Genomic DNA, 52389 nt, shown 5'->3' on the forward strand with positions numbered 1-52389 from the left:
ATCAGAATTGTTTTTATTAGTAACCTCAAAATATGCATAAGCTATACTGACTAATTATGTTTGTATTACGACGTGCGGTGGTGAACTCGTACGCATAAATAAATTAGATAGATAATATTATTATAAATAGATAAATTATCTCTTCATTCAGACCGCCCGTCGTATTCTTACTCATATAATATTATATTATTATTATTATGTTATTCACGTTTGAACGTCGTTTGCCATACCGACGCGCGTACTTTGACGCGGTACCCATGCGCCGGATTTGGGTTCCACTGCACGTCGCTGATTAGGCATGCCGCATGAGCTAGACACCCGCGGTCTGCCGGACATATTATGAGTGTTATCACGTGTGTTACACTGGGACAGTTATACGATAATGTCGTTGTTGTGTCAAACACACCTCGGTCGCACGCACAAGTCGGCTGCGACGGAGGTTACGAGCGTTATTAAAATACAAACATCATCACAATAACAAATTAACCAACAAACGCCGTACACCCATGTGGGATAACTCGCCAAGCATACAATAATATATATCTATATCATATATATATATATGGCAGTATGGTTGTGTACGCTGTATCGTGCCAAATATATAATATTATACGTGGATGCACTGTAAACTGCACATGGTATCTATGCGCCGGTGGACGTCGTAACTGCCGCCGCAGCGTACGCGCTCGCCGCTCGTACCCACACCACCACCGTGATTTCTATTTCGTTATAACTTTTCGTTTCTGCTTCTTCTGCTTTCGTCTTCCGCCGCCGCCGCCGCCGAAGCTGCCGACCGTGTGGGCAGGCGCAGGCACGGCGATGTACAGGAGCGGTCCCGGTCGCCGGTCGTGCAGGATATACCTACAGTAGTTTTTATATTATTATTAATATCGTCATCATACCGTGTGTACATGACGGTAGTTACACCGTGATCGCTCGCGCGCGCGCAGCGTCCACGTCGTTAGTGCCAGAATCGACAACAGGTGACGCAGCAGACCGTCGTTCGAAGGCACCGACACCGCCGCCGCCGCCGCCACCGACTCCCACTCGGCAACCGTCCGCCTCTCTCCAATCCGTCCGCAAGAAGGTACGGGTCGTCACCGCGCGCCATCGCATCGATTGGCCACGTCGACGACGACGACGAGACGCGAATAGACAGAACCAGTACCCACTACCCAGTACCAGCAGAGGCTGAACGATCGGGTACCTGTTTCGCTGTTCCTCCGTCCGTTTTTATCCGTAACGACTGAATAATAACGAGTTGTCTCGCCGTGTACGCGCCCCGCGCGAGTGCCTCGTTACTCAGCGCGACTAGTGCGTCCGCGTCCGTCCGCCCGTTCGTTCGTTCGCCGGGTCGGTGATTTTTTTTCGTTTTTTTTTTTATTTAAAATTTTTTTAGACGACGCGAGTCATAATTTTTCATCACTGACATTTATCGTTGCGTTCGATCTAGACCGTAGTCGTCGTTACGACTTTTGACGTATGCGTGCGCCAGTAGTGTTCCGTTTTCGTTTACCCGATAACAGCGGGCCCATCGGGTTTTCCGACGTCCGTCATAACATCACGTAAGTGTAAATTCCACAAGACTCGTGGTGACATTGTACAATAATATAATTAACTACACGATAAGTAGGTAGTCGTATATACATATCCGTATTATTATCGTCTTTACTGTCCGACGATATGCTTATACCTACCGGTTTGGAATGATAAAATATTGTTCGTATAATAACCGTTGTCTCACTGAAGTCATCGGTGCCGCGTTTCGTTCGTAACGGTGGCAAAAGCCCAAAAAGCACTTGTTAGGTTGTAGGTACATGTACGGTGCAGATGAATTCGATCTGCCCCGGGTGATGAGGGTGGAAAAATCGCTATGACAATATTTTTGAAACAGACGTGCTGACGTGTTTTTAGACAAATTCGAGAAAACATTCCAACGGGTCATTCCACCACTCTTCCCCGATAAAACGATGGTTTGACTTTTTAGACGACCGCAAGTTTAACTTAAAATCTCTCGCGGACTCACGGGGCGGAGATACCGCGGAGGCCTCGTCCTTGAAGAAACCCCGCGATTACGCGCCGTCGTCCGTTGATCACGGGTCCTACGATAATCATTTATACATTTTAATATTTTAGAGATTATATTAATAGATATCCTAAGAATTGATCATTTCTTGCCGGTCACGGACGAATGAAGGTATCTACAAAAATATCGTTTCGTTTCGATCATAGTTTTATTCGACGACGGTGGCGTACCTTACTATGCCATAATAGTCTACTGGTAGCGGCCGACCAATGTATATTTTCGTAGTAAACAGGACGTTGATAAATGTTAATATTTCATAATTTATCTATTAACGAGTTCGATAAGATTAAATTAAGTATTAACGTGTATCATATCACAATAATAATATATTGTTATTATACCAATTATACGGGTGTCGTCGGTCTGTGATTACATGTCATGAGCACTAGTAGTAGTAGTAGCCACTGTTCTATTTGCGTGTCGGGAAACTTTGAACCCCAGACGAATATTAAAAACCACTTCTCGTTTTTGCACCTGTGCTCCAACGACTGTTTAATCGTAAATTAGGGAACTCATTATCTCGAAGATACGATAAAATACGTTTCTCAATGTTCGACGCTATTGCCTTGTACTGTGAAACGTTCGCACTGAATGGTAAAATGGGGATGATGTGCGGGCGTGACGCGTCCAGGTGGCTTATGATCTTTTTTCTTAAAAAAAGAAACCTGTCGGATTCGCGTTCTACGAATTCTCGGACCCTATTTACGTCAACGGCGGCATATCGGAACGTGTGTTGTTAGGAAGATGACGAAGGCGGTCGCGTCCGGTATGTGTTTTGTTTGTGTACAAACATTGACGCGATTTTCATACTCTTTTCGACCCTTTCGCCTGTCCTCCTACTTCTCGATGGTCTGGCAATCCCTCCGGACACAATATTGCAACAACAACATTAATAACAATAATAAAATATCAGCCTCTCGTGTGTGTGTCTGTTGAGTGTTGCGCGAGTCCATCATGATGCATTATCCTAATCGCATTGTCCGAGCTCAAATCGATAATTCGCAATGACGTGACTATTGTATCCGTGAGGTTGCCATCGACAATCGAAACGAAGTAGGATCATCGTGGTACGCAATGCCACCGAAAATTATAACGAATAACGATAATGCCAGTCGTCGCCAAATTTCAACTATTTTTTGGTCGTATTCAAAACGTAATTCTTTTCGATCGTTTTAATTAAAAGGGTATTACAGTATTGATTATTAATATTATATAATATCTATATTTGATGGTATTATAAAAAATAGTCACATTTCTTTGTTGTCGGCATTTTTATGTGTAAACGAGTATCAACGTCATGGTTTTGTAGTTTTCATTATTTCGATTAAATTTATGGATATCCGTTCTGTAAACCTTATAAGTAATTTTCGTACTCTCTTGTCAGTTATTTCATTTGACATTTAATCATAGAAGGGTAAATTAAAGTAATGAATAATAATAAAAAAATGTATTGAAAATTAATATATTTTAATAATTTTATTTTTATAATAAATTGCTGTGAAATTAAAAATGTCGACGATCTTTGATAAAGAATGTGATATTTTTATATCATTAATTATTGTATTATCCAGGTACTATTTTTATCAAACGTTTATGAATCGACTCTATGTATGAAAGTTCTCTTTAAATTTACATAATATGTAGAAATACTAGAAATCGATAAATTATTACTATTGTTTTTATATTTAACTTAAAGTATTTTTAGCCTTCTGCAGTCGGAAACGAGTTTTTGACTACGATAATTTTAATCGCGCATAAATTATCATCGCAATAGATCTGTATACGCGCGACTACTGTGTGCTCGTTGTTACACGTTTTTTTAATAATAAAATAATAAATATATATATATATATATATATATATATATGCGTATGTTATTCGTAATCAATGATCATCGACATAAAATCCAGCGCGTGCAATAATTGAAGCGGCGGTCTCGGTGATAACGATATACGTTTACTTAATCTTTACCAGACTAGGATTATGTAATAAACTGACGTGGTTTAACGTATAAACCTACGCGTTTATTCGAATGAAACGCGATCGTCAAACGTTTTTTTAAAATTTTTTTATTACATACTGAGTTTGGTAGACGGTTGAAAAAATGCTGTTTTTTCCATTCGCATTTCTGTATTATCTCGCGTGATTTATACATGCCTATTGTATTTAAATGCCGCGTAGTCGGATCGTCGGAACTCGCATTCTTTTAGATTTGTGATTTCAGATAAAAAATAAATAAAAGAACTTTACCATAGGTTTCGTTTTTGCTGCATAATATGGACACGTTTGATGCGTATAATATATAGGCCAAGATACCTTAAAATATAATAAAATTATTTTATTAATAAGAGTATACTTGTATACTGTATAGAGGTCTCAGGTCTAGTGTATTCTTTGCACAATATTTTTATCGTAACCTATAATTTATTAGTTTATAATTCGAGGGATTCAGAGATGCACAACACAAATATTTATATGTTATATGTATCAAATTCGTCACAACTGCTTGTCGTTAAAATATTATCATTTTGAAATAGTATAAATAAATAAACAAAAAAATGTTAATAAATAGACGTATCACATATTAAGTCTTAGTCCCTTTAATTCCTTTTCTGTGCGTACAGTCTTAATTTAAAAGTAAATAGATGATTTTTTCTTTATATCTAATGTATATCACACACACATACATATATATATATAATAACAATTATAAACAGCAGAATCATTAACTCAAAAACTGCTAAGTAGACGATTATTTACGTATATTTATCAAGTATACCGTTTTCAATCATGTTTTTATTCAAAGTCTCGAGATTTTTTGTACTACTTACGGAGTGTATAAAGACTTCTATTTTTCCAATGAGATCCCTTCTTTTTATTGTAAACTATTTAGCGGAAATATTTAAAAATGTTGACGTATCAAAATCAAAATTTGAAAAGTATCCACTAGTTTACAGTGAAAAAAGGGTGAAGTCATCATTTGAAAATCCGAAGTTTGTATCACTACAGCAGAGTACTTCTTAATATGAAATTGTGCTAAATATCTCAATAATCTTAATATATAGTCTTGAAGTACATTTAAACGTTCCAGATATTGAGATTTTGAATAACTGAAGTGTTGAATGAATAAAAAATGGGGATGTGCAATGTGCATGTTTGGTGAATCGCCCTGTATTTCATCTTATATAGGTGCCGGTTTTAAAAACGTTAGTCGATCTCTCCTTCATCGTCCTCGCCGCTCCAAACGAAAACGTCTTACGAATTACCCGTCCATTGTTTATTACAATATATTGTGAATAGCAGTCGGTCTGGTTTCGTCGTCTGACTTGTTCACGTAACGGACGCACAATATATAACGATAATAATAATAATAATAATGGTGACAAACGACGAAAAATATAAATATCCTAAATAGAAGCATTTGTCGCGCGCGTTTAGTCGACAATAAAATATTTAATACATATTATAATAACCTATAGTACCTTCCTAGTCTATCTCCTATGTATAATAATAATAATAATAATAATAATATGTATGTGCTTGCAGAGAACAATGCGACTTACGTGCGGCGTGTGTTTCAGACGATTAACATAATGTCGAGCGGAAGCAGTGGCGGAAAGTCGGCTTCTGTCGGCGGTGAGGGCGTGAAGCCGGGCGTGGGATCGGCGTTCGTGCCGGTCATGCCGTCCAGCGGATCGTTCTACGGGCACCCGTCGATCGCGTCGCTACAACAGCCGTCGCCGTCGTCGGCCGACTTTTTCGCCGCGTCCATGATGGCCGACAAGCACAAGGCCCTGCACCAGCACCACCACCTGTCGTCGCTCCAGCAGCAGCAGCAACAGCCGTCGCCGGGCATGTACGTGCCCAAGCACAAATCACAGCAACAGCAACAGCAACAGCAGCAGCAACAGCAACAGCAACAGTCGCCGTCGGCCAACGCGGCTGCCGCGGCCGCGGCCGCGGTTTCGCTGCTCCACCAGCAGCAGCAGAACGAACTGATGGCCATGGCACTGGACAAGAACAAAGTGTTGCAGGCGGTCATGCACCAGCGGGGCTACGCTCACCCGTTCCTGCTGAACCCGGCCGGCCAGTACGGCGGCCAGCCGCACTCGTCGCTGTTCGGTGGTCCGGCCGCGGGTGCCGGCCCCGGGCCGTTCGGCTCAGTGGCCGCCCGACCGCGGGCCTCGGCTGTGGGCACCGGCGCGGGTGGCATCGGCCGGGCATCCCGTCCCAAAAAGCAGTTCATTTGCCGATTCTGCAACCGGCAGTTCACCAAGAGCTACAACCTGTTGATACACGAACGGACACACACGGACGAGAGGCCGTACTCGTGCGACATTTGCAAAAAAGCGTTCCGGAGACAGGACCATTTGCGCGATCACAAGTAAATACCTATTTTAAATCGTATTATTTTTATTACGGTCTTGCTGTGTACGTTTAACGTCTCAGATATCCTAAACGTTTCCACGCTTTATATTATAGTAGGTAGTATATAATATGTTTTCGGATCATTTTTCACTATCATTTATAAATGTAGTAATTGACGCGGCAGACGAATTTGTAGTTTAGATAATATATATTTTTTCTCTGGATCATACTACGTGATTAGTATACCACCTATTCGTGTGCTATACACATGTTAAATTAAGTATTGACGCACGGTCGGGTCATAATAAAGCACTTATGACGTTGCAAGGGTTCACTTAACTGCTAATTATCATTAGCAGAATTGCATACAGGCCATACAGCGGTAATCAATGGACTAACTAAAAAAGTTTAAAACGCTTGCGCTCTCTTTCACGCTGGAAATGAAAAAATAATGAACCGTATAAAAAAAATATTTAAAATTCTTTTTCGTCAAGAAAAACGACGTTTGTCCTTTTATTCATATAATTATATTATATGCTATATTATGTATTGCTTGTTGCTGTGTTTAAAGAAAAATATCGCATTGCAATAATATGCAACGTACGTGTTTACTTTATTGTCAATATTTTTATTAATTGAAAACTCGTTCTTGATAATTATAGTGTTAAAATAAACCAGAAGCGAATTAGTAATTCTGATTGCCAGATAGTCCAAAATTTATAAATTATAAATGATATACATTTAACTAATTAGAATATTTGAAAAAAAAAGTCATGCTTAAGCGTTAATAATTAGAAATATGCAGAATACATTTTCATCTATGCACTAAAAGTTATACATATATATGTAAACGGAAAATGTCTCAGAACATAATCCTTTTAAATATTTCGCATATTATTATTTTTGAAAAATGTACGTTAGGTATTTTATTTATTAAACGTACCTATAAGAATAATGCACATAAAACAAAATATGGATTTCAGCTCTGATTTCGAGGCTCAGTTTTAAAATATACGGGTACCGAAATGTCAGGAGTTGCGCCTACCCCGAACATTCTCCTTTTACGCTCTAGTGTTTGAAAACATGCACCCTAGCTCAGTTAACCCCCTCCCTTCCAACTCCCACCAACAATAAAGAACGCACTATCGGAATAAGTGCACGATACGGTTTAGCGTCGTTTAAATATAAAACACGATCACGGATAAAATGTACTCCGAGATATGTATCCGATCGGATTTTTTTTTTGTTTCAGAAATTCCATTCGTACCTGTAGGTATATGTATAGAATCTCGAGTTGTCGTGATTATTTTTTTTTTTTTATGCGTTATGATCGTGTGCGATTTCGCCCGAGAACGAACGCGTCTCGACGGCGGTGGCAGCACGCGGCCTAGCTGGTATACGTATAGCTATGATAACAAAACCGACCACCGCGATGCGGTGACAAATAATTTAACTCGGTGATTCTCTGCACGTAAAAAAAAAAAAAACACGAAAACCGGTCCGTGTGTTAATTAAGAAATGTAGTAACGGGCCCGGCGTATGTGTTGCGTGCATGCATATATGGGCCGATGGCGTCGACCGAAATAGAAGGTTCGGTGTAATAAGAATAATGATGTATAGTTGGAAAAAAAATGGCAATTTTTCGTTCTTCGTCCAAGCCGATTGTTGTTGTATGCGTTCGGTTTAGCTCCCTCACCTACTTTATGAGCGTTGAACATTCGGTGTGTAATATTCAGTATCGACGACCAAAGTTAAGGCGTCGTTCGCCGAGAGTAATGATTCCCGTTTTAAACAGACTACACTCGCGACTTACGTCGTATTGAAAAATATTTATTTATCTGACGTGGAAAATATTCGACGTGGACGCGTCTTGTGTGTACCTATACCATGTTAACCAATGCGAGCGACATTGTATTTACTGTGGATGTCAACAAAAAAGTCTTACTACGTCGAAACTTATGTGCAAATAATTCTATATCGAAAACCCTCTCATACCGCAATACATAATATTATAATCGTAAATCAAGACGTATACTATAAGGCAAACGTTTTCCGAAATTCCTGTTTTTTTCTTTCGAGATTTCCGTCTATTATTGCTCAATAATGACAACCTCGGTCGTCGCGTATACTGTGTACAGGTCGGGTAACCTATGCCATATTATATTATACGCACTGAAAACTCGAAAAGCCGTACAAGTCATTCGCCGAGTATACATTTTTATCGTGCGCGCCGCTCACGGGTCCATATACGAGTAGAGATTACATTATTCTTCGTCGGTATACTCTCATTACGTATTCCGCACGCTAACACGAAATAACGACGAACATAATACAACATACACAATATACGCATAAAAGACTCGGAACGAGTATTAATTATTATCGGAGAGAACCCGTAGACGCTCACCGCAACCGTCTAAGCTGCGGTGGCTGCAGTGCATAACAAGTCTCGATCGCGGTGTATTATAAGTAGGTACACCTATATGGCTGGTATATATGTATACATAACGCGCATAATGTAATATACCGCGGTCTGTCCGAACCAGGTGCGTGCAGCGTGGAACCGCATGCGATGTGATTATAATACGCGTCAGTGGAGGTGGTGGTGGGTGTATATTATAATGATATGTATGTGTATCGCGTAAGAAATGTGTATATATTCTATGCTGGTGTGGGAGGAGCGGCGGGAGGATGATCTGGTTTTTTACGCGTCGGAATGTGGTGCGCCGTACTTTCGGTGTATATTATAATCATAATACCTACCTATAATGTTATTATATATTATTATTGCTATTAACAACATTTATGCGCACACGAGCGTAATCGCTCCGCTTTAATACACGAGTTATTATTATTCGCCGGTGTAAAAATAATTGGAGCGCGGTAATAAACGTCTCGCCGAGAGGAAGGAAAAATATCGCGTACGGTTTCAACGGGGAGGATAGCGTTCGCTTGTGACTAAGCAATAGGCATTATAATATATTATGTCTTGTTTAAGTGTACGGTACGTATAGCGACGCCGAAAAATCGGCGGTGATGGTAATTTATATAGGCAATTTTAACCAATTTATACGAACGACTTAATATATTTTATAGACAACCTTTTTTTTCGAACAGATTCGTTTCGAAGTGTATAGCAGGCTAGGGTATCTTTAAGGACACAAGTAAAAAAAAAAAAAATAAAAAAAAAATTAATAAACATATAATAGGTACGCCTGTCCTTACCGGGACTCGGTATCGAGGTGATAGTTTTATAAATTGTGGGTACGTTTACAGAGCTGCAATTATTGCTCTGCTATGATCATTTATAACTGTTGCGTCCAGCCTTGAGGTCGATTTGCACTGATATGGCACTATAAGAATGAGTTATTTTTAAAATTAATTAATAGTTATTAATTTCAAAGTAATAAAAAAATTTGTTTATTATTCTAATTAGTGATGCACATGTAATTTCAAATTTAAATTAATGTTTATTTTTTTTTGCGAAATGGTTAAATCGAATGCAATCAAAACATTACCTGTTTTGAGCCCTAGAGTAATTCAAACATTTTGGTTTTAGATTTGACAAACCTCCACAGATTTGTAACTTCTTACAACTATAAACTATTATTTATGTATGCCGAGATGTATGCAGACAAGGTGGTGCATATGTGTATTATACAATAGGTATTCAAAGTATTTCGAATAAATAATTTAATTATAGTAAATGTTAGTGTACTATATCGCGATGAGTATTTCTAAGTACCGAATAAAAGCTCGGTAATGGGTCACGATAAATATATGTATATAATATATATATTTATAAAAAATCACTTCATGTAGTCTTTGAATCAAGTGTTATGTTTTTGGTCACGTTCCGGTTCCGGGCCGGAAGAAAAAACGTGCGTAAGTCGTGTGATGATCTATTATATGTTTATACACATATTATATACATTATACATATATGAGTACATAGGAGTGGTATGTGCGAAAAGAAACCTTAGTCTGTTACATGATACATTAATGATACACCGTAACTGTCGCGTTTGTGTTGTATACAAAAATGTAAATATGCAGCGCATAATATCAGTGTATAGTTTGTATTTTAAATGTAAGTTAAAATTTCTCAAAAAATGTCCATTTAACTTCGCCGCCCGTCCCAAACACTACTTTGACAATTAAGTTGAGATAAAGCGTGTTTAATATTTTACTGTTTTAAAAGCCGAACTATACATAAATAAAATATATATCGTGTTAAATTAAATGTAATTACACAATGATTGTTGACTGTAGCTGTGCAATATACGTATTATCTATACATGATTTTTTATTATCATTATTATTCGTCTCCGTTTTGTACGATTTTTATTCGGCGTGTCGGTCGCTGTCAGGTACCTATATTTGGTGAACGAATATAGCGTCGTCGTGTTTATGTGTAATGTATATAATATGTACGTCACATGATGATAGTAACAATAATTATTGTAATATTAATTTACGACGACAACCATGGGCCTAGGAGGTATATAATATTTACTACGCCCGTCGTGTAGTACTAACGCGACTGGGGGCCCCATGCTGACTCGACACTCCCCGGCGGAATACTCTCCGGGTATACACGTCTGGATTATAAAATTATTATTGTATATATAATAATATGAACTTATGTTGTATACACCTAGCTACTCCCACCTAAAGTCTTGCGGTTTTCTTCTTTATTATTATTTTCTCTTATATGATTTTCACGTTTCAGATTTATCATTATAATATCATTAATATTTTATACGACATATTATGTACGTATGAAAATATTGTATTTCTTACTGTACATCGTATGTCATAGTATCATTCGCGCGATACGCGCTCGGTTCGCTCCCGACAGATCCGGGTCTACTTGCAATACGCGCCGATTTAATTACGGAGTATTTTTTGCATAATATTATACGTTATATTTTAATATATTATTATGCGGCTTTGTACGCTGGATATATTATATACATATTAAATTTTATTACACCGCACATGACGATGGTATAAATTATAATATTTTACGAGACCCGTAGTCCGCTAATGGAGTTTACCTATATTGTAAAATATAAATCGTATATAACATTATTACCTTCCTACGGTCGTTTTTAATTTCTCCCTACACCCCTCGACACTTCACCCTGTCAACGGTTGTACACACACACACACATACGTATTATTATATATACATAAATAACCCAATATTAATATTATATATACCTACTTGTTATAGGTGGTAGTATATTATGTTATTATTAATTATCGTCGACTTCACGGGGGATACAAATCGATCGGATATTCAATACATCACTATATACATATATATATATATATATATATATGTATATACAATAATGTACTCCTGGTTTGTGACGACGATCGTTTATCAATAAACCCGCACAAAAGTCGCATTATCGCCGCTGCGATTTTGACGTGCATTAGTCCACGTGCTTTGTTGTTATTATTTTTTCCGTATTATATTGTATATCATAATATATTACAACCATCCGGCTTTGTGCACGACAATACATATGTATATACGGACGATAAACGAAAGAATTTTACGTATAAAATCGATAGGTAGTTATAATGTTACGCGCAGTGTGATGTTTTTAATGATTTTTTTCTCGTCGTTTACGGCGATAAGATTTTCACATTAAACGTAGTGTATATTCATTACGATTGTTACAGAGTTTACCCGAAAGAATAAAATAATATACCCATACTATATTAACATGTGTATTAAATTCTAAAACAACACTCACTGACCTCCACCACACGGATTTTAGACCGTACGAGCATTTTGTACACATAAATATTGAATTTATCGCCGTTTACCTCGAACAAAATATCTATAAAACTTCGATTTTATAATGCATCATTATTATTGTATGTTTATTGTGTTTAACGGACGTGAGACAGTGCAGCGTTAAAGTCTTTGATCCACGTCTACTTGAATATTTTTTTTTGTAGCCTGTAGGTATACCTACTTCTATTGTGTTTTGTTAGTCATTACAGCGACTGTTGTCCGGTTATTTTTGCGTATACACAACCAATTATCTCCTTATAATATTTAGTTGCACACATTTCAGGCGGTTTGGAACTGTGTATTACCGAAATTATATTACCAAATACGTTATTGCACTTAACCGATTTCGCTCGTCGATATATTTTATTGGATAACATATGAAACAACGCATTCCTTTGTACCCGTGACCAACAATTGCCGTAGTTGTTTAAATTGTGATTGCCTCAGCATTAATGCATTGAAGTATTGGTGTACTAAAATATACGGATGCGACAAAAATCTAATCTTCAATTTCATACGTAGAATAATGAGTCTCGATAAAAACAAAAATATAATAAATAATAGATCAAAAATTACGTCTATTTTATATTTTAATAGCTGAAAAATTACTCTATTAAATTATGAATTGGGTACAACACCTACATTTAAAACAAAATTGAAAAACAGAAATTTGTATCATGACATGACACTTCTTAAATAGTACAAAAAATATTCAAGAATTATAAAAAATATTTTTTGAATTTATTTAAAAATTCTTAATTCAGGATTTGAGTAAATTATTATAGGAAAAAATTGGATTGAGCCCATTGTTCTGTATATTGTATTTTAATAGTTGTGTATACTGTCTATATATCCATATATATTTAACTTTACAAGCCATTTAGACTTTTAGCTGCTGAATAGTTAGTTTTTACTGCTGTCTTTCCATTTCCTCTATTATTTGTTTTGTTTTAGTATATTTTACTTGATTGCGTAATAGTTTAATCATTGTCTCTCATACACTATATATACATCCTTGGCGCAGTCTTCCCCGTGGTCTCGTACCTTTTATTTTTTTCATTAGTTTACCATCTGTTCGCTAAACATACCACATTTTCCCTTTTATATAGTACACTTAATTGATTATTTTATCTTATTTCCCATTTCTGCTATTTAGGATTATAAATTGGGATATTTACTCGTATTATTTCCCTTAGTATCTTCCTCTCGAATTTTAGGAGCTTTTCTTCGTCACCTTTTATAGTAGTCCAATTAGCACAGGCATATAAAAGGATTAGTCTCACATTGCTAGTATATAGTTGCTCTTTTGTTTTTTGTTTTTTTTGTATACATTTTGACCCAAATAGGTTTACTTAAGGAAAGTAGCAAAGATGCAAGGTAGCACCTATTTGTTACGGCCAGTCTAATTTTTATTTCACCATTCATGTTATTTTGAATGTTTAATGTCACCACTAAGTATTTTAAATCTCTCATCTATTCTATTCTGTTGTTATCTATAGTTGTGTGTTTTAAATTTCCTATTTTTCTTGTCATTATCATGTACATTGTTTTTTCCATGTTAACTCTTAGGTCAATACTTTCTCCTCTTTTTATTATTTCCATCATGCTCTTTTTCACCTCTTCTTATATTTTTCCTATAATCACAATATTGTCAGCATATGCAAAGTATCATTTATACTATCGAGTACCTATACTTGTAATGTTTTGTAGAGGTAGGTACTATTATTTTTATAACAATGTGACGCGCGCTATATGTCAAACCTATTTTGTCTGTATGAATGTATATATAATAAGTATATTATACTATTTATTATATTATAATATAATTCCCACTTTATATTTACGACGGTTTTTCATTCTGTCATCATTATTATTATTTCGCGGGCCGCAGGGAGCCCCCATTATTCACGCGGCACGCAGCGTTATAATATTATTCGTAAGTATATCTGTCTGAAATCAGAAAACGTGATAAAACTCCGTGGAAAAACTTCCGTGCGCACGGCAGCGGTTTCGTGCACTCTGCGCGGTTCGCCTGACGTGCACGCTCCTTCCACTCGCAGTACGTCTGGTCTCTCTGGCCGCAGAGACCTTGCGCTTGAAACACGCACACAACGCATATAATAAAAGACGTATACTCGGCTTGCAGTGGCGGAAGATAATTTCAAACTGTTGCGGTTGCAGCTCACGTTTTCCCTCGCCGTCTCCCGTCTCGATCTCGGCGGCGGTCTAGACCCGTTCGTGATGCTGTGACACTGGAGCACGTATATGCGCGCGAGGCTCGATATAAAAGAAAAACATGCAATGATTAAAACGCATACATCGTATGTGCGTGTATATAAGTGTATATTTATAAATAATATTCAACCGTATAGTATACGAACACGATACCGGGTTTGTGGTCGTGCAATGATAACGCACCGTTGGGTACATACACATATTTTGTATACCTGTTGCAGGCTATTGCGCGCATGTCATAGTGCCAATGCGTACACATATCAATATATATTTACCTATTATTGCACCTGTAGGAATATATACCTATTATAATCAAGGTTCGTAATACACTATACACAAATCAGCTGAATGTACGCAGATAGCTGATTTTTAGTGGCAGATTTGAATCTCAAAAAGCCGGGTAGAACAATATTAATATTATAGAAGCTTCTTGAAAATAATTGTTATTCATAAGTAATTTGATGCACTGATTTCATTTTTGTTTGGTATTTGATAAAAGTGAAGATGAATTTAAAAATGAAAACATTTCAACTAGGTGCCTAGTAGGCCATGTACATATCCAGTCCAGTTACAAATAGGAATAATACTGGTTCATAGCAGTTTAAAATAAACGGGTGCAGATAATTTTTCAAAATAATCTTTTCTTAATCATTATTCAATAGTCTTCCTATGTAAATTATGATCATGGTAGCTTGAAACAAATTTTTATATCGCCTATAGCGGTAATTATGACTAATTTGCAAGATTGCAGTTTGTAGATAACATAAAAAAAAAATCACCAGCAAAACGAGCCCTGCACTGATAATTAATAAACATCAAAGTAAAAATAAAATCGAAAGAAAAAAATGTTCAATATAACCGGTGTTTAGGTACATATATATTAATCGAGTATACTGTTAGCATTTGTGGCGTGCTCAGCTTTTTGTATTATTTTATTATCAAACGTCAATCAACTTATACTTATAACATGAAAAATTACAAATCACGCATAAAAATAGAAAACACGAATTATTATTTTAACAACAAACCGCACAAGAAATTAATAGTCAAAAAAGAGCCAAAGGGTGATTAAATGATGTCTTCATCCCTCCGCCGTGAACACGACCCTACAGTATGCATATACCCACTATTAATATTATATTGTTCATTCACACTGGTGCAGGTATTCAGCAGCGTGCAGCGCGTAGGTATATATAAGTTATAAATCAACTATCAATCATCGGTTTGAACGGACGTGAACGGACATCGCAGTCGCGTGTTTTCTCGTCATCGTATTATGTACGCGCATACGCAATATAATAATAATAATGATAATAATATAATAATGCAATTTTGTGTCAGTCGAGCTGTACACGTGCAGCGGCAGGCAAATCAATCGTCGCCGGGTTGAAAATTATTCCTGTGACGAATCGCGTCGGTCATCGTGTGACGCGTATGTCGTTGCAGAGTGTGTAGCATACGAGTCTGTACACCTATATATATATATATATATATATATTATATATGATATTATATGTGTACGTATGTTTTGTACATAACGTGTACAACGTAATAATGCGTGCCGTAGGTAGGTACATATTATTATGTATGGGATGTGTGTAGGATATGACATTTTTTTTCCCACACAGTCGTCGCGTATTTCACGATGACCGTCTCCGGTCCGAAACGCGCCCCCGTACCTACACAAAGGTTTTTGACAGAAGCATTTGACCGGACCCGTAATGCCCGCTCGCACAATGGGTTCATGCACCATGCGCTGTGCCCCGAGTGACAGCGACACTATACATTTATACGAGACGGTGTGTATGAGTGTTGCATATTATGTGTGTATATATGGCGTGTTGTTACCTCTTCTCAGCGTGTGCGTACCCGTCTCTTTTTCTTCATCAAAAAGACTTAATGCTCCTGCCAGCATGTGGCGGCGGCGGCTAAGGCCTGTTTGTGTGTGTGTGTGTGTGTGTGTGTGTGTGTGTGCGCGTCTGCAGCGTGTGATCCGTATTGAAAAATGACCATAGAAGAACTGGTCCGGTCGCGGACAAAACGTCGACCGGGCCAACCCGATCGTTCCGAAACGTGTTTTTTTTTTAATATCTATATAATAACGTCCACATAATTTATAATAATAAATAATAATATTATATAGTAACGATTTTTAATCTTGGACAGTTTGTGTGTAATGTGTATAGGTACTTATTTTGATTGAGTGTCAAATAGGCAAAATAAATGATTTATTATTATTATTATGTTGTACGTCGAGATTCTGAAAACGGCCGTATAACTCTCGATCGCTTTTATGATTTATGATACTAAAATATAGTATATTGTAAAGTATAAAGACGTGGTTTGCATAGAACCTACAATACGTTAAGAACCAAATCGCAACGGCAACGAACGTACGTTCGTTAATTCTCTACGCGTCCAAACGAGCATCGTGATTTGTCGAAAACAATAGCACATTGTACACTGTACACCGTACCATATAATATAACACTCCATTTTCCACGATAATATAGCAGCCGAAGTGATTCCGTGCACTTGAAGTCTGACGAGCGGCAGTGATATCACTCGTCTCGTTCGTCGTATACACCTAAATACAATATCGTTGACGGCGGCGATACGCCGTGTTCTTCCGCGTCACGTGGTTTGATTAATGGCTCACCCGCGATCGTCGTCGTCCCGAAATCTTATATCGTCGCGCGCGCATTCACGACTTCTACATCCATGTCTTTGTACTTACACGCATGATATTATTATGGTGTTAAATACGTTCGGGTTTTCCTCCGTGTACGGCGATTTACGGTGCTGTTGCAGTGTACATGCGATATCGTTACAGTCGTCGTTATTCCTCCGTACAGGATGTCTCGGTCGTCCGAAAATCTCAAAACCTGATTCGAGCTCTGTTGCCCGATGTACGCGATTCTCTCTTCTCGCACACAAACGTCCATAATGGATTTGTTTGTGCGGGGAAGAGCGTGTGCAGAATTTTATTTTTTTTTACTAGTCGCCGCCGCCGCGATCATCTTCCGCCAGCGTAGGAGTAGATAGACGTGCGCACATGACGCTCCTTGCCGTTTCCGGTGCCCCGCAGAAACGCGTCCTAACGTCTCAATGTCATAATTTTCCTCTCAATTTTAACTAAAACAAAAAAAAAAAAAAAACATTTCGCGTTCACACAACAGTACATATTATACATAATATGTATGTACACTACGGTGGCATTTTTTTAAGCACTTAAATTACATAATCAAACAAAATCGTACATCAAAAGCATTATTGATAACACTGCCACTAGAGTTGTATATACATACAAATACATATTATGTAAATGTAAAATAAGTTTTTAAGTAACGCCTAATCTCAGAAATTACTGAACCGATTTCAATAAAATATTAAGACCTGAGGAGTTCTTTAATCAATTTACATGATGTAGTGGCTCTCAATTGAATTTCGTTTTGGCTCTCGAAAGTCGAATAATTTGTTTGTTAATATGCATAGGGTTTCATTGGTTACAGGAATAAAATAATATTTGATTTTTGTTTATAATTAAAATGTACAACAGAATGCAATGTCCGTGTATTTGTATAGCTGATATAATAGATTTAATATTTACTCGACCGATTTTGACGAAAGCTTTTGAGATTATTCATAGAGATAAAAGAAGAGTAAAAAAATAGTGATTGGAACCACGCGCTAAAAAATATATCAAGTGTTATATTATCCAAATCACCGAACTCGGATTGCTCATCTCGGTCAAAGGCGTGTACCGATATCGATCTGATAAACTAATACCGAGGTCCCAAAACAGTGATGAATCGATATAAGCTCTGTATATCTATTGTGTTTATTTTTTTTTTTTTCCCGGGCGAAGTCGGATTACTCGGCTGTTATTTACTGTAAAGTCGTCTCCGCGTTTAGTAATAATAAACACCGCGTGATGATATAATAATGGTGGTCACGTATAGTAGTAAGGTATTTATGTTTGTGGAAGTCATGTCACTGTCGCCGACGAGAGGTGCCTGTGCACAACGCCAGGTCGTAGCCGTGTGGGCTCGAGAAGACGACGACTACGACGGCCGTCGTACGAATCGCGTAACTTTATTTAATAATATAAATATCATGTTGGGTAGGTATAGTATACGAACGATAAAACAATTATCACGAATATTATCGTGTGATATACCTATCGCGCATCATCCCGTTGCGGACGTGCACTTGACGATCACACCGGCCCCCGCACGGCCCGTCAGTAAAATGTGCGTATTGTACGCAGAGCATCACGACCACCGCCTGCACGCGCGCGCCGTGCACAGGTATACGATATAGCGTTTGGTGTACAATATACTATGATATTATAATATAATGTTTGCCCGAGTATGAAAGACGGACGAGTAAAGGATTTTTGTTATTTTTTATTTTTTTACGACGCTTTTAGGCTGTACAAATACACTCGGCGCTATTTATAAACGCGCTTTAATGTGTTTCCATCATACATTACGTAGTATACGTACCACCTATGTGCGTGTGTATACCTGTAAGTATATATTATTATTATTATTATACAGTGGCGTGTTGACCGTGATTTTGAAGGGCAGATGCCCGATCATTTTTAAGGGGTGGGTGCTGGGTTGGTGGGTACTGGATTTAGTAAGAAATATTATTATACAAGACTACCTGACTACATCATCTGAATTAATTTGTTATTTAATAAGAATAATAACTTCAATAGTTATAATTATGCTAAGAAAAGCTATCTAATAGTATACCTACATATTATTAATTACACATTATACTACAGTGTACATTCTACGAATAAGCAATAAATTAAAATAAGAAATTATAGTATTATGCTAGTGACTATGAGGGCATCGGCATAGGCATTCCGGCATAAGCATCTTGAGAATATTATATTATTGCGATATAATCTATTTTTAGAATCATAAACTCGGAAATATCCAGGTTTCAGCCGTTTGTAAAATAAAGTAATTTATATTGATTTAATAAAAGTACTTTTTTGTTGTATATAGTATGGCACATGGGTCATGGGTAGCGGGTACTGTGTAAGAATTAAGGGGTGGTAGGTTATTCAAAAAATGAATTGCCCGATAAAATATTTCACTTCGCCACGCCACTGTTATTATATTCACTAATGGTTTTTATATACATTTATTTTTTTCCGTCTGGCCTTCTTTGAATAACGTAAAGTCTCGCCGAGGTATAATAATAATAATAATAATAATATATAGACAGAGAGAGAACCGGTTTTCTGTACCGCACGACCGTTTCCACCCACCGCCCGATCGTCATTAAAAGGTATTCCGAAAAGTCGGCGGACGAAAAATAATACGTGAAAAAACAACCGACGACAAACTTTTCCGGGGACCGATAGAAAATAAGTGCACCTACGGGCGGTATAATTTCTCGACCAGAAACCCGCGTAGTGTGTGTACCACACTGGTAAATTTATTTCAAATGATATACACCAAAACCTCCATAAATTATAATCAGAGGATTCTAATGGATATATAAAATTCAAACTGGTTTCCATATATTTTATATTATTTTTATAAACGCGCGCACTAACATGATATATCGTAGTATGACAGGTTTTTTACTTATAATTTTATGTTGGTTTTTTTTTTTTATTTTATTAATGAAATCCACATCCGGTGCAAAGCACTTTACAATTTAATAGAGTTACTTGCTCGCGGATTTTCGACAATCCTATCGCGTACAACAGTGCGCAATGTGTTTTTTTCGTGACTACTTCACTAAAAACAACATATTTTATGATTAACGTTATTAATTGAAAGACTCGATAACTGCGGATTTAGCCTATAACGTGATGGGATATCGGCACAGACGTTTTTAAACTGGTATTTTTCATTGCACGTGTGTGCAAACTCTGTAACAATAAAACCATACATCCATACCTAAACCTTCTAGGTATAGGTACCTATATAGGCTACACTCACAAATATATATATATATATATATATATATGACGCGTCGAACAGAAAACGTAAACGACGTGTAAGTAAAAAAAAAATAGTAGTAATAAACAACGTCAAATTTATGTATACCGACCGATTATGTTAATCCTAAGTCCGAAGCTCGTATGTATATTACATGTATGTATGTGCTTATACTTTTATCGGATTATAGAAAAAAATAAAATACGTGTTATGATATTTTAGTAATTCGTTATGCGTGTATTTTATATACTTTTATTATGTCTATATATAAACGCCATGCATATATTATACATGGCGTATATATATTTGACGGGAATCGCACAGCGTGGGGTTTTCAAAAAAATAATCCCCGAGCCGGGGGATGTATGTGTGTATACTGGTTAAAAAACAAATTACTTATTAACATTTTATTTTCTTACCCGCACACCGTTCGCTCACTGCGCATATAAAGACATTACTGTAATATCTCATAGTATATACAGAGTGGTTCACCAAGCGTAGGTACTCACTCCCCATTTCAATATAATACAGTTATTTAAAATCTGTTCTTTGAAATTTTAAATCTTATATTTAAAGATTGTTTTTTAAAGTTTTAATAATCTATATGAATATACATCATATATCTATTTCATAATTTTGTAAGACCATTTTTAAGGACTACTATATTGAATATACATTTTTGAATAACTGAAAAACTACTCGTTTGAATTTTGAGTTTAAACATTTTTTTTTTTTTTTAAGTTATTCGTTAAATAGCTATTGCAGCAAGAAAATGAGGTTCTCGTTTTTAAAACGAAAATTTGTATCGGTACAGTACAGTGTTTGTACCGCTCCTCGAGTTGCACGAAATAATCTCAAGAATTCAAATAAATACACATTATTATAATATATATATAAAAAAAAATAAAAAATTGGCGTTCGCGTTTAGTGAATCACTCTGTATGCGCATACGTACGCAATATAATAGTAATATGTAATAACGCCGAACGGAGGACCTCTGTTGCGCGGGAGAGACGAACAGATAATAATAATAATAATATAATATAATATATTATATTATTACATGGGTACCTATTGAGAGACAGAGACAGAGACTTGACTATGTTGCCGCCCGGCGCGCGCGTATCAGAACCGGTCTGTCCAGAGGCGATGCTGAGGTGGCAACGTGGCATTTTGGGGCCTGGCCTCCGTTGGACAGAATGAGGTTGTTGCATGTATATTGTATATAATAATAATAATAGTAATAATAATATATACCTTGTGTGTACGATGTTACACGGTTAGTGGCTATACACATCGCCGCCGCGGACATACTCAATACTCGCGTATATATACATATATATATATATATATATATATATATATATATATATATAATAATATATTAATATTATGTATATACGACGACGACGACGGTAGAATACAGAAAGAACAACGTAGGTATACGTATACCGCGCCGACACTATGCGTGTACAAGATAAATTGAATTTCCAACAGTCCGAGAGCGAGTGCGGCGTAGCCGAGAGGAGACGCGATGTTTCGGAATGAAAAGGCTTATGCGCGTACAGTGATTTCTCGTGGCCATGAAACGTTCATCGTCATTATAATATTATCTGATGCCGTAACGCTCGTACACGACACCCAATACGCATATAGGTACCTACTTCGCACTACTATACGATAAAACACGGTATCATAATATAAATGACTTCGATGCGACTTCATTATATACCTGCGTTGTTTTCTCGCATACGTTGTCTGCCCGCGTCGTGTCCCGCCTGCAAAGTTTGTCTCGATCCCGTCCCGGAAATTTACCCCGGGTAGATCGTGGTCATCGTCGACCGCGGTCAAGTAGAGTCGCCGAAACCACTCGGAGACTTCGACGGGGGCGATGTGAGATGAAATAATGCACTGCGATTGTGTGTTGTTTTTTTTTAGTTTTAGCCCACCTCCTTCGTTTGACGTTACTTCTGACGCGCGTCCGTCGATGATTACCTGCCATGTGTATACTACTATACGCAAGTCTTGCGTGCGGGGGCGGCGAGAGGACAGGTGGCTTGTACGACTACGCGTCGCTACTTCTACACCCACTATTCCGCCCCGACTTCGTAGCTACCGACGCTCCCGCCTCCGCCGTGATTGTTACTGTCCGTTGTCACGGTCGCCCTCAATCCCCCGCCCATTCCACAACCCTTTCCGTCTAACGTATCGCCGTCCACGGTCGTCAAGTCGTGACCGGACGAGACTATTCAAATTTCTTCACGTACGTCGGTCACCGCGGTGCGCGCCCAATTCACCAACCACCGACAAAATGTTTACACATTTTATATAATGTGTGTGTATGTGTGTGTGTGTGTGTGCGGAATGCGGGGTCACCCTTTTTTTTCTGCAATATTATATCATTATCATTACGACCATTATTATAGTCTGTTATACGATAGCAACGATGTAAATAATAAGACGCCGTACGCTCGGAGATGAAACGCGATACGATGGCGCAATGAATTAGCTCCCGACTAGATTTCGTTACGGTTCGTTAGGTTTTTTGTATACACCATGGCTGCTGGACAGTCGGTGAAGAAGTTTATTATCATGAGAATAGACTTGAAATATTTTTTTTTAGTTTATATATCGTTCGTATTTACCGTCGTCTCGGTCGATGGCTGACGACAATAAAATGGATAATTAAGCCCACGCACAATATTTTACGCGTAACACGCGCGCAATGATGCACCCTTTATATACTTTTGCTATGTGTTCAAGTAAACTAATCACGACCGTGGTCTCGTTGATGTTTCAGGTATATCCATTCCAAGGAGAAACCGTTCAAGTGCACGGAATGCGGCAAGGGCTTCTGTCAGTCGCGCACGCTGGCCGTGCACAAGATATTGCACCTGGAAGAGTCGCCGCACAAGTGTCCGGTGTGCAAACGCAGCTTCAACCAGCGCAGCAATCTCAAGACTCATCTGCTCACGCACACCGACCACAAGCCGTACGAGTGTTACTCGTGCAACAAAGTGTTCCGGCGGAACTGCGATCTGCGCCGGCACACGCTCACGCACGCGGTCGGCGACGCACCCGCTTCCGGTGCATTGGGCGGTAGCGGCGCTGCCGCCTCGTCGTCCGCATCGCCCGCGGGCGCGGTCGTGCCTCGGTCGACAGCAGACGACGAAGACTTTCTGGACGACGACGAGGACGAGGACGAGGACGAATTGTGCTCGATGCTGCAGACGCCGTCCGATCGAAGTCGTCAGCAGCAGCAGCAGCGTCGTCGTGGCGACGAAGACGACGACGACTGCGGCGGCGGCGAGGACGCGGACGACGACGAAGACGTGGACGTGGACGAAGAGGACGCGGACGCAGCCGCGGTCGGCGCCCCGTCAGAGCAGTCCGCGCCGGTCGCCGCCGCGGCCGCCGGCTCCACTTCGGCCTGCTCGTCGAGCGTCGCGGAAACTGCCGCGGTCACGAAACAGGAACCGACGACGTCGTCTTCGTCGACGGCCGTGGACGCGGATTCGGCTACCACAGGTGCCGCCGACGACAACGAAGAGGAGGAAGACCCGGGACAGATCTCGCTGTTCCGGCGACCGGCCAGAGCCGCCGTCGTGCACGAAACGAAGTGTCACGACGAGTCGTCCGCGTACACCATGCGCCCGTCGTCCAGCTACTATCACCACCACAACCGTTACCAACAGCAGCAGCAGCAGCAACCGCACAACCACCATCAACCGCAACCGCTCCATCTATTCCTGCAGCCGCCGCTGCTCCACCATCAGCAAGTCCAGCAGCACCACCACGCCATGTTGAACGTCAGGAGAGACTTGCACGATCGGTCCACGAGAATGGTGATGCCGGTGCCGCCGCCGCCGTCACAGGCGCTGCCTTCGCCGCAGCCGCCCGCGTACCAGCCGCTTCAGTTCCAACCGGCGTCCGGTTCGTCGGTGGCCGCCGTGCCGCCGCCGACGCCGCAACAGCAACAGCCGCCGCAGCCACCGCCGCCGCCGCCGCCAGCCAATCAGAACAACCCGGCCCCGCCGAAGCGGAAAGGGTTCAGCATCGACGAACTGATGAGTTAACGCACGCCGCATGCCGACACACCCGGGGTGTCGCGATCGTCGGTTCACGATCGAATGTGACAGAATTCAATGTACATAATATAGATTACGAGATTTAGTTATATATATATATACATGTGTATAGATGTCGAGTGTGCGCTTTGTTTACGTCATTTGAATCATTCGCAGTACCAGTGAAAGCATTTACAATAATAAACGTCCGACGCTCGGGACTGGATTTCGAAGGCTCGCGACGGTATTTCACGTGATTTTAAAACGATATATCGCCGTCCAGATTTTATTTATTATTATTATGATTATTATTATTATTATTATTATTATTATTATTATTATTATTATTATCATCATTATTATAATATATTAGTTATTAAAATATAAATTATAGGTACATAGAGTATTCTTTTACCAGATATAGTATAACGTTATGTGCAAAATAAGTTTTTATTTTTATTTTTAGTTGGATACGTTAGAAACAAAAATATTTTTAAAAAAATTGTTAACAAATTGTAGATAGCATAATATATATTATTATTTTGTTTTAGTGATCTCAATACACTTTATTATTTCAATAACCATTCCCCATTCTAAATTAGTTTTAGGCGCAAACGTTAAAATGTTCTGTCGTTTTAATATTTAAATCGAATATACCTATAAAATAATCATAATATGGTATTATATTTTACGCGTTTGTATATTTTATTATTATTATTTATATATTATATTACTATTATCTTTAAACATAGGTATACATACCTACTTTTGTAAACAACTTTCATTATATAGACTGTTAAAGTTTAAGATTATTTTTGCATTTTATGGTTAAAATATATTATATATTATTATGTTTTTTTTTTTTATTGATAGAAGGAATGTAACGTTTTTATTATTTATATTATAAAGAGTTCCAATAATGGTTCCGCGTTCAAATTTGACGGAATCTGTTTTAATTGTTTGGCAATAAATAGATATTTAAATCATTATTTAATTATTTTTAATATTATATTAGACGATTTAGATTAATATGAAATTATTGTTTATTTTTAATTTGACGTTTATAAGAAATATATATATGTATTAATAAACTATATTTTCCAAAATAAAAGGACATTATGATTTGCGGATTACCTTCTCACGACTTACGATAGTCATGTGCTTTGTCGGTCGCCTGGAACCTAACCGAAGAACCGTATAGTGCATATACAGGTAAAACATAGAAATTGGCCGGGTAATTAACATTCATTTGATGTGTGCGTCAGATAAATCTTTCGGCCGTTTGTGACATTAAATTATGCAAAGCACTGCTAGAATGTGTCGAGATTTGAATAATTAATCGTCTATAACATAATTCAGTCTTAAATCCCTCTGCGCACAAAGGTCACGAGTAGTAATAATATTATTATTATTATTATTATTATTATTATTATTATACTATGTGAGATGTGTGTATCGGATTAAAGCCTGTGGAAAAAAATTAATATTCTCTCGCACGGGAGTGGCGGTGCGTGAGTAACACACCGAACCAGTTTATCCGTTCTAGTTGGGTGGGAGTTGTAAAAAAGAGCGCGTTTTATTTTTATTTTTTCATTCTCCACGCTTTACAACATGACGTGTTCGTCGGAGGACAAGTGCTGCGATTCCTTTATATACATACATACCACATACGGTATTATAATGGTATACGCGTACTAGCCATAAAAATATATATAGGTACAATAACGATAATGATAATAATGATAATCGAATCTCGAGGCTCGTCTCAGCATCCTTTTATGATTTTTTTTTTTTTTTTTTTTTTTAATCCAGTTTGGGACAATAAAATAGGCTGCGGGCCATGGACTATACTATATACTAATATAATACGTTGTGCGGCGTGGTGATGTCCGCCGTCGACCTCTCGTGCACTAAAAACACACATCGTAATTTGACGTTACATAATTCGATGTTAATAGTTTATATAAATTGTATATACACAAGTAGAGGGATGTTTATATATTGAGACCCGGGGGTAGAAAACCCTGGAGAGGGTAAACGCGGACGAATCCGAGAAGATGCGTGATTGAGCTCATCAAAATTTTAGGGTTATTTTTTTTTTAAAACAATATCGACAGCAGTAATAATAATCGATAAACCATATAATAATACGATGAATAGCGTGAGTTTATATACCTGTAGGTACATAGTGGTAGAGATCGATGTTCAACCGCCCTCCCGTCGCTCGAGGCTGACATTCGACGAGTATCGCCAAGACACTAACCACCCCCGTTATCGGGTTATACCTACTCAACGGTTCGTCGTGGTTGTTTTCAAAATTGGTAAAACCAAAAGGTCTGATTTTCGTGAGATACACGTTTTTATTATTATAATTAATTTTAGGTTTCTCTACGTTTTGCTATTCAGCGTGAGAATATCATGTTTTTTATTACATAAAGAGCAAACATAATTATTGTCATTGGTATAAGTTAATATTACCGAACTTCCGATGAACACATTATACAATCGTTACATACACATATAATTATAACTATAAAGTTGGTATGTATACAATATACATTTATAACACATGATCACTACATAAATAAATATACAATGAATTATATAATATATTGTACGTCTCACATATTCTAATTTTCAAGAGTTCAAGACGATTATTTAAAACGCCAGCGTACATCGAAATATTACCGACCAGGACTATCGCTTTTAGTGCAACCGAAATGACGTCATAACGGTAGGCATTATAAAAGAAAATATTAAAAATATGTAATATACACGACTAATAAAAATCATTCAAACCAAGTGCTTTGCGAGACAATAAAATATGTATTGTTGTTATACGTAGAATACAAAATATGGTTTACGGTATATGTCAAATAAAAAAAATTATAGCCGTATATACTTGCATATGTATATGACATACAAAATATATTTCATAGTACCTATAATATAATAAATGTATAATAACTAATTCGTATATTTTTTAATACGTTCGAGAGTGGACGTGAGTAATAAATATTTTATACGACGAGGCGTTACGAAAAATATGTATAGGTATTTTAAATGAGTATTATAGGTATTTTATTGGAAGACACATCACTAATAAAATTATAGAATAATATTTCTTTTTTTTTTTTTTGTTTGTTTGTTATTGCTGTTGTATCGATATCAACTTTTTCTATACGTTATACGTACATTATTAATAATTATTTAAAAAAATTAAATTAATATTACACTTATAAATGTAGATTATAATATTATAATTACAATACATATAACATATAAAAGCATCGCCCATTTGCGCCAAAAAAAATTAATTCGTTTTGGATACAGCCCTTTTGCACTAAAATAAAAAAAGTATATTTTTACCGACAGCCCATTTGCGCCAAATTTACCTGGTATAATCACAATAAATTAATATATTTTTTCCTTGAATAATAATCAATAAAATTTTATTTGAATTTTAGCCAATTGTAAGAATTTTTAAAAAATAATAATCAATTTTTAATAATACAAATCATTTTAAACAATAAGTAGGTAATAAATAGTTAATAAGTTTATATTTTTTTGAAAATTATAAGCTATCGGTAATAATAGTTAATTGTACGATTTTTTTAAAATAATAATCAATAATACACATTTTAATCTTCGTTTTTAGAAGTAGTGAAATGTATGTTGATTAATACTTTATGAACATCAGACACAGATTTAGGATTTGAAGAAAGATATTTTTTACGAGTACCTACGGTAAATACTTTTTCGTACAGCAATACATCAGATATAGTAAAATCTGAATTATTAGTTGTGTAGTTATCCTTTTCAGTTATTTATAAACTTATAAAAAATAACTTTTATATACATTACAGACACGAGTACACGACGTCTTTTAAATATACAAATTAACCAATTCGTTAATTAAAATGTTTGCGCAGGTAAATTTGGCGCAAATGGGCTATCGGAAAAATATACCTTTTTTATTTTCTCACAAATGAACTATATCCAAAACGAATTAATTTTTTTTTGGCACAAATGGGTAACCGCCACATATAATATTTCAATTTTTTATTGCATTAAATCATTATTTAATCTAATAATTGAAATAGATTATTTTAATTTATTAGGTTTACTTATTTTATCATGTTTATGGAATTACTTAATTATATTATATTTAATTTGTCGTTTTACATTCAATTTGTTAGTATATGATTTTAAGTTTCACATCTAATGCAGCTCTTATTTCCATAAAGAAATCTGAAAATTTTGCTTATACTCATCATTATGACCCCGAGTAGAACAATGATTATATTGGTTTTACAACAATGAACTTTAGTATACACACGAACAGCAAACGTGTGTGCGCCACTGTGCAGGTAGAATTACACTGTGTCGTTCAAACATAAATATCAGTAATATCATTGATAATTAAAATATATATTATAATAAATAAAATTGTGTGTATGATGAAGTGGGTGGAAGACGAAACTCCCGCTATTTTTGTTCTTAAAACTTTTTGGGCTCAAGCCCTATGTATTTGAGGACCCTATTAACGTTCACGTCATTAAACGATCGTATTTATTCCGGAAATGCGTAAATAAATACGACAATCGTTTACAATCCAACATACGAGTTTAATAATGGAGAATAATAATACGTTATCTAATCAATCGCTGCCAACGGTTAACACTTTTTTTTTATTTCGACAATAATTATCGCGCACGACGGCTCGTATAGTTACCTCGGTCTTGGGTGTAGGACAAAAATTAATAACAACTCGCGGGATATGAAACAAAAAAGTTCATAGAAACTAATGATACGCTGTAACCTCCACGCATTTACGATATAGACGGTGTATTTTGAATTCCGACAATGATTTCTTTACAAATTACTCGAGCATCAGCGCGGTCGTTAATCAAAAAACAAAGATTATTTAGTCCTGAAAAGCGTTGGAACCGTGTATACCCACATAGTAGTATATTATGATAAGTATTATATTTTGGACCGACTAACTATTTTTCGGCAACTGAATAATATGCAGAGACCTGCAGTGGCGTACCCAATACGGTAACACATACACATGTATTTTGCATTCACCTAAAGTAATTTCTTATTACTGAGAATTATGCAAAAACATTCTAACTGTTTACGCGCAAATAGAAGTATAAAATAATATACGTCATAAACTAGAATACGTAATTTCAATTTAATTATTTTAATTAGCAACACTATAATTTTCCAAGAAGATTTTTGAAGATTATGATAATAATAAATAATAACGTTTCATATTTTATTAATTGAAGTATTTAAGACATTATAGATAGGTATGTAAAATAAATCTATATTTTTATCATTTTAGAATCTGAACGGAGTGATGTATGTAATGACAATTATTATCAATGATATGTTTTTGTGTGTGTGTGTGTGTGTGTGTGCTAATGTTACCTTTTAGAGCAGTAAAAATGCTTAAATCTTTAACATTGAGGCTAATTTTTAGCAAGCAATTTTATTTTGTTGGTTTTCTAGAAAAAGGTTAAAGTAGGCCCAATAAAAGAAAAAAATTCAAAGGATTTTCATAACAATCGAAAAAACACAAATAATTAAGAATAAACAGTAATATTTACGCAGCACTAGTTTTAAAAAAAATCAATTTGTTTATATTTCTTGTAATTCAATAATGAATTATCGTAATTTGAAAAAATTGAAAAAAATGTTATCAAATATTTATTAGTATTTTGTAGTTATGATTTTAAAAATATTTTTACTTAATTATATTTATAGATATTTGGAACATAGTATAGAACGTTGAATATTATATTTTTTATGACCAAAGCTAACTTCTACAAATGCTAATTAAAATAAAATATCACTTATTGTGTGATATAGATAGGTATAATTAAAAATCTTCACCGTACAATTATGAATGGAAATAAAATATGAATTACTATCACAATATGATCTGTCATATTTCAGAAATAAAACGAAATATTTTTTTTATTAGTCTTTACAGACTACAATGTAACTTCAAACTTCCTTTCCCGCCTTTTTTTTTATTAATTTGGTGCCTACCCCAATAATAAGGCAATACATTTTTTGCACTATACATGTTTACACCAAAATCATAATCGAAACAAACAAATGTAAATATACAATGCACATTGCCTACATTGTCGAGAATTTTGTCACACCAAATTCGCTACTGTAACCACCCCCAAAATGTGTACATTGTGATTATAACTACTGAGCCATCTACATCTGTCCAATATGTGTCAATAATCTTCAAGCATTCCAAAAAAATATATTTTTTATAAGGATGGAAATATCTTGATAACCACCGTGGGTACCTAACTCACAATAAATTCTAATTTCATTTAAACGATATAAAAAATATACCAACATCAAATTCTATCTTCGCCAATTTACTAATGTTAACCAAAATATTATAAATGCTACTAAATTCAACTTCAGATTCCGTAGAATAAATACACCTAAATCTTTATGCCCAAGTTACCATTCAAAATTTAAATAACCACTCAAACATCACCTCTTTTACTAAACTGATTCATGTAGGTCTGAACTTACATTAAACTCTTAAACTCTTATACTATGTCCATGAGAATTTTAAAATAATAATTAATTTTCCTATTTTTATTACATCTGTTGTTATCAGTTTACTTTTAAAGATACAAGAAGCTTGCTTCAAATATTTAAATAGGAAAATAACATACCACGGCCGCGGTGATGTATATTATATACATTATTAGTATAGGTACACGTTTTTTTAGTTTTAACTTCATATACTTATAATAGTATCGTGTTTAGAGTTTTTCGACGAAGCATAGTTGTTATTCGTGAAAACCCGAACACTTAATAGTAATATTATAATATTATTACGTTTTCAATCTTGCCGACCAATTAGTTAGTTGCTGACCAACGTGTTCGTATAAATTTTATCCCGCTCGATAAAACGCTCATAATATTATACTACTACATGCGTGTATTATACACATCGCACACGCAGCTCTACACAACACAACAACACATTTTAATATCTGTGCGTATGTGTGTACATATATTAAATATACTATTGATGGACAGATGCGATCCGACCGGCGATGCCGCGCGCCGGACGCGCGTGTAATTACTCGAGCCGCTGCAGGTCCTCTCTCTCTCTCTCGCTTGACACCACCACCACTGTAATATATTATAACCTTGTCCGGCGGCTTCTTGGACACATAAAATACATACGTACATACATGCATGTACGTACCGGGAACGAAGGCAAAAATCAAAACTCTCCCAGCTCTGTGCAATGTATCCTATATGTGTATACCTATGCGATGCGCATGCGTGAGTGTGTGAGTTCAGCTGTCGAACGCGTCAAAAAAAAAAAAAAAAAGATAAAAAAAACGTAAGTATACCTATATTTTTTCTTAAAATAAAAAATGAACAACATTTATAAACGGAACAGCCTCCGGAATAGAATATATTATAATATTATATAATTAAACACTTAGGCCGGTGTACTATACATGTATATTATTCGTACGTACATATGTATATAATATAATGTACGCATGTGTGGTGTATACGTGTGTACTGTGTACAAACGACGTTTATTATTGAGCCGAGTGGCCGTATGTAATGATCCAGATGCGACGATCAAACCGATCAGATGATTTCGTCTGTTTCACCATAACTATTATGCCGTACATTTGACACGTTTTTGTAATAATTATTGTTATGATATACATAGTAATATTTATAGCGGATAGTTCAATGCAAACAAGAAATATAAATTATTAGATAATATATAGGTACGAACGTTTTTAACTAGGACTCCGAGTATGTTTTAGCACAATACAACCCTCCTCTCACAGTATTGTTTTGTGGGTTGAGATGATTCAGAGTTTAGACATATATAAATTACTAGCATCGCCGGATAGGCCTGTAAAAATTGTAACTTTAACAAACCGTTCAATTTTAATACATACGTAGGTATGTTATTGTTAAATTTCGTTGCCCTTCCTCTTAAAATTAAAATGTCTGCATTACGCCGCGTATTTCGATTGACATGTATGTGACTTGCTTAAACTCACGTACCTAGAGCATAATTAAAAATGGCAAGCCGGAAAAAAGTATTCGAGAAAAGTATTTAAAATCCAGTACCTATTCAATATGGTTAACAGATTTAGGTGTGAAGATAAATTATGTCGGCAAATTTAATATTCAGAGTATTTTACTTTATAATAGTAATACGTACGTACTACGTATACTTTATCCGTTGTACCATATACATCATATGATATCGTCCGCCCCTAAGCACATTTGGCCGTGTAAATTATAAATTGTCAAAATGTATTGACTTTATCCACACCCCTTGCATGTCGTTGGGTAGTGAGTATTTTATAATGAGCAAATAAAAAATCTAGAAATAAAAATTTAAATTTAATCTTTTTTTATTATAAAATAATATTATAAGAAATTTTATTTCTACGATAAAACTCATATATTTTATATTTTATAGTCTTACTAGTTTTTACAAACGACGTCAAACAACAGTAACCATTGTATAGTAAAATAGTATTTCTATATAAACTATGACATAAATAATAATAATTATTATAATAGTTATAATCATGAAATAGAGTACAAAAATATCTAGAAATTGTAAAGATAATTGTATGATAAATAAACAAATACGAACTTTTCTAGTAAAATAAATATTTTATATCTATATTATTACATTACTTGTATTATAATATTAATAAAACCATTATAAATGTATTCATTCTACTATTTTAATATCTATTCATAAAGTATACAATCTATTCATATTTACAGATCTTAGCCCACTGCTGTAAAATGACTGACTCATTTGACACTTTATTCTTTTTAAACATTTATAATTTACGTTTTAGTTTCTATAAGTATTATAATACCACTTTTATCTATTCAGTATTCCACATTAAAATGTTATTAAAAAACAGAAAAATCTGTCCATATTTTTACATTATACTAATAATTATATATTATAATATATACTTTATAAAGATTAAGAAGTATCCTGTTGAGATACAAACTTCTGTTTTTAAAATGACAACCCCCTTATATACAATAAATTATTTAACGTATAATTTTTCTAAAAATTTTGACGTATCAAAATCAAAATTTAAACAAGCGATCTTTGAGTTATTTCACTTTTTGTTATGAGGATAATAAATCCATGATAAATATTGATGTGGGTGTATGGTGAGTTGAACATTTTAGCAATTTATATTAATCTATCAACATGTATAATATGGTCTTAAAGTACCTATATATTTAAAAATTCCAAAAATCAAATTTTAAATAATTGCGTTATTAATAAAAATAATGGGGGTCAATATGCTTAGTGAATCATCCTGTATAGGTGATGCCTGTCAGCAAATTAACGATTTATTTTCAAGAGGGTGGTTCTCATATACAACATTAAATATTACACACTAACATGAAAATAATTCTTGATGTGTACAACGATTACATAAAAACAAAAACCAACCTAATTTGTATGTTTGTTTAAGCACCACCGTGAAGGGTCAAGGGAGGCTAAATAGCCCTGGAGTCATTACAGGTCTACAGCGGACCTTTATATAATACGGTATGTAATAATATAAAATAATATAACTAATAAATATTAAACAATAATATACATACATATTATATGCATATATATATATATATGTATGTATGTATACTTATCTCCGTCAAGCGTACCTAAAATTCGAATAACGCCTATAGCAGTGCTGCATTTCGGGGGCGTGTACTCAATGCACCAGCGGCCAAGCTCATCCCGGCCAGTCTGCAGTCTCAGTGGACAAGATGGTCGCCGGGCAACCGTTCGGTAAACGCGCTGTCCGAATTATTAAAAAATAATAATAACAACCGTATGCGCCACAGATTGTTCGGGTCAAATAGCTCTGAAAAATTAAACGGTATACTACTTACGGTGTATATATGTACAATTTAAGTATATAAGTATAATAATGATAACGATATCATTTGACGTATAAGAGATATAAAATGATGTAAGACGGACATTGATATATTACGAGGGGAAAAAAACATAAATACTATACCAACTATTTTTATAATGACGATAATGAGATGAAATTACATTCACTTACGATTCATCTGTTCATCGTCGCAGTCATTGAAAAATATACAAGAAACTAATTAGTAATCACTATAGCCCAAATATTTAATTGTTAAATCTTTGACGAAACGTTGCGTTCTTGAAAGAATTCTAAAAAATATTATAATATGTTACTCGAAATACAAATGGACCATAATTATATAAAAACACGAACGTTAGATTTTTAACTAAGTATAATATGCGGGATGCGCAGATTAACTAATTTGAAATAATATAGTCTGTTTCATCAATACGCGCATGGGGTCGGGTTTTGTATATATAAATAGAAAACCAAGAAATACCTTAAACAAACGAAAATATTATTTTTAGATATGACATCATGAATTTCAAATAGGAACGGAATTAAAAATATAATTTTTGACTCCAATTAACTGATATCATGATAAGTTGTATTTTGAAAAAGTATATTTTATATAATATTTAAATATTATTTCATTTACCACATATTTACCTATGTATCATCTTTGTCATTGATCTTACGGTATACCTACAAATTGATTTATATTTAGACTGCTACTGTATAAATAAAGTGGATAGGTAAATGTATACAATGTGTGAAATTAAAATATAATAATATCATGACGTTATATACATTTTAGGTATTTGTCATAACTCATAATCATCTCATGAACTCATTGAGAATAGAATAGATTTGAATCTGTACAAAGACCTTTAGTGTTAAGTACTAAAATTTAAAGCATACAGCTACAGAAGCAAAACGATCAATATTTAAAAAATGTACAATATACAATAATTACCAAATGTGTCGCGTGAAATATTAATATTAAATGATACAAATTTTTTTAAACAATTAATGAGTAAAAAAAAAAGGTCATTTTTATATTGTATCGATGTGAACTGCCTGCAGAGTTAGTGTGTTGTCATTTTCATGGATCTAAATTAGAGTGTCGTCTTACAAAAAAGGTTGAGAACCATTGGTTTATACTAATGATAACTGATATGATTTGTAAAATCGAAATACTAAAAATTCACATATACATACAACTTTGCTGTCAAAAAAAAAAAAATATAAAAAATATAAAATATGCAACAAAAATTTTAAAATATTTAAAACTTTGCAAAACAAACTTAAAAAATGTAAAATGAATTATGTTTGTAGTTTGAGAAGTACCACTAAAAAATACACGTAAAATAAAAAAAACGAATTTAAATAAATATTAATACACGCAAAAAAATAAATATATTTTTAGTATTCAAATAGATAAACCTCTTATTGTTAAATATCATATTCAAATATATACCTATTGGTATAAAACGACAAATTCATATTGCTTTACCCCAAATATGCAATAAAAAACAGTTTTATATAAATACATTACTATCTTGAAAAATTAAAATAAATATTTGTATTTAAAACAATAATTATATGTTGAATCAGATTTGTAACATATTTATTTTTGATTCAGCATAAAATTCGTTGATGTGAAAAAATATTAAATTCACAGCCCTGCTAATAAAGTCATTTATGATGTTCATTTTTAATTATAAAATCTTCTTTTGTATAATATTAAATGTTCTTGTATAGTGTGTACTGAAATATAATAACGATTGTGCTAAAAGTTATTTATTTTATAATTTTTAGACATTTTGTTTTTATTTTATTCAAAAAAAAACTCTCAATTATGTAAATGCGCATGGCAAGTAATTTTTGTAAATTAAAAAAAATATACGCAATGCTGCGAATAATATATTTTGCAATTATTTATATGTGTTATATACATTTCTAATCTAAAAACTTATAAAAAAATACGAATCAATTAATCACTTAAATAAATACATTGGCACAAAATTTAAAAAAAATAATTAATTAATTATACATTTGTTTTTTAGCTTATCTCATGCTTGAGATTATATACAAAAAATATGAACATCTAAATTATATCGTATTATATCAGTTTAAACTGTTAAGTGTTAACCCTAAACGTAAGTAATAAGTATACCTATATACGCCTATATATAAATATAATAATAATAATGTATAATTATTAACGAATTTCAGTTAAACGATGATTGCGTAATGTTTTAAAGATTTGATATGTCTATATGTGGTAGTAGGGTCTTATAAGGGGTGTAACGCGTATTTACCCAGTGGCGTAATAAACATAATAAATTTACTTTATTTTTTACTAACTTCAAAGCAACAGGTGCGAGATGTACGATGATTTTTTTTTTTTTGTAGGCTGTCTGATAAATCATTGTATAATTTCATATCCCTTATTGTGTGTAGGTAGTCTATACATACCACCGTGGCGTAGCACCATCCAGCGATTGTTCGACATCACTGCTGCAATCAACACGTTACTCGCATACATTGTTGTTTTGTGTATTATAATAGTGTGTGTACGTGCTTTAACGTCAAATCAATCGTAATTGATTTTATTTTTTTGCGATCATTTTTTTCAGACATACTATATTGTATATAAAACACGCACTGGAAGACGGTGAAAGCATTTGACTGCCATATAAAATAAGATTGGTTAGGATATTAAAATACTGTAATGTTGTATTTAATTTTTAACGATGTCATACGAATATTTTTTTTTAATAAACAATCTATATTTTTAGCGTTTTACATTTTAATTAATCTTAAATTATTATGATAATACTAATAACAAGTATTTTTACTGCTCTTGTAAAATAAATAAGGCCCAAGCCTGTAAAAACAATTATGAAAAAAAAAGAAAAAGAATAATATTCATTGAAGTTGTATGATTCTTGAATTTTGGATCTCAAGCGATAAATGTATTGATTTTACAATGATACGTGTTTATTATTTTTGTGTCAGTTACTATATTTTTTAAAATAGTCAAATTTCTTTAGCATTCAAATTATGGTCGAAAATTGGATCTATTGATGATACTTTAAGGTACTGTTGTTTTCCAGATCTTTTCAAAACAATAGGAAAAAACAAATGAAACATTAAAGATAAGTGGTAACTCTCACATTATAAAACAAGATCGAAAAAAATGTATTTTATTTTTTTACATTTCAAAAATAGATAATAATCAAAATTTGAATTTTCTCCAAATTTATATCATACACTTTTAAAGCATTTACTATATTATGTTATAAATTTCAAAATATTTTGGATATTTTTGTGATTTAATAAGCATTTAAAAGTTTTTTTAGATTTATAGGTATATGATTAAATATTTGTGTGTAAGTAAACTTGAAAATTTAATAAATGGTTCTTCATACCTCATAAATCACAAATTGTTCTTACATAATACATTAGTGTAGTGATCGCTGAATAGAACACTGCGGTTGTTACTACATTTATTATATAACGACATAGCACGTTCTTGGTTAGCTTGAGGTGATTGTGAGAAGATGGGTAGATAATAAACAGAATACTTGTATTTTTAACTAGAATAAGTCACAATAATTCATCAATACTTTAAACAATAAATAATATTAAAAAAATATAAAAAATTCTTAGTCATAATTGTTTTATACGCTTTTAAAGTTTTATTTTTTATAAAAATAATTGAAATCACAAAAATGTGTAAATAACTATACAGTTAAAAATATATGAAATTTCTAATTTTAATAGCTAAGAGTATTATAATACTAGAAACAAAATTTCTTTTGGGTTTTTCTTACAGAAACCTAAAAATCTTAAATACACGTTGTTCAAACTCGACCTTTATTCCATTAAAACAAACAATAAATACCCGAAGGGACAAAAATATTGTGTCAAATAGGTATTCTCCGTGTACAATATTACAAATCAAAATCTACTTCAATCGCTTAACTATAAATCACTAGAAGTTTATTCAATACAGATACCAACACTCAAACAATAGAAAATATTTGATTACATTCTAAAACGAATAACTTCGAAAATTGCATGATATTACTTCTGAACTCTTACCTCGATATCTTATCTAAATTTGTAAAGTTAAGGGTAAAGTCAGTTTATAATAACAATTATCTATTGAATAGATTTGAAAAAATATATTGTTCTTAAATTTTATTAATCTCATAGTTGTATTTATTAATGCATTTTTATTTATATTTTTAGCTTATTTTTGTTGTAATTTTAATAATTCTAATAAATAATTGTAATGAAAAATAAATTGCATGTATTTGAATTTTTGAATTTTAAATCTCTAATGTCGTGCACCAATTTTTAAAAACTATTCCATAGTATAGATCACTTTTTACATTAGGTACTACAAGAGTACCAAAATGCTGTAGAAACGTAATTATTGTGGACCATTTTAAACAAAATATTTACAATAACATACATGTTAAACTACTTTGCTTAAGATTGTTTTTCGGATTAATATATTTTTTTATTGCTTTTAATCAATACAGAAATAAAGAAATTAATATTACTGATTTAAAACTATTCGTAACTTTCTCTATACATGAGTTAACATTTAAATAGGTATATATTATAATAACATTATAATCATATGATTTTAATTTGTACGTTTCTTTAAGGATCTATATAATTGCCTATTTAAAACTCCTTAAAAAACAAGTAATACACTAATACACTAATTCATACTAGGTATATTAGATTTTGTGACCAAGTAATCAATGACCTTTTTAATTTTTTTTTTTTAACTTTAGGTATAAAAAATAACCATAGTGATTCGCCATACTTCTGTAACTTATATAGGTAAACATATCAAACACGCTATGGAATAGCATTTACGTAATTCAAACGACAACTATTAAACTTTTTAATTTGACGAAAAGAAAAAAATAATGTTTTATAATTTGTAGATGTTTTATTAATTGACTATATGCCCGACAACTCAACAACATAATTACGTTTTGTTGATTTAATTCAAAACTTTTCTTTTCGATTTTCAGTACGTCTAGCTATGATATTTGTTGAACCTAAAAATATATAAAGTTAATCTATAGTGACTTGGGATTTTTAGGAATTTTATAGGTGCAGGAGACTCTATACGCATAGAATCTTTGGGCCTAACTTATTAGTTACTTCTATTATAATCATCGGTTGAGATGCGCGCAGACATCTATACATACAGGTATGTTTTATTCAATATTGTGCTATTGTAGTGCTCATATGTTCACGTACGATGTATATATCTATATATATATATACACATAATATATTATTGTTATTATTATTATTTTATCATTATAAAATGCGATTACAGAAGAATTTGTTCTCGGATCGGAACAGGTTCTCCGGTTACAAGTGTTATTACAATATTCCGAGGTCCAGTACATCGTGTACGACGGACTAAAAATGTATACATATACATATGCATAGAAACCTGCCTACAACGAATCCGTCATTAAATTTTTCAGCCGTCATCTCACGCACTTATAAACACGCGTTCGCGTCTTGGGGTTTTTTTTTTGTGTGTTTCTATTAGTCTATGTCTACCATTATTATAAAATCACCGTTGCCGTCATTACAGATGAACCGAAAACAGCATTTTTCGTGAATTTTTCGTCGATATCCCGGCATGCACTCATTTCTCTCTCACGCTCGTGCAGTGTAATTATCGACTTCTTTTTCTCCTTAAAATATTATAATATTACGGTAGCTTCGGATCGGTACCTCTTCTGAATATAATATAGAACAAGTTTTAAATAGATATATATGTATATATTTTTTTTTATATACGATCAAACGATATAATATTATAATACAATATCGTATTTCAAAAAAAAAAAAAATAAGAATACGTCGACAATGGAGTAGATACCTATAATATATGTACCTTTAGCTGCACGATACCTATAATATATTTAGATTTTATTATAATATTCATCCAACTAGTTTTATTATATTTTTTATTCAACAACTGTCGCATAAACGTAGTACGGGCGGCGTTTCTAAAATGTTTGCAAAAAAAAAATCGTACTCTACACACGTATAAGTGGTGAATAGATGCATGTATATATTATATTTACAATCATAAATTTGAGTTGAAATTTACGACCTTGCATTTGATAATATAGTCGTTCGTCTAAATCGCTCGTAAATTTCTCACAGTCCATCATCTATGTGTATTAAAATATTTGATGATTTCATTCAGAGGTTTTGATTTACACTGTATTGATGGGTATAAGCGTTTATTTACGACTACGTTGATGTACTAATGACATTTATTCATGTATTCATGTTTCGTAGAATTATACATAAAAATACCAAATTAAATTATGAAAATATCTATATAGCATTAATTATGAAGAAAATAAAGCCCCAAAACCCTCCGACTACGTATATGAGCAACAGGGATACCCATCGATCCGTTTACGTGTTTTATAAGAACGTATTATTATATATTCTATAGATAAATTATGTATTTATATTTTATACTTTAAACAGTTTAAACCTATTAAATATAATACATGTCATAATTGTATAAATTATTTTATACGCTCGTGATTCGATTAAAATATCACGATGTGGGGTATAATGTTTCGCCGTGGACCGATGATTGTAACCACAAACCAATCATTATAATTTTGAGCCGATCTTTTAAATGAGGTTTATAGTTTCTATAGTGTGTATACGTAAAATATATTAATTTATTTATATGCGCGAAACGTGTATTATTATAATACACCGACTTAAACTGAATATAAATAGATTTATAAACGATTGTCAAGTAATAGCCGTCGTTTATGTATGGCGTACTATTCTCAGTGATCTTCACCTATACTGAGTATAATAAGTATATTTTCTAATGAGAGCATGATATAAATTTACTGACTAATAGTCCATTATAATATGTATTTTTTCCATACTTACAAAAATAACCCTACAATAAAATATGAAATGAAAATCATTTCATTATTAATTTAATATAAATTAAAAAAAAATTCCTAAAAAATTGAGTTTAAAAATCCGACATCATCTCAACAATCTCATCGGCCAACTTCATACCAAAACTCTACTAATTAAGTGTGAGTATATTTAAATTTGATAATAAATTAAAGAATAAAACTAAAATCGACTATTTAGTATTTATAGTTAATAAAATATAGTATATTATATTATTATTCAATACAATAATATTGGTAGGTACCCAACGATGATGTGCAGACTAGCTGATGTGTTTGTAAATCGAGCTGCAGTTAACAAGGAACGCTTGATATTTTCTCAAGTCTTGTGTTGTTCTAAAAATACAAGGATTAAGGTTAATTCATCGATATAACACATATCAAAATCAATCCATTATTCGGGATTCGGAGAGATTATTGTGAATTAAGAAAATATTACATTTTTTTAAATAGATTGTATATAGGTAAGACGATTTCACTTGTCCGCGAGAGATATATAGATAACACAGAAAATGGTATTTATTAGATAAAATATGGCACTGAAAAATAATTATTTTGCATGATATAAAGTCTATATTATCAACGGTTAAAAATCATTATTGCGCATAATAAATATTTATACACGTGTATAACAAATACACGAACTCTGGAACTCGTAATATTTTTCACCCAATTAAAACGACGTGGTTGTTTATTATCGTAAATATTATATTATAGATAATATATGATTTATTAAAAAACTATAAAATTATAGAACTGTATAAAAGTTAAATCGACAAAATAATATAGGTAATACATATTTAGAGATATGTGCATGTTATTGTAATTTATATTATATGCTTCCATAACTAATGTAATAACATTATTATTTATTATACTTTCGACTATGACGCATTGGAAAAAAAGTTTGTAAAGTGCATTCTATATATGAATATTAATTAACGCTAAACTGCATTAAACATTTATAATATATGCCTACATAATATACATGCATATTGTATCATATATACAAGTACAATATATAATATTATCATTATTATCCTCCTGTTCCACGCGACGTGCGCGAGGATATTAGAGTAAGTATTTTTTTATTTTTTTTTAATCGAATATTGTGTTACTCAAACGAGTTTTTTATTCTATACGCAAGTCGCAAGGAATATACGGGAATTGTTAAAACAATTATTATTATACCTATATGGCTATATCCCGCATGCATACGCCGCACCGTGCCACGGAATCGTTTATTTTAATTACGAGACCGAGAAACTCGTATCCGCGCGATATTTAAATTGCTTAAATGCGAATTTGTGCACGCGCACCGTGTTATAATGTACACTGTATATAAACATATTTTAATAATGAATTATGTGTGCAGAAAACTGATATACATTCAATATAAATAATATGATTTATTGATTTACATTATAATGCATTATTAGACATATTGTGAACGATTATTTCAATAAATTTGTTTAGGATTATTTTTTCAGGAGTAAATTCGCAATGCCGACTTCTTTAAAATTATAACACGTAAGTTTATAAACTTTTGTTAAAGTTAAACTAATTTTTGCCAATATAACCGCTTTCCATATTTAGTATTTTGTTTTTATTTTTAATCATGTGGTTTATAGTAAAATTTAAATATATGCGAGTAGTAAATCAAATTAGATTTTTTATATGCACATCATCATTATTAATTAATATATAAATATAACAGAGTGATTTACGAAACATACTCATTTTCATCATTCTTTTTTTTTTATATAATGCATTTATTGTAATAGTTAGGAACCACATTTTAAAATTATTATATTCTTATTTAATCTTAGAAGTTTCCTGCAATAATATAAATTTATATTTAAATTTTTAAAAATCTGAACTAAGATTTAATAGTTAAACACAATAATGTATTTATTTTTTTTTTTGCCTGGCAAAAATATTTTTATCTTCGACTTTGAAAGAGATTCATGATTAACAATTGGATCTAAATGATACTTTAGAAGGTTAAAAGATCGTAATTTTCTAAATAATTGAACAAAACTAGAAAAAAATGTTGAAAAAACAGAAATATTTACGGTACGTACATTTCTAGTATAATCCGTGATTAATTTTGCTATTAAATTTTTTTTATAAAAGTATTAAAAAAAATTGATCTGTCAAACGCTTTTAAGATTTTTTGTTGGTTATTCTTGATAAAATAAAAAAAAAATAAAAAAAATTAAGGGTAAATTTATATTAATTTTGTATGAGCGTTTGAAATTCGATTTTTTACAAAGTTGGGTATTTAAACAAAAAATAATGATTTCAATTATTTATAATAATTTAATATTATTATTTGTAGATTTTAGTGACTTAAAAATTAAAACATTTTTCCATTACGTAAATACGTATATTGTTATTTACTATGCACAATATAATTTTTTAAACAGTTATATTAATTTTAAGCTGCATTTAGTTTATATCATGAACATCGTTCTATCGTTCGTCAGTATTAATTTATAAATTAAAAATAACTAAATAGTAATTAATATAATTACAACGGTAAACTTGTTAAGTTTTCGAATCATTATAAATTTTTGTACATAATAATTATAACTTGCCCTGCTTTATTATTAATAGAAAAATAAATTATCAATATAACTATAAGCATTGATATTCTATAATCAATGCTATAAGTATATAATAAAATATCCTTTAAAACATAGATTGACTGTAGTGAGTCTCTGTATTGTATAGCTTTTACTTTTTCGTTTACAGCGGTCATTGATTTATTATTATCTAATTAATGAATTAAAATTTAATACATACTTTACCTACTAAAGTGAAAACTATCTAATGCGGAATAGCATGGGACCAATTAAAAATTCCGTTTTAAGCAGTTTTCCGCTTTATTGAATAAAACGGAAAAATTCTGGATTATAAATTCGTATTAATTGTTCACAATAAAAAATTAGCTTACAACATTTATAATTTTTATTTTTTGAGTTAGAGATTAATTATAAACTTAATTTATTACTTTACTTTAGGTATATAACTTATTTTAGATTCATTATAGACTTATTTTCTTACAAAATGATTAACAATTTATACATATTACATAAGTATGAAGGTTGGGATTTAAATTTAAACATTTAGCTTTTCCAAAAATCGTATAGAGTTTTTGTTTTGTTACTGTTGTTGCTATTTTTCCAATACTATATATGTATTTGAATGGACATCACTATTAGTATGTAATAGCAAACTGTTCAGTGTATAACTGTTTCACAGCTATACATTGTACATACGGGATAAGTTTGTATCGTAGATATGATTACCAAAAAATACAAAATACCTATCTAATATGTATAGTGCAGTTTTATCTTAGTTATAATTTTACGATGTACCTGCATATTTATATTAATGTAACATGAAGCGTGTCATATTTCCGGCTATGCAAGATTTTTACTTACATTGGACCAACAAAACCGTTTCGTTTCTGCGTAAGGAAGGTTCCGTTTTATTGAGTTTCAACGTCTGTACAAAACTACAGGAACATGCCGAGACCATAGAAAAATTCCGTATTGGACAGTTTTCCGTTTTATTCAAAGTCCGCATTACACAATTTTCACTGTATCATCGTTGAGAAACACTTAACACCTACTGCACAGCAAAACGAATTTTCAGTTAACTGTAGCTTATAATTTTTGTTAGAATTAGCAGCAATCCGTTGTTTTATTTATTTATTCGTAATAATGGTATAAAAATTGAGTATAATATTATCTATACAGAATTAAACATGACGCAACAAATAAGAGAACATAAAATTTCTACAATACTTAAGTACGGATTATATTATATAATAATACCGACAAGCGTTACTAATACTTTAAACTACAATTTTTAAATATTTTATACCAAAAATACCAAACGACTTGTTTTATTCAAAACGTTTAATGTATATAATAATATTGTAACTTATATAAGAGATATAAACTATATAGTCATATAGATAGTATTAGGTGTATATAATTAAAATTAATAGCAAAAATTTAAAAACAATAGATGAACATTTTTAAATAATTAAATAATTATTTTTCAACGCCATAAAGTTTTTTTAATGGATTAATAATTTTTTTTCATTCAAATGCTGTTTTCCAAATGTTTGAAAATCCGTAAAGCCTGTTTTTCTTATTTAAATACATTTGTACATAAAGTATAATTATTCAACTCTGGGCGTTGATATTTAAAAATATATATACATATATATATATATATATATATATTCCTCAGGCAAAATTGAGGTTGATCGATGTTATTGGCTATAAAAATATTATGATGCAACCGATGTATTACTATATTATAGATTCACGGTTAGGTTGATATAATAACAAGTGTTATTATTCAGGAATTTGTCTGTAAGAAACTGGAATTAATTTTCATTAAAAAGTTAAGGTCTTGGAGGCATCGTCGTAGAATATCCCATTATTTGTTCACTCAAGTGTAGGTACTATTAAAAGTAGATAGTTAAGTTAAGCCATATATGTATATATAGGCGTACATTTAAGGATATTATGTTATAATATATTTAATATATACCCGGAGTCGTGTACTCGTATCAAACTTTGATATATATTTGTATAGTAATTAGTTCCGTTCATCGCAAACCAAAATATGGAATATAATAATATGTATAGAACGCGCTTATAAAATTATGACTAAACGGTACAATATCATTAAAAATACAACATATTATATAATATAAAGTATAGATTATAATATAAATAACGAACGCTGCAGTTACAAAAAAACTAATTGCTATTAAAATTATTATGCAGCCATATACCTATATGAATAAGTTTTCTAAGCTATAATGAACTTAAAACAAAAGACAACTATAGATTTATAGGGGGTGATTAATTTAATATAAGATACTCTTTGTTTCAAAAAACAATAACGTTTTTGAAAATATTTCAATTACATAGTTTTGAGTGGTTACAAAAGAAAACTTTTAGAAAACAATTATAAGCAATAATAACTTATAACTAATTTGTATCGTTATCATTTTTTTAAAATTATTAACTCTTTTGAATGATATCATAAATTTTTAATTTCATATCATGTTCCGAAGCAGAATATTATTCGGGTATTTCGACCTATACAAATCAAATTTCAAAAAAGTATCTTATTAATAATAAGCGTTTTAAGTCTGGAGACTGGAATCTAGATGATTGGAGTAGGGACCAACATGGTTACGGGGTACCCCTATAGGCCCTATACCATTCCACTTCGCCTATATAAATTAATACATTTAACACATAAACTAATCATCCAAAATTAATTTATACATCTAAGTATTCCAAAAAAATATTCTGTTTTGAAATAAGAAAATTAAAAAATGCACGTTTCATTAAAAAATTAAAAAATAATAATTATAAAAAATATTAAACATAATTTTTTTTTTAATTTCGTTTTTTACGAATTAACCTGATGTAAACCGAAAAATTTTAAAGATGTCAATAGTTTTTTAAATAATAAGTCTCTCACGTTAAACGGATCATTCAGTATAGATATATGTAGGTACCTAGATCGGAAACTGCTACGATATCGAATGTAGGTATACCCGGGCCGTATTATATTATATTTATATGTATAATATAAACTCGTATCTTAATAATATCTGCAGCTACCTGCAGTATCTATTCGAAATATTAAATATATGCCGACGAAAAAAAATTGGATATCGTATGATACGGTAAACAAACAATATTGTGTAAAACACGCATGTGGATTTATACGTACAAGTTATTGAAATAATATATCGCACGCAAACGTATAGATCGAAGACTTGCACGATTGCGTTTCGGTTGAACGACTTTGGCTGAAATAAATCTTGCGTTATTAAAAGCATATATGTAGCTGCTGTATTGTATATATATAGTATATCGCTTACCGTCATCACCCTTTACAGTAATAATAAATTTGGACTTATGTATTTACTTATACTTTCTATATTATACACAACGATGGACAGCGCACTGTAATCAAACATTGTACACTGTGTTTAAGTAAATCAGTGGAAGATTTAGGGGGCCCAGAGCCTCGGGATTCCACAAATTACAAGATATTTGAATACCAAGACCTTCAAAAGAAATATGTTTTTATTCTAGATAAATCGAAACATGCAAATTAAAAACAACCTCATCTAGACCTTTTAATCACGGGTGCTCTTTTTTTTTACATATTTTAGAATATTTTATAGTATTATTTTATTTAACTTTTGGTTTACCTAAATAATTGTTTATTTTTAAGACTTGGCTCGAAATTTTTATGAAAAAATTATTTATGTAGATATTTAAAAATGAAACTACTTATTTTTAATAAGTATTTATACAAACAGTTAAAAAAATTTTAAAATTTAGACAGGAGATGCGAATACAGAAATACATATTATATATTATATTGCAGTAGGCAGGCGATTATGTATATTATTTTACAAACACAAGCACTGTGGTCGATGATACATCCTATATAATATAAATATTTTTATTTTGTTGATTTTTAATATAATGCATGACCGACAATATTATGTCCTTAAATTATAAACATAATATTAGGTATCTATATTTAATATATAGGTATTTATGATTTTATCAACTAAATCTAACCTAGCTATAGGCGCCAAGTTTTCCGAGTTTTATCTAGTGCTTAACATAATTTTTTTTTATATTTCTTCATACCTTATACATATATATATATATATATATATATTTATATGTATATTATAGGATAGACATATTATATACGTACGTAGGTGTTAAAATACATATCTGAATAATCTATTTTAATGAGATTGAAGTATTTTATTGATTACAGAGTTATGCAGATTTTGGTAGATCAACTAGTACTGACTATTGATTAGAATGTTGATTTAAAAAAAATTACAAAAATGTAGTTACTCCGGAAGGGAAAAGTACAGAAATATTTGAAAACTAAAAAAACACAAAAAATAAAATTGACTTAATATAGGTAGTTAAAAATGTAGGGTAAATGAGTATAAATGAATCTTCGAGTCCTGTTTATAATTTTTTAGGTAATATAATATAAATGAATACAAAGTATAATACAATATATAAGTATAAGTATAATATTTTAATGTTATGATAATAAACCTTAACTTTTACGATGCTCGTTTTATCGTTATAGCTTATATTTAACATTTTATTCACGGTACATAAGTATCTAACTAATGATATTCTTTTACAAGTTTATGGGCATTTTTTCATAAATGTATAAATATTAAACGAAAATCATTAAAATGACTAAAACTATTTGAATTATATAATTGAACAAAAGTATGTACTGCATATAAGTATATTCGAAACCGCATGTATTTTACCTTGGGGAATGGGGAGGGGGCTAATAATTTATTATATAGGTGTGGATTAAGTATAGGATTACTCGAAGTTGGTATGCTTATGTCATAAAACATTATAACCTCTATAGTATTTTAGACTTTTACAACGACTTTCATACAAATTACAATTATTTAATACATACATGCAACATGTAATTACGTCTTACGTATACGCCATTCATTGCAGTATTGTGGAGCATTTTCAAATTTTTCCGAAAATTTGATGATGGATACCTAACCTAACTTCTTTAGTCCTCTACAGGTTTTATCTCTGAAATAAATTTATAATACATTTATTTTCCACACATATTAAATTTATACAAAAGAATTTTATTTCAATACGTATCTGCAGTGTTACAGTGCATATTTACTTTGGCCATTAATTTATTAACGCCTTACAATTTATACGTGGTAATATTCCGTGTGTTTATTGAAAAAAATTATTAAAGCGTACTCTTAATAACTCGCAATACCTAGAACTATAATCTACCCTAAGTATATATTACTGAATTCTATAAGAGGAACATGAAACTAGACTATCAATGTATTCAACCCATGGCTTACAATTTTTATAACTCACATCTTTTGCTCATGCACAAAACAAATTCATTTTTATTCAAATGAAAATCTAATTCAATAAAAATTGAGGTATTTGAAGAAGGGTTATTTTAACTTTTTGAGAAGTAGATAGAGAAAAAAATGGACTTGGAAAAAGTAATTCTTCTATATTTGATTTTATGCGTATACATTTTGTAGTTGTAGTTGATATTTTATACTCGGTCGAGTGGCACTGCTGAATGTTTTTGATCTCCTGTCAATAATTATAAACCGTTCACCACATTTACTTATTATACTAAATTGTGTTGTATAGATTTTAAATAATTTAAATAATAATAATTTTAAAAAAAGTTAATATTTTAATAAATTTTTGTTCAGATTTGTGATTTTAATCAAAGTTTAAAAAACGGAAATGACTGTTACTCAGATATATCATTATAATTATATGAAATAGCAGTGCTTATTAAACAGTATTTATATTAAAAAAATTAACGTATCAGGTGGGAAATACTTTTGACAAAGGTCCAATTGTAAATATTTAGAATATTATATCTTTTTTCAACTTGAAAGTTAGTTAATAAAATATTTAAATTTAAATAAAAATCATTAATTTTCTTTTCATTACAATAATTATTTGTATCGGTATTTTTATCTCTAACAGGAATAACATTAAAATTAAAATACCATTAAATCACGTACTAGGTACCTATATGATAAACACCAAATTTTTTTCTAAATTATAGAAAAAATATTTTTATTTACCCGAATTTATCATTCAAATTTCTCTTATCTCGTCGTTTAAAAAAAGATAAAGTCATAAATTTGGAAACAAATTCTTCAACTTGCCACAATTTAGATACTGACACTTGTTGCCAGACACTTTTGAGATGATTTTATACTCATTATTAAAAAACTTTTTGTAAATAACACTGAACCACCGTAACAGAAAATTTACCACTGACAGAGAGAATAATTAACGAATAACGATTTCGGATACTCGATAACAATTTATAGAATAATATAGCTTATTATATTTTAATCGATAATAATTCAAACAGTTCTATTTCAATTTCCCATTTCTTTTGAACAAATATTCTATTTTTAGCGATTAGCTACCCTCGTTTCCCATTAATGTAGTCAAACATACAGTTTTCCAAGTATTGGTTGTTTATATCTTGTTTGTTAATAAGTTTCTTTGTATTACTACTGCGAAATTTATAATAATTTAATATTTGAATACTGTTTAAAGTTTCCATAAAATAAAATATTTTAGAATGGGCGCTGGTAAATTCTTTATTTAGTCTCAAAAATGTATAGTAATATCAATATTTCTTATTGCTTAAAAGTGAAAATTTGAACTATTTAACTTGAATAGAAATGGGACCAATTCAGCTTATTTTAATTTTAATTTTTTTATTTAACAGCTATATTAGTATTAAACTTAACCTAACTCAGAAAGCTCATTTTAATAAAATACCTTTTTTAAACGGGAACCAGTTCAGCATGTGGTGTAGGGGTTTGAGAACCAATTCGGTACCAGTCTTATTAACATTACATTTTCCATAAAATTTCCATTTTAATTTTTCCAGATTATAATCAATGTTAAAAATACATATTATATTATATATTTTGCATTTAAAATATAACTTCCAAATTTTTTCAATTGTTTGTCATGCTAAAACCATAATGTTTGCAAATTACAACAATCATTACATCAATAAACAGCAGATGTACTCACATACATGAGAAACAACAAGCATTTACTTATACTAATATTCGTATTTATAATAATTAATATGTATATTAATTTTAGATCATTACGTTTAAAAAACTCGTTTCTTCTGCACCATACATTTCGTAGTTATTTCGAAAATTACGGTGACCACCGAACCGAAAAGTTTAGCTCAATTAACGGCATCGGGTATAATATTATAAGATATTTAAATTGTATTTATACGTGTTTTGCAATTATTATGTATACCAAGTACATACGAGTGCAATGTATACAAAAATATATACGTACAACAAAAATAAATATAATATATATATGAGTAGCGCTGGTTCAGTTACATGTACTCAAATATTCACAGATTAGCTCCCTCATTTCCGTAGTCAAACATACGATTTTCCAAGTATTGTTGTTTATATCTTGTTTATTAATAAGTTTTCTTTATTACTACTGCGTAAATAATTTAATATTTGAATACTGTTTAAAGTTTCCATAAAATAAAATTTTAGAATGCTAATGCAATTTCTTTATTTAGTCTCAAAAGTTATAATAATATCATATTTTGTAGTGAAAAGAATATAACTTAGAATAATAATGGGATAACTGCTTAATTTTAATTTTTATTTAACAATATTTATGTATTAACAACTAACAAAATTTTAATAAAATACCTTTTTAAACGGAACCAGTTCAGATGTGGTGAGGTTTGGAACCAATTCGTTACTGTCTTATTATTACATTTTCCATAAAATTTCCATTTAATTTTCCAGATTATAATCAATGTTAAAATACTTATATTATATAGTTTAGAAAAATATAACTTCAAATTTTTCAATTGTTCATGCTAAAACCATGTTGTTTACACAATTTACATAATCATTAAACAGCAGATGTACTACATTACATGAACAACAAGCATTTACTTATACTAATTTCGTATTATATATTAATATTATATATATTAATTTTAGATCAATTTAAAAACTCGTTTCTTTACCATACATTTCAGTATTTTCAGAAATTACGGTGACCACCGAACCGAAAAGTTTAGCTCAATTAACGGCTCAGATTTAAGTATTATAAATATGTATTTATACGTGTTTTGCAATTATTATGTATACCAAGTACATACGAGTAATAATACAAATATAGTGCAACAAAAATAAATATAAT

At 32.3% G+C, this 52389-nt stretch overlaps 1 protein-coding gene across 2 annotated transcripts; it reads left to right on the forward strand.

Moving 5' to 3' along the window:
• Window positions 1–1134: 1134 nt before the first annotated feature.
• LOC112601197 (protein bowel-like) lies at window positions 1135–24648 on the forward strand. 2 transcript variants are annotated; one of them, XM_025348672.1, is made up of 3 exons: window positions 1135–1565; window positions 5633–6470; window positions 23277–24648. In XM_025348672.1, exons 2-3 carry the CDS (start codon window positions 5680–5682, stop codon window positions 24550–24552), a joined length of 2067 nt encoding a protein of 688 aa, XP_025204457.1. In that variant the 5' UTR covers window positions 1135–1565; window positions 5633–5679; the 3' UTR covers window positions 24553–24648. The 2 variants fall into 2 exon arrangements, with proteins under 2 accessions (XP_025204457.1, XP_025204458.1); XM_025348673.1 differs by having other exon boundaries at window positions 5668–6470.
• The last annotated feature ends 27741 nt before the right edge of the window (window positions 24649–52389 follow it).

Source organism: Melanaphis sacchari, unplaced genomic scaffold (assembly GCF_002803265.2).
Source record: "Melanaphis sacchari strain LSU unplaced genomic scaffold, SCAv2.0 Contig76_pilon_pilon, whole genome shotgun sequence".
Taxonomy (NCBI): Eukaryota; Metazoa; Arthropoda; class Insecta; order Hemiptera; family Aphididae; genus Melanaphis; species Melanaphis sacchari.

Coding starts and splice junctions, on each gene's coding strand:
- LOC112601197 (XM_025348672.1), top strand. CDS start 5,680: ATGTCGAGCGGAAGCAGTGGCGGAAAGTCGGCTTCTGTCGGCGGTGAG. Junction 6,471..23,276: donor GACCATTTGCGCGATCACAA/GTAAATACCTAT, acceptor TTGATGTTTCAG/GTATATCCATTCCAAGGAGA.